Source organism: Centrocercus urophasianus, unplaced genomic scaffold, assembly GCF_019232065.1.
Source record: "Centrocercus urophasianus isolate 14NV4802_14NV808 unplaced genomic scaffold, USGS_Curo_1.0 seq_35, whole genome shotgun sequence".
NCBI lineage: Eukaryota > Metazoa > Chordata > Aves > Galliformes > Phasianidae > Centrocercus > Centrocercus urophasianus.
Genome location: NW_024884922.1, coordinates 7807783 through 7879481, shown reverse-complemented (window position 1 = coordinate 7879481; position 71699 = coordinate 7807783). Strand labels below are relative to the sequence as shown.

At 42.4% G+C, this 71699-nt stretch overlaps 2 protein-coding genes and 1 long non-coding RNA gene across 10 annotated transcripts in view; 2 read left to right on the top strand and 1 right to left on the bottom strand.

Annotated features, from left to right (window-relative positions):
• The window catches only part of NEDD4L (NEDD4 like E3 ubiquitin protein ligase), a 134127-nt gene extending 120269 nt beyond the window's left edge, over positions 1-13858 (top strand). For all 8 annotated transcript variants that reach the window (XM_042831108.1, XM_042831107.1, XM_042831105.1 and 5 more), the window contains 12 exons: positions 1104-1169; positions 2498-2727; positions 3928-4049; positions 4827-4897; positions 5678-5773; positions 7490-7563; positions 8999-9059; positions 9385-9444; positions 9979-10086; positions 10621-10717; positions 11801-11873; positions 12427-13858. In XM_042831108.1, coding sequence (XP_042687042.1) covers positions 1104-1169; positions 2498-2727; positions 3928-4049; positions 4827-4897; positions 5678-5773; positions 7490-7563; positions 8999-9059; positions 9385-9444; positions 9979-10086; positions 10621-10717; positions 11801-11873; positions 12427-12529 — 1161 coding nt within the window. In that variant the 3' untranslated portion in view covers positions 12530-13858. The remainder of the gene's footprint in view (positions 1-1103; positions 1170-2497; positions 2728-3927; positions 4050-4826; positions 4898-5677; positions 5774-7489; positions 7564-8998; positions 9060-9384; positions 9445-9978; positions 10087-10620; positions 10718-11800; positions 11874-12426) is intronic.
• Positions 13859-25378: 11520 nt separating this feature from the next.
• Positions 25379-33614, top strand: LOC122166983. Its single transcript, XR_006170928.1, has 3 exons — positions 25379-26502; positions 29599-29779; positions 33020-33614. It is a non-coding gene; the product is annotated as an uncharacterized LOC122166983 (long non-coding RNA).
• A 3875-nt stretch (positions 33615-37489) lies between these two features.
• ALPK2 (alpha kinase 2) lies at positions 37490-67689 on the bottom strand. The gene is made up of 10 exons (XM_042831141.1): positions 66325-67689; positions 59649-62520; positions 56019-56166; positions 53264-53391; positions 53137-53172; positions 51093-51367; positions 50902-50990; positions 46253-46470; positions 43614-43662; positions 37490-38312 (listed from the first exon to the last, which is right to left on the bottom strand). Exons 1-10 carry the CDS (start codon positions 67687-67689, stop codon positions 38078-38080), a joined length of 5415 nt encoding a protein of 1804 aa, XP_042687075.1. The 3' UTR covers positions 37490-38077.
• Between the last annotated feature and the right edge of the window lie 4010 nt (positions 67690-71699).

Genomic DNA, 71699 nt, shown 5'->3' with positions numbered 1-71699 from the left:
CTTGTAGTCTTTCCTACTGATGGCTACCGAGGTATGGCATTTTTCATGCATTACAGCATGTTTTCTTCCTAGAAGCCAACACCATATGATTTTGACTGTCTAGGAAACATTCTTGATTGGTTTGTCACAGTAAATCTCAGAATACGTCTGTTCCAGCAAAAGGAGAAGAGGGCTCTTTCTTTAGCAGGATAGAAACTGCTTTATGTGACTGTTCTTAATGTCTGTATTGCTGTGCTGTTTCTGTGCAAAGCTCCATCCGCTCTGAAACTGCAGGGCTGAATACTCTGAGTGGGGTTTCATGCTGAGATGCGCGGAAGGTCATTGGTTCTCATTTTATTCTGTTCTCATCCTGCAGTCAGAAACTTTCTGTGCTAGGCGCTGCGCTGTGTTCGAATCGTGTATTTTGGTACAGAGCTGTGCATGAGGGGCATCTGCTCTCATTCTTTGATCAGAAGATCTTGGGAGTTTTGTACTAGCCGAGCAGAAGTAGTTTTATCACTTCCTCTATGAGAATGGGGTTAACTCACTGAGGGCAGGGCCGTGGACATGCAGTGCTGTGTGGGTCCATGCTGCATCCTGCACCTTATGATTCATTTCACAGCTCTACCTGGAGCCTCACAACTTGTTCTAAGGAGCATTCTCAAAATTCTTTGTATTTTGTCTTTGTGCAACACCTTTTAATCCTTAGCACTTCCAACTGTGTAAATCCATAGCTTTTGATAGCAGCACTCATTCTTAGAAGTCATAAAAATACCACATGACGTATTATTGTTTCCTAATGAAACACACAGATGACAATACTCATTCCAGTCATTTTTCTCTGTGTTAAAAATAGTTTTTGCGCTTTTCTGTTCCTAAAATAAGAAAGAAAAGAGGCTAAGTAGATAAACAGAAAATGCGGGTAAAAATTTTGGTACATCTTAACTCAGCTTACACACTGAGAAGGTTTGGTGTTCTGTACTTCATGCATGTGTATTTTTTAATGACTCAGTGAGTTACATATCTAGATAGCGTGTCTTCAAATTTGTATCTTATTTGTTTAAGTATAAAGTAGCATAACAAACAATACATAGAATAATGTGTATTTACAATTGTCTCTATAGGCGGTTCCGTATTCTAGGGAGTTCAAACAGAAGTATGACTATTTCAGGAAGAAGTTGAAGAAACCCGTGAGTATAAGCGTGCTGCTTTGTGCTGAGGTCTGTTACGTCTGGGGAGAACAAGTGAGTTGTCCTCAGGGTAGATACAGATGAGTGTTTCTTGCTGTAGCACATTTGCCAGTGATTCTTGGTTGCCATACTCCTCAAAGGAGTAGAAATGAAGACAGTGAAGAAAAGTTTGAATTTGGTGGATTTCTGAACAAAAGCATTTACGTATCTCTAAGACGCTCATTTTCTGGTATGAACAGAAACCCGAAGTGATGACAGAGGAAGGAAATGTCATCTACTCACTACTGATTGACATTTCTCCTTCATCTTTAATGGTGGATTTGAAGGACAGAGCTGGAGAACGCTGGTAGAGTGGAGCCCACAGCGTTACTGAGTCAGGCACAAGCTTCTGGTGTTCCTGTTCTGCAAAAATACCTTCTTTAATTCCAGTGAGCAGTAGGTATTGGCCCACACCTGGGGTCAGCTGGTGATTCACTGCAGACAGCCTTTGTAGCACGAGCCCTGACGCAATGGGGCTCGCCAGTGCCTTTCTCTCTTTGCTGGTTGTTCCTTCCGTGTGCATTCTGACCAATGACCAGATGGACACAGTAAGCACCTGCAGGAAAAGGCAAACCTCTTGACACAGTGCTGTCGGGTCAGTCTTACCAGGAGAACTGTACCTGCCTGTAGCTGTCACGAGTTCACCCAGTCTTGTGCCAATGTTTTCATATGCTTTATCCAGTTCTGTCCTGCCTTTTTGAATTTCTGGGCTAAATCTTGATGACTACTAGTGCTCTCGTTTTTTAGACAGAAATTCTCAAGCATTTTGGCAGTCCTGTTCTATTTTGTTCAGTTCTGCTTTATGCGCAGTGGAACAGCTCTGGCCTTTACAGGTATCCAAGTGAAAAGGCAACATGAAGCATCGTGTTTGTTATCATGGAATCACAGAATAGTTTGGGTTGGAAAGGACCCTTTACGATCACCTCATTTCAACCCCGCTAGGCAGGGACACCTCCCACCAAACCAGATTGCTCAAATCCAGCCTGGCTTTGCAGCTGTCATGCCCTTTAAATTCATCACAATACAACTAATATTGTTCTCTCTTTTTTGTTGTTGCATTTCATGTTGTTCTCAGTGTTTTACCAAGTATCATAGAAATCTCTGATCCCTGGGACTGGAACATACCCAGTTCACTGTAATCTGTCAACCTGTATTGGAAAATAAGCATAAGGAGAAACTTGGCACACTCAGATGTCAAATCCATCCTTTAGTTTTTAACCTCTAGTCCGTAATTCCCTGAAGATCTTGTATTCAGACTGATAAGTAAAATGTACTCTCCTTTCACACAGGCTGATATACCAAACAGATTTGAGATGAAGCTACACAGAAATAATATTTTTGAGGAGTCCTACAGAAGAATTATGTCTGTGAAAAGACCTGATGTACTGAAGGCCAGGCTCTGGATTGAATTTGAGTCAGAAAAAGGACTTGACTATGGAGGTGTGGCCAGAGAGTGGTTTTTTCTCTTGTCCAAGGAGATGTTCAACCCATATTATGGTCTTTTTGAATATTCAGCAACGTAAGTGTTCATTAAAATCTTTCCATTTGCAAGCAGTATGCATTAGATTTTGCATGAGCAGGGAGGTTACATTTGGGAGTAGTTAGGTCATCCTTCGTGACACAGTTGTGCACTCTTGTCAATCTCTTTTGTCCTTCTTGAGGACCTTTCATGTCACATAAAGCATTCTCACTATTAGGACAGTGTTTCATGTCGCCTTACTGGCAGCAGCACAAACTGCTGTTTCTGGGGCGAGCAGTAGCAAGTGGAGTGATGCAGACAAAAGACTATTTGTGCCCTCCCAGAGCATCATAAAACACCTGCCTTCCAGAATTGTACTGCTTCTTTGTAATTAGCTCACAAAACAGCTTCTCGTTTACATTTCAGTAGCTGCACAACACCGGTCCTGCATGAATTCAAATGCATTCATGTCCAATTTTAAAACCCTCAGTGGTTCATTTATGTTAATGAGAGAGCCAAGTCTCCTGCTTAAAGCACATTCCTTTTGTGTCTGCCTCTGTAATCCCACACCGTGTGCTTAACCACAGGAGGGATGGATTTCTTCATTGCAACAGTTCTTACGTTTTCAAGTCAGTGTCATACTCACTCCTTTCTCTTATGAGTGTTGAATGAGTGGTAAAGTAGATGAACAAAGGCTGTGCAGTGAGAGTTTTCTCACATTTGTGTCTCGGAAAAAACACGTTCTGATTTTGGAGGGAAGCTCAGCTTAGAGGAATACAGGCTAGCTCAGAATGCCCCTGGGTTAATAGTTTACTGGGTGGTGTGTTTTGCAATAGCACTTCCGCTTCTGTGGCTTAAGTTGCTGCAGGTCCTTTAAAAGTAACTCTGTTCTCATGTGAAGTTTGCTTTCATGGAAAGGAGTGTTTTAAATTGTGAACATTCACAGTGGATTGATTCTGTGCTGTAAAGTTCAGTAAAAACATACTGGGGAAGGCCTGCTTATAACCAGTGAATCTGGAGGCAGTATTTCCCTGAACTTTCCACCACGCACACAGATGGAAAAGGTGAATTTAAAATTAATTGTACTTAACCCCACAACCAGGAGGATTATGAGGAACCTTTGTCAGATCATCGTTGTGACCATTAATGCAGCGTAGACAAGAAGTGGCCCTGAGCTCACATTGTTTATTAACATGCCTAAATATCTGTTTACTCAAAGATGTGATGATTTAGATTTTTTTCTTGCTTTCTTCAAAAAAGGGACAACTACACGCTTCAGATTAACCCTAATTCAGGTCTTTGTAATGAAGATCACCTTTCTTATTTCACATTTATTGGACGAGTGGCTGGCCTGGCAGTGTATCATGGGAAGCTGCTGGATGGTGAGTTACTGCACTGTGGCTATGCTACTGCAGCTGGACTTTTGTTAAATAAATCACTTTGATAATTAATGTGTGTCAGAGTGTAGTGCATCTGGAAATAAAGTTAGAATGAAAGTATTGAACTGGAAGCTTTGGAAATTGTATTCCTACTCTGAATGGAGATTTTGTCAAAATTGTAGCATCTTGCTCAACCAAAACATTTCTCATAAAGCTCTGCTTCCTTCTTCACTCTTGTTAATCTCCCTTTCTAAATAATCTCTATGGTAAAGGATGACCACTGCATTTGTATCAGGCCTTTCCATGCAAAACAGCTGAAGCTGGAACAGTTGCATGGGTACCAACTGCAGCATGCATGTTTTGTAAATCTGTTTCCCATTGATATAACAATTAATTAAATTTTTTGCTGGGTTTCAGAATCCCAGAATAGCCAAACAAGCAGTGATACAGACTGTCTACATTTTAGTTAGTGGTAATGCCTACAACACTGCATTGTTTTTGAGAGGGGAGGGACAGGTAGAATACCTTCAGCTCAGCGCTCCATCTTCTGTGCCTCTACCACTGAACTGATATTAATTGCACTGGTGTAATTCTTGTGATTAAAAGAAGGACTTTGTGTCTGAATTAAAAATGAGCCTGCTGTTAACCTGAGCAGTTACAGCTCAGGTTTCTTGCGGGTATTTCTTTGCAAATGTGTGGTGCTCTGTCTTAGAGCAGGCTGTCCTTGAGTAAGGTGGAAATGCAGAGTAGTGGAAGTAATGCTTCTCCCCTCTGTTTTAGGCTTCTTCATCAGACCTTTTTACAAGATGATGCTGGGGAAGCCAATAACGCTGAAAGACATGGAATCAGTGGTAAGGACATTTCACCCTTACCAGCTCTAGAATTTACTTGAGGATTTTTCCTTTTGGGAAATCAATATAATTAATGAATTAATTATTTTCTCCTTCACCTTTCTCTCTGTTCTGTACCCATGCCCAGAACAGAGACCTTTCCCCAAGGAGGCTGTGGATGCCCCATCCCTGCAGGCATTCAGGGCCAGGCTGGATGTGGCTCTGGGCAGCCTGTGGCTCTGTTGGCAACCTGCACACAGCAGGGGGTTGGAACTGGATGAGCACTGTGCCCCTTTGCAACCCAGGCCATTCTGTGACGCTATGATTCTTTCTCTCCCTCCCTTTCTTTCATCAGTCTTTAATTGTGAAGCTAATACATAACAAAGATGCAGCCCTTCAGGAAGTGTTAACTTTTACTAATAACAGTGTGATCAGTTATTTTATAATACATAAATATTGATGTAATTAAGTGGTGTATCTATTGTGTTGAAAACAACAGCTTCATCACAGAGGTTTTCTTTAACAATTACTACATGTTGCCATGTACACATGCACCAAATATATATGTACAATCAGTTTATTGCATAATAACCCTTAGTTACAAAGCAACTAAGGGAACTTACACAAATCTGAAATTGTACCAGCTGAAAAACACAAAGTTCAGTCATATCTTCCTTTACAGTAGCTGTACCAGTAAACAGACTCCAAGCTCTCTGCAGCCCCCTGGAGTTCTAGATTTAAGTGCCTTTATCTCTTTAATGTCTTTATTTTCAAACCTTGTTTAATTTTAATCTCCTGTAGGACAGTGAATACTACAACTCCTTGAAGTGGATCCTGGAGAATGACCCTACGGAGCTGGATCTCATGTTCTGCATAGATGAGGAAAACTTTGGACAGGTATGTAAACACTAACCCAGAAGTCTGTAATTCCATCTTACTGGTCATTGCCAAAAAGTAGTTAACTACTGGGCAGTATCTCATGGTTGTGGACTTAACTGGAACTGCTGCATGTTAATCATCAATACAGGCAGACTTTGACTTTCTTACTGAACTATTTAAGTCTTGAGATGCCAAAGAAGGAGATTGTATTCTTGCCCGTGAGCAACACAGTGCCTTGCTGAAAGGCAGTACTTGAGGCTAATGAAAGATAGAATCCTCATTAGAAGTGGACTCAGCCTGGGACTGTGTGGGGTTCTACAGTTGAAGATGTTCTCAAAGAACACGAGAAGAGGTAGAATTATAAGCAGCAGAGTACCCTTTTAAGACTCTTTTAATAGTGCAGGCAGATGATACAACAAAAGGAAGTCTGTTTGTTTTGCAAAGATTCACAATTGTTTCTGTTACAACAAAAAATGTTCTGGTCACACTTGAGAACCAGTAATGATGATGGAATTTTAAGTCCTCTTGGCTGTATCCTGTTTCAGCTTACCTAACTCAGTGAGCTACAGATAAATCCCAATAGCAGCTGATACAATCTTGTTTCCATCATACTGCTCATGAGAGGCAGAACTGCATGACAGATTTTATCACAGAAAAGCCTGAAGCTCAGTAATATCAGGGTAGGATCTGCTGTACTGCAGAGTAAGCTAGATGGGTAGAGACTGGAATGCCTCATGCATGTAAATGCTTGCAGGACGTTTCTCAACAATTCAGAAGCTGTAAAACATGGCAGATAATGAATAATTTTCTGCTTCTGCATTTTCCACTTACTTCCTACTTACTGGTGCCAAAACTCTGGGGACTCATGGAAGACCACAGAATCACCACGGCTGTAAAAGGCCACCACAGTCATCCAGTCCAACCTTCCCCGTACCACCAATACTTCCCACTAAACCATGTCCCTCAGTACAACATTTGAACATTTCCTGAACACCTCCAGGGATGGAGACTCCACTCGCTGCTTGTTTTGTCTCAGGCAGCACAGTGCTGCTGAAACTTGTGGAACTTGGTCAGGAGATTGTACTGCTTCCACACAGACGTTCAGTATGTAAGAGGGAAAGATTTGCATTGCTCTAAGCTTCTGTGTTTGCTTATACTTCAGTTATCACCAGAATCTTTCTTGAATTAAAGGAAAAACGAGATAAATCTGATATGTGATAGATAAGAATAGGATTTTGCTAGTGCTCACAAATGAGTAGGAAAGTATTTTCAAGATATAAAGGATGGAAAGCGTCCTTCAGAAGAGGAGAGAATGATGTCTCTCTTTCTGGTAAGTTCACAGATCTTAATCACAGACTCAGCCTGGGGCGGGCAAGGCCCTCCAGCCCTCCCTGCCCCAGCTGTGCCAATAATCTTTTCCCAGCACTTTGAAGAATTAGAAGGCGTTTTTCTGTCCTTTTGAAGATGGGAGGATGTGTTTTCTTTGCCAAATTTTACCTGACGTTTTGCAATAGAAGTTGGAAAATAATTTACTCTGAAGAGTGACTGTAGAATCATTTCTTCCTAATTACGTCATCTTTAAACGTGAAATATTTTGATGTCTCATCAGCTATTGCAGTGTAATAATTTTCTAGTCCTGCTTGTAAAATGCCTCTCGGGGGTGGTGGATTTCATGAGAAGCATGTCCTGAAATAATAATGCCCTATTGTATTTTGTTCTTTCTTTAAAATACAGACGTATCAAGTCGACCTGAAGCCAAATGGGTCAGAAATCATGGTAACAAATGAGAACAAAAGGGAATACATCGAGTACGTATATGTTTGTAGAGTTTACCTTTGTAGAGTTACTGTAGCACAAAGAATTGTCAGAAGTCCTTTTAAAAGAAAATCACTGTGTTAACTGGGTTTGTTCACACTACTAGGAAGTTGGAATATTAACCTCTTTGTTCAATGAATTACTCTAATTAAGGCAGCCTGTGTCATGTAGTAGGAAGCAGTATTTTCTTGATGTGTTGGCATAAGGAGTACTCAAGGAGGCGTGGAGTTGCCCCCAGTGGCTGCAGACACCAGTCTAAATTACTCATTCTGAGCACCCTCCAAAACTGATGCAAAGATGGCATTTCCTGGATACAAGAATTACATTACAGCAGCATATGAATCTGGCCTGATTTCATGCCTCATTTTCTGCACTGGCTGCCCACCTAGGTAACTGCCTCTGCTTTGTGGGTCTCCTAAGCAGTAAATTTCCACCCTGGGCTGCAGTTCTTCCTGATGAAGTGCTATCACAGAATGCAAATGAAGAATAAGTGCAGATCTGAACAATAAACTAATGAGACAAAAGAGTGAGAACAGGACATCGTGTTGCTGAGGTCACATTTGCTTCCCCTTTAGTTTTTATTCAAGGAAGGGTTCAGGATCTCTGCACGTGTTTAAGTACTCCTTTAAGAGGAATACTCTGCACTTTGTTCACCTCCTGTGCAGTGTGGTATTGCAGCAAAGTGACTGTAACAGCAGAACAATAACAAGTTCCCCGTTTTATTATTTGTTTTCTGCTCTTAGTTTGGCTGTGCAGCATATATTCGCGCCGTCAGCAGTTTAGTTTTTCAGGCATTCAGGCAGTTTTTGTTGGTTTACGGATGCAAACTATTAGATGCCATAAACACTCTCCATCTCTGTCACCTCCATGTAGCAAAGCAATAAAGAAGAGCTCTTTGAAAAGGTGTGCGCCAAAACAAAGAGCTAAATTGCACCTCCACCTCAGTAATTCTAGATAAATGCTAATGTGGTGTTTTTATAACTTCAGAGTCCATGCTTGTGGTTATATACACTCATTTCTTAGTGTTTGATGCAGTTTAATTTGTTCTAGTGCTTTTTCCAAGAGTTGTGTTATCACTGAGGAGTTCTAGTTGGTGCACAAGGGAAAAAAGAAGAGAAAAAAAAGAAAAGGAAAGAAACTGCAGTTGTAGTCACAGAATCACAGAATCACAGATATCACAAATATATTCATGGCTCTGGAATGTAAAAAAAAACCTCATCATTTAGGTACCTAATTCTTACAGTAAGTACATTATCCAGGGTCTAGACTATAGAATTTGTAGGCTGCATAATTTAATAAAAAGCAGCCCAGCTTCTCTAATGTAAAAGTATGATTGAGAGATACCTAAAGTTGTAAATGAGAAGCTGGTATTGTTAGGGTTGCTAATTAGTCTTCTAATGAATGTGTTTATGTTTTTAACTCCCATAGCCTTGTCATCCAGTGGAGATTTGTAAACAGAGTTCAAAAACAAATGAATGCTTTCTTGGAGGTAAGGTTCTCTTTTTTGTCTTCCTTTTTACCCAAACTATGTACACATACATCAGTATCTGGTTAGAGGAGTGGGAAGTTGTGCATGACCACACAGGCTCTGCTGGTCTCCTAAGATCATTCTCATTCAAGTTGTCATTATTTGAGCTTGAAACAGCAGTTTTTAAATTAGGAACTCATAATACTTCAGGAACTGCATATTTCGTTTTCCAAACCCTTCTTTGCCCTCCATCACTTACTTAGCTCACAGCTTTCTCCAGAGGCGAAAGTTCTATCAGATAAAACCGTAATTATACATAGTTTGCTAATTTCACTTTTTCCCTTAGGGATTCACAGAACTTCTTCCTATCGACCTGATTAAAATTTTTGATGAAAATGAACTAGAGGTGAGTTGGTGTATGTCCAGAGGCGACAGATTGGTAATGCTCATTGCAAAGATGGGTGACAATCTCAGTTCACTGGTCATCGTGGAGTTTGGAGACAAAGGTTCTTTGCGTTCGTGGGGAATGAGGATTTTTTTCCCCCAAAATTAATAAATCTATCAATCAAGTAAAAGCAGAGAAAGTATCAATTACTCAATGAGGTGGTTTAGTACATGCATATGTAAAGAATGCAAGTAGCTTGCTGCATTAATGACATGTACTGGTCACGTTTCAGCAAATATGCTGTAAAAGACACTATCACATGAAGCATACATACTGCATACTGCACAGTGTTTCTCCAGTAAAGTGGTGCAATCTTTGAGAATTCTCCTGAAGAGAAGCTCAGTACCACTTTATGTCTGTATTTGCATTTGTATAGTGTTAACTTTGAGAGGTCAGGCGACAGAGGGAGAGGAGAGGTGGTTTTTCTGGTGGAGCACTCAGGGTAGTCCTGGTACTGTCTTCAATTAACAACGCATCAATTATTTCCGTATTTAGTTACTGATGTGTGGCCTTGGGGATGTTGACGTTAACGACTGGAGACAACACACAATCTACAAAAATGGCTACTGCCCAAATCATCCTGTCATCCAGTGGTTCTGGAAGGTAAGGCTCTCAGCGCCTTCGGTTTCTCTGACTATACCTGGAAGTCAGAGATCCCTTAGTGTGTTGTGGAGTCAGTTATGAAATCCTTTTTCTTCTCAAAAACTACTGGAAAACACGTTGGTAGATGCTGGAAATGGCAGTTGTCATCCTTAATGGAGTCTGTATTGGAATGGCCCATGGTTGACAAAGTCTCTCTGGTTTTATTAAAGTGCTTTGTAATCCTTCTGAATACAGTACCTCTATGAAAAGTGTGTATTTGCAGGAAAACCAGAACAGTTTTCCTGTACTACAGAAGTACTGTGAGTCACCTTGTACAGACGAATGGCAGTTGTGGTTCCTGGCTGTTGCCTGGGCATTGTCACTTTCCTTGCTATAAGCAGAAAATAATTCTTGTTTAACCAGAGAGAACGTAGCATGCTGTCCTTCGAAGCTAGATAGCTATTTGTTACCATGTAATACAAACAAATTCTGTTCTGCTTATTTCAACCATGACACCTTCAGCCACGACAAGTCACCCTGTCTGCTTCTCCACAGGCTGTTCTACTGATGGATGCAGAAAAACGCATTCGGTTACTGCAGTTTGTTACTGGGACGTCACGAGTGCCTATGAATGGATTTGCTGAACTTTACGGTAAGCTTCCTGCCCTCTGCCTGCAGATCACATGCTGCAGGTGGCTCCTCAGGAGAGCACAAACACTGCTGAAATGCGGGCATGGCCAACCTTTACTCCCATATAAAACTCCTTGCACTGAATGCCAGCAGCGCTGGAGAAAATGTGGGCACTGGAAGGGAAGCATAGTTTTGTTCATAGAATCACAGAATCGTATGAGTTGTAAAGAACCTTTAAAGGTCATCTAGTTCCAACTGCCCTGCAGTGAAGGGGACATATAGAGCTAGATCAGGTTGCTCAGAGTCTGAGCTCAGAATTTCAGGTCCAGCCTGACCTTCAGTATCTCCAAGGACAGTAAATCCACCACATCTCTGGGCAGCCTGTGCCAGTGCTTCATCATGGAATAATAAAATGGCCAGGGTTGGAAGGGACTTCAAGGATGATGAATCTCCAGCCCCCCCGCCACACGCAGGGCCACCAACCTCCACATTTCACAGCAGCCCAGGCTGCCCAGGGCCCCATCCAACCTGGCCTTGAACACCTCCAGGGATGGACGGGGCATCACAGCCTCTCTGGGCAGCTGTTCCAGCACCTCACCACTCTCATAGCAAAGAACTTCCCCCTGATATCCAATCTCAGTCTTTCCTCCTTCAACTTCAAACCATTTCCCTTTGTCCCCATGTTCACCATGGGTGTTCTGTCGATGTTCTCCTTGCCCAGGAAGTATCAAATCCCTCAAAGAAAATGTCAACTGTAGTAAAGCTCATAGCACATGGAGAAGAGGAGATTGGAGGTCTGTGCAAGTGTGGTGGGTTTTTTTTTCAGTGTTACCAGTCTAGCTTACCTCTTTCACATGGTATGTGCTCTAAACAAAGAGTAGGTTGGGGAACTTACTAAGTTAACTGCATTTGGAAATAGTATATATCCACATCACTATTTGCTTTAATGTAATTTTGACCTAACGGTGTTTGCACAAAGTATTTTGTACCAGTTGGAAGTGGAAGTTAAAATTAGAGTAAACGGGGCAATGCGATTTGTCATACAGCAATTGAAGTAGTTTTGGTAGGGTCCAGTAACTCAAGTTGTTTTTTTTTTTCCAACTAGGTTCAAACGGTCCTCAGCTGTTTACAATAGAGCAATGGGGAACTCCTGATAAACTGCCCAGAGCTCACACATGGTGAGTCCAGAGCGTGTGTGTTCAGCCATCTGTGCATGAGACTGTTTGAGTGCAGGTGGGTCTGGTGTGCGTGTCACAGCATGTTTGTGTCCTAAAAAGAATAGAAGATGTTATTTAACAGATAGAAAATCAACGCACGGACTGGGCAGGCAGACACACACACATGGAAACGTGAGAAAGGTGATGTGGTTGGTGCTGGCTGATGGACGTGCATGCTGGCTGCCTGTGTATCCACAGCTCATTCATCCTCATGCAGATCCATGCATTTATTTTCCACGTTTTACGTAGCAGTTTTTTTCCTCTTCAGGGGTGGTTAAGAGCAGAAACCTTCCTATTTTCAGAAGGCAGTGAATAGTTTCTGAAAGCTCTCAGGTTGGCCTCATGGTACCCATGGGAAACGGCTGGCAGTGGTTAGGTGTGCACAGCCCCTGTTTCTCCAGTTGGATATATGCTCCTGCCTCACGCCCAAGTTATTCAACCTTTTCCACTGCTCTCAAAAAAGGCACTTGAAGCATTCAAGTGACTCCATTTTCCTTTCCCTTCTGAATTTCAGCTTTAATCGCTTAGACTTACCTCTTTATGAATCCTTCGACGACCTGCGAGAGAAGCTCCTGATGGCAGTTGAAAATGCACAAGGATTTGAAGGAGTGGATTAGGGCGCTGCTTCCCAGCTTTCGGCGCGTTCTGCTGCGCTTCCACTCCTCCACGTTGGACTCTGACTGTGGCAGAACCGTTGCACAGCGCTGGTTCCTGGAGCAAACTCTTCGACAGTGCGTGGCCTAAATGCAGAATCTTGAACTCTGGTCTGTGGAAGGCTTTTTTGGCATTTCCACAGCCAGTTACTATGGGGTTATATGTACTCTGATTACATTTCAGCAGGACTTACTGTATTTATGTTGTGCCTCTGTAGGCTGAGCCCTTAATAAAAATTTTACATAATTTCTAATGACAATGAATGAAATTAATCATTTTACAGGGATAGTGTTACAGCTCATGTTTACTTTTTAATTGATTTAGACATTTTCAGATTATATTTCATTACAATTAAATTTCATGTACGTGGGGGATAAATGAGCATTTTTTCTTAATTTCTTACCAGACTTGATGCCAGTGTCATTTTTTTCAAGCTCATTTTGAGCCTTGTGTTCCCAAACTCTTAGGAAAATAGGAGATAGTTATCTTGGAATTCTTCTCTATATTGGCTATATCAAGAGCACATAAATATTTTTCTGTATCTGGAAGAGGTATGGATTCTATGTTGCATTTTTGTATAAATAATAGTTATGAGTCGAGGGACAGTCATAACATAGCATGCCAAATCTCATGTTCAATAAAGAAATTGCCTCATTATTCCTTGGTGATATTTACATGTACTGAAGAACATTTTGGGGTAGGGTTGGCATTAATCATTTAGGAAAATATGCTTAACCCTGTCATTATCTTTGTGTAGTGGTTCTTTTGTTATCCTTTCCTCTTTACTGTGTGCAGTGGAGGCATTTTGAAGGAAACCTGGCACTGTGTGATTTGGCGTGATGGAAAACAGATCTGTTTTGTCTCCTATTTGTATGCATTTGCTAATGATATCTAAACACGGTATCTTTTTGTTTCTAACTGCACCAACTCTAAAGGCACTTTATGTAACACATTGAAGTCATATCTGTGTTTTTTTTTATCATAAACATTACTGTGATTATGTTCCTTCTCACTGCACATGTCTTTCTGGTGCAATATCTATCAATTGTGAGTTTGGCTGCTGCTGATGTATAAGAGGAAAAAAACAAACAGCTGTAGAGCTGAGCCTGCAGACATGTTCCTCAGCAATTGTTTTTGTGATTTATTTTTTACTTAATCACAAAGATTTATTTAATATACACTGCTATCTATCTAATCAGTTTTGTTACCTATGACATGTTGCATGCCTAAACTATAATGTCTTGAGTTGCATCTCTTGTGTGATGGATTAAAAGTGAAAGATTTGTATTTGACCCGCTGAACTTAAATGGCTACAGCACTGCGGCAGGAGGTGTGAGGGTACGGCTGCATAGCAGGTGGGGTCAGCTTTGCCTTCTGTGCAGCACTTTTCCCCAGGAGCCCACCTGATGCTTTGTGGAGCAAGGTGGTACAGCGTGGAAGCAGGAGGTCACCTCTCTGCCCAGCGCTTTGCAGCACCCACCAAAGGCACTGCCTGCTGCTGGCACGGAGCAGCCACCCCATGGACCTCAGCAGAGCAGTATCTTAGGGCAAAAGGCCACTGAAAAGAAGGCTTAATGCTAATCACGTTCAGCAAATGCTGTGTGCATGTCAGCAAAAGGTTTGAGGAGCTAACAGATGCATGAAGGTGTTTTAGCATTTGAACACCAGACTTACCAATTCTCTTGACGTCCCTTTCTAACCTTTTGCATTTTATAAACCCTTTGCACTCATAAACCCTTGAACAAGAGAAATAAGTGCATTTCAGTAGGTAAACAATCACAAACAGCACGATGATTTATTGGGGGGGGGAGGGGGGAGATGGAGAGGATAGGGTAAATCCACAACCTCCTTGGCAACCAGTGTGTCCAAGGAGGCTGTGGATGCCCCATCCCTGCAGGCATTCAAGGCCAGGCTGGATGTGGCTCTGGGCAGCCTGGTCTGGGGATTGGTGACCCTGCACACAGCAGGGGGTTGGAACTGATGGGCACTGTGCTCCTTTGCAACCCAGGCCATTCTATGATGCTATGAAATCCAAGCATCTGCACAGATAGACATTATAGGCATTATAGACATGAATGCCTGGTGCCATATACCTGAAAGCACTCCTGAGATTTTTTCGGCAGAACTGAAATCCAGCCTCACTCAAAGGCTGTGACCCAGCAGCAGTGCAGCTGAGATGAGAGCAGAAATCAGGATATTTCAGAATCACCATCGTGCTTTGATCCTGTCAGCAGTTTACATCAACAGTTAAACAGTTAAACTCCCAGTGCACTACATGATGTTATGGGACACCAGTCACCAATAATCATCGAACCATGACAGATCCCTCCCAGCTTCTTCCCTTACTGATGCTTCCTTTAAAGTCCTTTCAGGCTAAAAAGGAAATTTGTTTGTGGGATCACTTTAATCTTCCATATGATCATTGGAGATGACTGACCTTAATTATTTTTAAGGCGCTGTCTCAGTGAGTGGGCCCTTGTGCAGTGCCCTTGGCCTTGTGCAGCTCACGCTGAAATCCGTGCTATGTTGGTATTCTAGCAATTAATGAAAACAGTTTAAAAACACCATTTGTGCCTCTTGTGCCTAAAGAACTGCAGTCACAGCCCCTACAGCAGCTCTCACATCAGAAAAGAAATCACTTTTGTTCAAGAAACAACTTTGTTCAACACTTCATCAACAAAATTATTCCTAATTGCCCTGGTGACCATAACAGGAAGCCAGCCCATTACTTCTCAGTGTCCTCATGAGCTGCACTATTACTACACACCACTGCTTTTTGACTTTGCAGGTGCAGCTTTGGAGCACAACAGCTCCCCTCACTGCAAAGTGAACCTCTCCTCGTCCTTTTGGGATTCAGATTGCGAATGAGCATGGCTACATGTAAAACAAGCTGAAGGGAACTGCTCAGCCCAGTCCCTCTGCTGCACAGAGCTTTTACTACCCCAGCGTTGTGCACACAGAACACACTTCAGATCATTCACCACTAAATGACTCATTTAAAACTTTCTATCGTGTTAATAAACGGCAATGTGTTATTTCCTGAGCCATTACTTCTTGGCTCATGCAAAACCTTACAGCAAACTCGTGGCAACTTGCAGTCACAGTGTAGAGCAGGCATGTCCATGCTGCAGCCCACCACCAGCACGGCAGGGACAGAGCTCCTCTCCAGCAGGTCAGCCCCTAACCTGGACTGATGCATGGGGTGACTCCTCCCCAGGTGTAGGGCTCAGCACTTGCTCTTGTTAAACCTCATCTTGTCCCTCCCTGCACAATTCTCCAGTCTGTCCATGTCCTGATAAATGGCAGCACGGCACTCTGGTGTGCCAGCCACTCCTCCCAGCCTCATATCATCAGCAAACTCGCTGAGGTTGGACTCTATCCCTTCATCCAGGTCACTGATGAAGATGTTGAACGAGACCAGACCCAGCACTGACCCCTGGTGAGCTCTGCTTTGACAGCCTCCAACCAGGCTGTGCCGATCACAGCCCTGTGAGCTCTGCCAGCCACCAGCTCTCAGTCCACCTCACTGCCCACCCATCCACTGCACACCTCCTGAGTTTCATTACAAGAATGCTGGAGGAGACAGTCTGCCATCTCCAGAAAGGTGCACCATGAAAGCACAGCAGAAAACGATAGCCACCTTTCTTGTAGCTGCATTTTCCATTACCCAAGTTCAGACCATCAGGGTATGCAGTTTTCCAGTTCTTGGAATTACAAGACCTGAACAGGAACTAGCTGTGAAAGGTTTGCAAGTCTGGACATTCGGTGTTGCACCTTGCTTTGCTGTATTGTGATCAGACAGCAAGCTGAGGTCTTTGCAAAAAGTTCCAGATGATGCATGATGGCTGGTCAGTGCCTACAAGTGAAACATGGTTGGGTTTCCTACTGACACAAATAGGACACAGCTCCTCTTGATGGCCTCTCTGCACCCCACTGCCCCAGTCAGCTTTCAGAGAAACACCCCACTACCACTGGCTTTGCAGAAGTCAAGGGAGCCTGTCACTGAGCTAGGTCCCCAAAATAAGGCTCTCTGAATATCAAATAGGCAATGATATATATTAACAGGGAGTGCAACCAGGTTAACCATGAAACTTCAAATTTAATCTTTGCCCAGCTTGAGCCTGGTAAAATTGAAATTCTCCTTTGGACTTGAATACAGTGAGCTTGACCTGGATGCACTCTGGTCCATGAAAAATGTATCATCTACTGGCACAATAACGCTTGCAAATAGCAAAGATAAGAAGGTAATACTTGTACCATGGTTTCCAGCAGTGCAGTACTCTCTCGCCTTGAAAGATCAAGCTGGCAAAGACAAGTGCACAAGTTGTAACCACCACTTCATTTCTGCTGTGTGCAAAAACAGGTGCATCTGCCAAAAACCTGGGGCATCTGCTTGTTCTACTAATTAGGACTAATTCCTTGCCCCATTTTGTCAGGCTACATACTGCAGCGTGGGTAGACGTCTACATGTGCCTATGGCATAGAGGTTTTCAGAACAGGGTACTGAGCTGCCCTCCAGGTCGCTGTGTTTTTATCCCACATCTCTGTCACTTCTTGATTAGACAGAGGATGTGACCTCCTCCTGCATTCAGTTTTTAAACTAAAAGCAAAACTTTGAACCTTGGCCTAAAGTTAAAGAATAACAGAGATGGACACTGGATCGATACCAGACAAATATTAGTCCCATGCAGTGGACAGATGCTGCTCTGCTGTAGATCTAACTCTTTCAGTATGCCAATGTGGAATCTTTAGGTTTAAAGGTTTCTTTACATACAGAAAAAAAGAAAAAACACTTTGAAGTAGCTGGAGGTTAATATTCTGTGCAAATCCAGCCATCTCCTTCCTCCCAGAGCTGAGAACTGAGCGCTGCAAACAACATTCTCTATCTTCTGCCATCCCAGTCACTTCCTATATTCCAGAGCATTATTTCTGTGAAAAATCATTTTTAAGAAAATTGCCCAATTTTGAGCAGCTTCCTAGTCAAGCATGCAGACATTCAATAATAGTAAGCATACACTTCTTAGTGATAAAGTAAACAGAAGCTGTGATAACATTTCCTCAACTCAGACCCAGCTGTGCCCCTGGGTTAAAACAAGCATCAGTCAAAATCATGATTTCACCTCTATGAGGGCAGTTCTGCTGCACCAGAAGAATATGAACTGGAAAACTGTAGGCTGAGGTGCAAAGGCATTGCTAGGAGGATTGCAGCAGTCCACATCAAGCCACAGTTGCAAGGGAAACAAATACGGTCTTCAGAGTGTCAGAGGCCTTTCCTCTGACAAGCACGAAGGAGAATGACCTTGGAAAATAGAAAATCAGAATATTTCAGGACATAACATCTAACAGCAGCAGGAGTCATATTTAGCATAAATCTGAGGCTTGATTGACTGCTGCATATGCTTAAAATTAACCTGCAGAAATAACTAATCAGGCTTTCTACTTGGACAGTGGCCAACAAGAAAATGCCATTTTCTGGGGCCTCTGAGGGTCAGTGCATATACACACACATCTCCATACCACCTTTTATCTGTGCTGCAGGCATCTGTTTAAATAGCTCTGTTTGAGCTATCTGTCCATACAGGGGACAGGGTGCAGTGACCACACGGTCAGCCCAGCTGGTCCCCACCAGGTTGTCTGCTTGTCCTTGGCTACTGCCTGCTGTTGGCAGCCTGAGGTAGGGCCAAAAGCACCCAAAACCTCGAGCCAGGGGTATGGCAAAATCCCAAATCATTGTGCAATGATACTGTAAAGTATGCTGGAAGACTTCTGTAGACCTCTGCATGCAAAACTGACAACTGCCTCCATTTTCTTTTCTCTCCTGGAGGAGGAGAAACCTGCTGTGGGCTGGCTGCCCCCACCAGCTCAGGTTGCCCTCTCCGTGTCCCTGCGCATTTCCAGAGATGGGACACGCACAGCTTCTCCGAGCAATCTGTTCTCTCTTGTTCTATCACTATTAGACTACGTAAAAACACAGTTCCCCTCCTGCTTATAACATCTCCCCAAGCACTGGAGGGCAGCAATGAGGTCTCCCTTCTCTTCACCAGGCTGAAAAAGCCCAGCTCCCTCAGCCCTTCTTTACAGGGGAGATGCTCCAGCCCTTTGATCATCTCTGTGGTCTCCTCTGGACCAACTCCAACATCTGCACATCCTCCTGATGGGGGCCCCAGACCTGGATGCAGTACTGCAGATGGGGCCTCACAAGAGCCGAGTAGAGGGGGACAGTCATCTCCCTGTCCCTGCTGGCCACTCCTCTGTGCAGCCCAGGATATAGTTGGCCTTCCGGGCAAGAAAGAAGGGGACAGACTCTCTAGCAAGTTCTGCTGTAATAGGACAAGCAGAAGTGTTTTCAAACTATAAGAGGAGAGATTTAGATTGGACTTGAGGATAAAGTTTTTTGCAGTAAGAGTGGTGAGGCCCTGGCACCGGCTGCACGGACGGGCAGTGGTGCCTCATCCCTGGTGATCCCAAGGTCAGGCTGGATGGCTCTGAGCACTGCTGGAGCTGTGGGTGTCCCCGCGCACTGCAGGAAGTGGGACCTGATGGCCTTTAGGGGTCCCTTCCCACTCAAACCGTTCCGTGATGATCCCGACATCCCTTCCAAGCTGAAGCATCATTAGATGATACGATCTCACAGTGCAGCTCACAGAGCGATGGTATTTTCTCACTGTTTGTTCAGAAGGAAATTACACATGGGTATCAGAGACAACACACTCTGCTTGAATTTATCAGTGCCATTCTCATCAGAGGCTGCATTCTCCAGATCACACTGACATAATCCCATCCCATCTTTTCCTTACTTAATGTACTGTGCATGTGATGTACCTAACATATGCCAACACGCAGCTAGGGCAGCTTGTGCGCATCCAATTTACTTGTCTGGCTGAGTTACTCACCAATCCTAAATTAAAAGGGAACTTCATGTTCCACTAGCGTTTAAGAATTGTGAAACGAGCTGAATCTTGCTACATACATCACTTAGTTTCAGCAATCAGCCCGGCCCGTTTGTTCATTTACCTGGAGTTAAAACAGGGCTCTGACTTGCTGCTTACAGAGGGCCGATAAGAACGATTAATATTTAACATTCCCCAGCCTGCTTACGTGAAATGGCTCAAAGGAGACACCCATAAGAATGTTGCAGCCTGAATCAGCAACACTGGAAATGGATGCTTATTTTCCCCACCAGAAGGCATGTCGCACAGCACTGCCACATGTGTTCCCCTTGCACCAGTGACCGTGTTGCATCAGTGCATACCTCAGCTCAGCGCCTTGCTGAGAGCCCGGGCACTGCAGTGATAGTCAGTTTCACTCCACAGGCACAAAGAACAGTGCAGTGTCCATAAAACTCAACAGCCAAAGCAGAACAAACCCCCATAGACCGAGCCTGCTCACAGATGTTGGAGGTGCACTGAGTTTTGCTAGAGAACAGGCATCATCAAACACCACTATGGCAAATGAAGGCCTCTCACACGAGTTAGCAACAGAGCAGAGCTGACAAGTCCTGCAGATGTAGCACCTGCAGTAATGATCGAATCAAAGAGAAGCCTTGCTCTCGATGCATTTCAGACTGAGTAATCTTTAACAAACTCTGGAGAAAGGGTCCATTCTGACCCCAAAGCAGCACACTGAGTCTGTTCATCTCGCAGAGCAGCCACAAGTGCCACCTTTGTACACTGCCATGCAGGTTAAGGGCAGCTGCAGAGGACACTGCCTGAAAGTAAGCTGAAAAAAACATCAGCTAAAGTCAGGAGGAAACAACCTGCTCTGCACTGGGGACAAAACCAGGCTTGGTACATGTGGCATGGTTTTTCATTTCCAGTCATAATAAACTTCCTCAGAAGAAAAGCAAGTTTTGAAGAGTATTCTAGGAGCAGCAGGTGAGTTGCAAGTTTCATTTCATACAGAATGTATTCTGCAAGTATAAAATCAAAAAAGTATTCTTTCTGCTTGCAGATTATGCTTCTCAATCTCTGAATCCCTGAATAAGCCATGAAAGTGAGTGTTGAAATTACTGCAAATTGCAGAGTTCCAGTCTCCATTTCAACATAAGACTAACCCCTTGGTCTTTATATAAACTCAAACCTGTCTATCTTCTGTATTCAAAAGTTTTATCCATTGTTATTACTGAAACAACTACTGCATGTGTTGAATTGATTTCCAGTACAACAGGGAAATTACAAGAGTGGAACACGTACTTTCATTTTGCACCAGTGGAAAGCTTTAGCTTTTAAAATAAAAGCCAAAAAATTCAAGATGCTTCTGCTCAAGATGAGCCCTCTAAGACTCAGTGTACCTGAAACAGTTTGCAGCTTAAGGAAAACTGTAGCTTAGATGCAGGCATTTTGTTCTGCAAAACAAAAGCAAGATGGAATCAGTGGCTCAGCCAAGGAGCAGAATCATACTGCATTGTGGGGGCTGTGCTGTGGATACGAGATACAGCCTCTGTACAAACAATAATAGAACAATTCTGCTTTAAGAAAAGATTACTGTCACAACTCAGTTGAGTTTCAAAAAATACATTTTTTCTTTTTGATATATAAATATTTCAAGTGGGTGTTTATTGCAAACTAATTTTCTTCCCCATTCCCCTACCTCTGTGATTTTACAAACTCGTTTTGCTTGTCAAACCCATTTCCCTTTAGACCACTGAGACCAAAGAAATGAGTTATTAAGAAATGTAGCAGTTTGGGGGAGGGGAGGGGAGGGGAGGGGAAAGGAAGGCGTTATAAATTAATTTGTCTTTTAAGTGCATTCTGATCACAATGTTGTATGACCTGGCAAACCAGTGCAGTCACAGCAATCAAAGTTCTGGCCATTCGAATTGTTATGCAACAGCAAAGGCAGCCCATTCCCACTGTCTGCACTTAATTCCTAATAGCTTTACATCAATCAGGTGTCCTACATCAACCAGTGCCTACCACACTCCCACACCAAGGAGAGGTGAGAAACCCTTTCGTTTTCACGTGGAGCTTGTCTCTTCCAAAAGCAAGCCTACGTTTGCAGACAGCACATCAATGGAGTCTGTGAAAACATGCAGGGAAGGGCCACAGTACTGCATGTTTCCGTTTTCATGGCAGATGTTTCCAGTGAGGGACAGGGTAGGATGTTGTCAAACATCAGCAAAAGCACAGCCATTAAAGACTGAAAAGGAATTTTCAAAAAAGGTGCTGTTTTTTGGACTCTGGTGTAGCAGGGCTCCACAGAGAATTCATATGCAAGATACCAAGAAGCATTAACATTAACAGCTGCCATCCACTGCAGTATAAAAGGCCCATGTACTGAACTGTAGTTAAATATGGTCCATGGGGCAGGAAAGAGCCACTATTTCCTGAGATATTCCCTTATTAAACCCATTTCAACCCAGGACAGATGATGGAATCACAAAATCACCGAGGTTGGAAAGCACCTCCAAGATCCTCCAATCCAACCACCCACCTATCACCAACACTGACCACCAAATCACATCCCTCAGTACAACATCTGAACGTTCCTTGAACGCCTCCAAGGACGGCGACCCACCACCTTCCTGGGCAGCCAACCCCTTCCAGGGGGCTGGATGGGTTGGCAGCAAGTATTCCGGTGTTTCATTCATGTGCACCTTTGTAATTTATTTACAATCAGCTTCCCTTTCGAGATCTGACCACATTACTCCATAAAAAATCTGACATGCAGTCAGGCTCTAGGTGTAACATAACCGATCCACACCTTACATCCTGCAACACTTCAGTGACATCACCTCCCTCTCACTATTTCAGAGTCTGAAATGCCAACTTTTCTGCTCTCCAGACGTGGTTCTTCAGAACAATTCGTTGTAGGCATTTGTGACAGAGCCGTCCCTTGCACGACAGAGGACACAGCACACTCCACAGCAGGACACATCTGTTGTTTGTCCTCAATCCATGCCAGAGAGTGACAAACTCAGTCTCCTGGTTCAGAGATATGCACCCTTAAGTAGCGGTCCTCAAAACTCCATACAGGCTGTAGGAGCTCCTCCACAAAACCCATCTGAATCCAGCCTCTTCAGCTTCACCACAAGCCAGACTGCTTTCACACAGAGAAAGCCTTGATGCCTGCATGGAGGTCTAAAACTCTACAGCTGTCCTGTAACACATCAGTGAGAGGTTTCCAGGCAAGGAGGACTCACTAACAGCAGAGACGACCACTTGTCGTCTCAACTACTCAACTACTCAACTACTCAACTACTCAACTACTCAACTACTCAACTACTCAGCTACTCAACTCACTCAACTAATGAGGCTCCAGGTCAGTGTTCCTGTTTCAAGAACAGCTAAGTACACATGCTGCAAATGATGGCAAAAAGGCCAGATGGGTCCTTAGCAAAGCCCAGGCCTCCTGGACCTTGTGCATTGCTGGGATATAAATGTCTAAGCCTCGCTGGTCAACACTGGCTTTGGAATTGCACCTCAACCAATTGCTTTGGGAGCTCCACTGCAGGCTGCTTTGTTAGTGGACTGCAAACACACAGATTGCCAGGAGCTGAACTCAAGAAAGTTGCACTATTCTGCCCTGAATAGCCTTGCTAGGAAAGCCTTCCTGCAGTATTAACCACAAGAAATGTCCAAGGTGCAGCACCCAGCCTATCTCACTGCCCAGGCAATGTAAGACCAACTCTGATTCAGTTCACATCACACTTACTTATTTTTCCACCCTCAGCAATTTTATGTATATTTCCAGGCATTAAGATGAAGGGAAGCAAGTTTTATGGCAATTTACCTCAAATCCAGCTCATTTTCTACCCATCTTTCTACCCACGTATGTCCATTCTATAAGCAGCATCAAATCTGATGCATGGCAAGGGAACAATAACTCCTGCAATTGTAATTGCTGAGTACTGGCACTACTGAGCGTTCACATTACAATTGAAGATTAGAAGCCTAGAACAAGTCTTTCCTGTCTCACCAACTGCAAGCTTCCTCGACCTGAGTCAGTCCAGAAGAGCAGTTTCAGGTAGTCTAATGCTGTCACTATTTCATACTCAGTGCACTATATAACCTCCAGTTAACACTGAGTGCTCTGAAGACCTATCCACCTTGGATCCAAGAACTGAGGCTTACAGAAGGGTCTCTGAGCCACTCTCACGCTGGCTAATATTGAAGACTTACTCATTTTCACTTTGTCCCAACAAGTGTATAACTCATAAATCTATTTTCAACAGCCAGCGGATTCATAATAGGTTTCAAACTGAAAACCAGCTTTTGCTTTCCAAAAGAACATCCTTCCCACAGCAGTTACCACTTACAAATACAACCTACTTCTTTTCTTCCAAAAGCTCTTCAATTCTTTTCACAGGATGAGCGTTAGTCCTATTTCCTCAGTAGAAATCTCTTAGCACACAAAGAGAGTCGTGATGCCTGACTCTCATCACCTTCACTCATCTGAGCAATCAGAATCAGCTGCACCCAGAACTCCTGTATCCTCCCCTGCAGACGTACTCCAACAGGAATGCAACTACCCGAAGAGACAAACAAGCAAAAAGAAACATGGATTATTTACCTGTGGTCCTGAAAACAGGACTTTGCGACAGCTGTTCAGTGGAGTTATGACAGCTAGGCCTAGAACAGCCATGTGAGACTCAACTTCTTGCTGCATGGGACAGTAAATGAATTTGTAACCTGAAGGATCACTACTGTGCAGTAAGACTAAATATGATGTTCATGGAATGTTTGCATTTAGCTAGTGAGCTGTCTGCAGTTTTCATGTCAAATGATCAAGACTTCTTGATTTTGTCAAAAATCAAAAGACTTTTTGTCTTCAAAGCATTGATATTACTAATTAGGACAGATAGAGAGGAACAAGGGTAAATAAGAGCAGGACGAAGGGAAATGGTTTGAAGTTGAGGGAGGGAAGATTTCAGTTGGATGTCAGGGGGAAGTTCTTTGCTATGAGAGTGGTGAGGTGCTGGAACAGCTGCCCAGAGAGGCTGTGATGCCCCGTCCATCCCTGGAGGTGCTCAAGGCCAGGTTGGATGGGGCCCTGGGCAGCCTGGGCTGCTCTGAAATGTGGAGGTTGGTGGCCCTGCGTGTGGCAGGGGGTTGGAGATTTGTGATCCTTGAGGTCCCTCCCAACCCTGGCCATTCTGTGATTGTATGAAAAAATAAGAGAGAAAAAAGCAACTCCTAAGCTGTATTCAGTGTCCTTTTCCTGGCCACCCCTTGGCTCAGTGCACTCCTTGTGCACAGCCCTACACAAAAGGAATTCTTTTTCCCATCATCATCAACGTGGCCAAACTGACGGCACAAGAACTGGTCGTCTTTTCAACACAGAAATACCAAATCATTGTTTTCCTGATTTTTTAGCCCAAACCTTCTAAGCCCGAAATTGTCCTTTATAGAAAGACAAAAAGAAGAAAGATTACGTGAAAGCCCACGCCAAATTCTTTCAAAATGTACTAGCAGAAAAGTTTCACCTGAAGCACAGCACATTGTAAGCATTCACACCCAGAATGAACTTCACCACTTGTGGAAAAGTTTGAGCAAATAGCAGTTAAGAGCAGAGGAGCTGGAACGAGCCATGTTTTCATCTTTTTGTATTCGTTGTCTATTTCCTTTTTGTTTCTTTGCCTCCTTTTTATGTAGGTGGCATTGGCTGAGCAAAAGTTTGGCTTATTCTGTCAAGTCCTGAAGATTAACTACTCCTGGGATTTGGACTCCTAAGTGACTTAGAGCTGTAGTTCTGAAATAATTATCTCATACTTTGCCCAAGGAGGCTGTGGATGCCCCATCCCTGCAGGCATTCAGGGCCAGGCTGGATGTGATTCTCGACAGCCTGCTCTGCTGGTTGGCAACCTTGAACATAGCAGGGGGTTCTAACTGGATGAGCACTGTGGTCTTTCTCAACCCAGGCCATTCTATGATTCTATGTCTCTATCACTTACAGATCTAAGGTTAAACTTTCTGCATCCAGTGTATCTGAAAGGGGTGGTACAAGGAGTGGAAAACCTCATGGCACGGTGACTAAATTCTATACAGTTAAGGACTGGCAGAGCAAAAGAAATCATATAGCAGGACAATGAACTGATACCCCAGTTCAGAAAAGATGTAGAGAGGGAAGCCTATGGACCTCCTGTGCCATCCAGGAAGGGAGAGAGGATCTGCACGCACAGAGATTATTTTAATTCTATCCACAGCCATTTTGCTCAGGAAGCAGACAGATTTTAAGGACAGTACATTCAGGCTTTACACCTTTAACCTGAAGAGAATCCTTAGCCTTATGTATTCATGCCTGACCTGTCAGATTTAACGGGGAATGCCAGGATGATCCAGAACTGATGAAATGAATTTGATGATTGGGAAATTCAAATCAATTTCGTTTACTGAGCCTGAGAAGTAATCAGGAGAGATCACGGCTTCCAGGTTAAATACCTTTGCTCTACTTTATACTGCTTTAAGTTAATCTTTCTAGTAGTCAGAATGACCAGAACAGGTAATCTTTAACCCTTACCATTGACTAAGAAAGGTCATGTCATTTTCACTGCTGCGATATAAGTTGCCCTAGCACTACATGCACTTCACTTCTTGTCTTTTGTACCACAGTGGTGATGCTGGTAAAGCAAATGTCCTTAAACGTTCATGAAGTTTGTTGCCCCTTGAATACTGTAAGAATTTCTGTTAGAAAGATAAACAAACACCGTTGTTGCCCACTTTCAAATCAAGAATTCCTGTAGCAATGTTTATATATGGTCATATCCAAAAGAGACGAAGATCAGCATAGCTATGGTGAAGTGAATAGCTTACACCAAAGGGAAGATTCAGACATAACTCAATACAGGTCAGTTTTCAACATCTTCACACATCAAAGCGTCTGATCTAAAAGTTGGACTGTGATTAGTCTGAGTGTTTTAAACCAAGCTATGCCCACACCTGGAAACTGGGGAGGTTCTCTACAGGTAGATTAGCCAACTCTACGTCAGCATAAAACTGTGAGTATTGATTCTATGCTTGTTAAAGATAGAACTGGGGTGAAGATCTGTACAGACACAGCTCAAATTCTCACGTGTGAATAATCTTCATTGCAATAGTTATGTTCTGAGGCTGGAGTCCAAGGAAAGAGAATTTCTGCATATCTGTTCCACAAGACTGCAAAATGGGATTCTCTTTGGGCTGGTCCCTCTGCAGTACCCTCTTACACCTCTACATTTCACAGCATCGTGTTTTTCAGGTCAGAATCTCTCACATTAAGGCCCTTCCCCTCCAAAGGCCCAGTTGTCCATCGCTCAGAACTGCAGCATTGTCCTGAGGCTTTTGTCAAGTAAGCTGCATAGCATGAAGTGTTTGGACATCCCAGCAGGGAAGAGAAAGCTCTCACTTCCTCTTGCACAGCATGGCCCTTCTTGTTGCTATTTTTTTTTTCCTCATGGAAATTTTATACTATCCTGACTTTGAGCGTAGCATAAAAAGAACAGAAGCAGAATCAGGGGAGCTCCTTTCAGGATACGTAAAGGAATTCAGATTTGAAGGTCTCCAGTTTGAGATAAAGCTTCAAAACATATTTTTAAACAGTTTCTTACTGTTTGTTAAAACTTTCCAGCATGAAAAAACTTGCCAGAATGGAAAGCCCTGTTTATGGAAGGGCTGCTCCAAAAGTAATGCCTCCTATGTTCTTATGTTGGTTCACAACAGTGGCAACAGCAACATGAAAGGCAAGCCATATTCTGGACAGCCACATACGGCTGTCACACCATGAAATAAAGAGCATCTTGGTCATCTCATCCATGTGAATTGCCTAATGGTGGTGACTATGGTGAAAAATACTGCTTTGTAGTTAAGAATTTGCTCCATCAAATAGTGTTACTGTGCTCTTTGTGTCTGTTGTTGTTTCTCTGTAAATAAGTAGGAGGCACTACTTTCAGAGCAACCCACACACCTCTGCATTATCATTCCTTCAATTTGGGGGTTCTTTCCCTCTTTCTGTGTGGAAATGGTTACATTCCTCAGAGTTTGATTTTGCACTTTACATCCTCTGTATCTTATATGAGACAGGTGACAGGAAAGAGCCCTTGGATGGGCCAAATCTCAGTGTTCGCACAGTGGCACACAAATCAACAGCAGCTGCAACATAAAACAGAGTCATCACAGACCTTTAGGTTGGAAAGGACGCTGGGGGGTCACAGGGCCCACTTCTCTGCTCTGAGCTATGCCACCTTCGAAGTCAGATTGAAATTCAACGATAGTTTTGATTCGGGTCATCCCTACGTATTTTCAAGGCAAGAATTTGGCCCTCGGATGAACGCGCAGTGTGTGTTGCACTGTTTGTCCTTGCGTCCCCTTTGCTGACATTTGAACAAAGCAGGTTTTTTGGTTTGGTTTGTTTTTTTGTTTATTTGTTTTTTTTCAGGAATTTCCAAATAATTTGGCGTTTAATTACAAAGAATTGGACTAAAACCGGACTGCAACACTAATGAATGCTGCAGTGCTGCTTCAGATTCTTAGCAGTGGCTCTGCATGCAGTGGGCTGTTCTTCTCTTACAATGGCAGGTTACCATTTCAAGAAGAGCTTCTATTCAGAAGCACAACCCCAGAAACACTGAGCAAGTGTTGTTTCCCTGTGACTAAATCCCAGGACATGCTGGGGTTTCTCTGCTGTGTTTGGAGAACACGTGGCATTCTGTTTTGCTTTTCGTGAAGGTGTTCTTGCTCTCTTGTTTTCAACAAGCATATTGACAGACCTCATGTAGATGCATCTCTGCATTTTGAGAACGACACGTGCTGTTTGCAGTAATTTCTAAATAAGTATTTTCCCCATACCCTGTTTTACTATTTGAACAGACCATGAACTACCACCACTACTACTGCTGCTGCTGCCACCATTAATTCCAATTCTTTGTATTTATCCCAGGTGAGACATTTTTCACTAAAAACAAGCAGTCTATGAGTGTGTTCTTACCAAACTCTTAATTCAGTACCCTTCTCCAACACCCTGACATTGAGGATGAAGCACATGCTTTCTTCTCTGGTCTCATTCACTCTTCACTTTCCTACTACCTGTCACCTGTCACATTATTCACTTGTGCTTGCTGTTAATTAAAATCTTCAACAAAACTGGAAATGGTACAGCAATGCTGTTATATCATACGCAATAAGTAACAACATTGCTTTTACAACTAAGGTTAGAGAAACACGTCGCCACAATGCCCTAATTATGATAGATTCTGCAGTCCTTCGTAAGGGAAAAAAATTATTCTTGAACTATAAAGGCAGTGGTAAGTATTCATGGAAAGAGAGCTCTGATTCCTGGAGTTCATACGCACTGAATGGTTTCGTCTTATTCTGGCAGTGGTGAGGTCCTTAAGAAGGACAGAAAATGTATGTGTGCTCTGTTTGAGGTCTGCCAGCGACTAGAGCTTTAATGTAAGAAGAACGCAAGGTAACGACTGCCTTCCACATCTGATGTTCCAGTGTTTTTCACCTGCCAAATGGACACATCCATCCAAAATAAGTAAAGCCACCTGATTCTTTGCTTATGTGAGGCGTTGTATTGATAATTCCAATATTTTCTTTCCAATATCAATGTTCCCCAAGTCTGCTACAAAATATTTATATTCTAGTGGAATAGAAGCATGTCAGTCAACACTAGCAGTGAAGCACCAGCTGGTTAACTCTCAGGAAGGTTACTGTACTGAAAATTGGACCCCAGCTTACGTTCAGGTTCAGATCCCATAATAGCCTACACCAAAAATATGCAATTAAAAACACCTTGAATTTGGAGGTTTATGCAGTGGTCTGGCTGCTGATTATCTGGATGAGGTCCTGAAGCCTGTGTGTAATTCCTGATTTAGCCATCACTGCTCCTAGCTGAAGTCAAGCTTTTTTCCCAGGTCATAGGGACGCTGGAAAATGAAGCCCACATTAAAAAAGGAGAGAAAAGGGAGCTTTCAGTGTTTTTTCCCCCATTCCTTACTCCTTTTGAATAAAGGTGATCCTGGCTCTGTGCAGTGACAGCCATCCCCCACCCCCCAGATCAATATTTTAATATGACTTATCAGAAAGAGAACAAATTGTTTACTTTAAAACCTCAGGATCCCATAAAGGGCAAGGCAAAGGTGTCCCCTGGAAACAGAGGCCTTGAACAGCTGGCCACTGCTGTGATCTCGTAAAAGAAAGCCACCCGGGCACAGTGATACTCAGCAACACGTCACACAGCAGCACCTGAGTTCTGACAGATCCCAATGGCACAACACAGGACCCCTGTCTGCGACGGTAAGTGCCTTCCCATGCTCGATTCACGTGAGGGAAAGGAGTGATGAAATGGACTAACAGAAAGAGTGTAGTGCGTGTGTCTTTCGAATAGGCAGCACTTTGGAATAACACATGATCTGCAAATGGCCTATTTGATTTAGCCAGATTTAATGCCGTGGACACAGTGATCTCAGCCTACACTTTCTATTAAAGGGATTAGGTTGGCTTAGGAATTAAACACAGCTGGTAGTAAACGTAGCCAGGCTTCACAGCTTGCAGGGATGCTTCCAAGCCTGAAGGTATGAAAAGGACAGATGTTGTGACCCACGCTGCTATGCTTCTTGAAAAATTCTCACGCTTGCAATTTTCTTCGTCGCTCAAACATTCTGATAACAGAAGAGAAGCAAAAAGGAGAATTTTTTTCTGTGACAATGTGTGTTCTCTTTCTCCCCGTCCTGCTGCTCCTTTGTTGCTTTGGTTTTCTCTCTCCATTGCAATACTGAAAGCTGCCATGTTTCTTTCTTTCGCTACCTTTTATTCTTGGAAATATTCCCTTTTCTATGTAGCTGTGGAACTATGAAGCTGCTTGCTGCAGTTGCATTCTTTATCTGGCTGCCATCTGTATTTTGCAGCAAAGCCCTGAGGTGCCTCTGCCAGAGCCTTGCTTCGTGTGGCTCCGGATATGCCAGATCTGACTCACTTTAGGTTGGAGGGCTTAAATGGAGTAGAATTTTTTTTACCTTTCTTCTCTGATACAGATTTAATTCTGAGTAAAATGTGTATTGGTAAAGGTGGGGGAAGACCACTGCTACCATGATGAATTAGGGAGAAATGTACAGTATCTGTATATCCCCTTGGCATTGATTCCAACTATCAGTAGCTAAAGCGGAGACACATTCATCAAAAATATCCTCACAGACCTCAAGTATGCAAATGCAAGCAGCACCCTGACTGGATATCAAGTGTTCTGGGTGTAACTGTGCATTTCCCATCATTAATTCAAAGCACTCAGTGCCGTTCTGACACATGGGATGTGCTCAGGCCCTTTCCTTTCCTTTGGATGTGGCTCCTCTGTAGCTGTGATTTCCTGGTGGCACAACGTGTGGCTGAGTCTGCAACCACCCCACCACTCTGTGTGTGCATTTCCCCCTCTGCACGTGGAGACTTAAAGTCAGCACAAGGTGAAAAGCACCTGGATAAGTCTCAGGCCTGCTCAAGCATCTGCAGGCATACTTCCTTGCAAGAGTGGGCATAGCAGAGCAGTTGTAATAATCGTGCTCAAAACCCAAAGCAATCTGACACGGTAAGCAGCTCACAGCCACTCATAGCTTTGCTATTTGCCAGCCACAGGCTGCTCAGAACTCAGCTCGTGCTGCCAAGTCACACTTATTCATCGGTTCAATTATATGCATTTGTAAATCAGTGGTGAAGCTGGTCCAGAGCTCCGCAGACTGTCAGTCTGCATGGGCAGATCCACACAGGTTGAAATAGATTGTGTTCATGAGAAAGTTTCCAGAAAAAAAAAAAAAAAGAAAGAAAAAAAGAAAGAAAAACAAAACAAACAACAAAAAGTTGCATCCAAAGGTTAGGATTGCAGAAAAAATACTTGTTACACTGTGAAGGGTGTGCTGGTGGTTCAGGTGTGTTCAATCCATGTGGGCAGCAGGACAGTTTGTGCATCTCTCCTCTGCTGATTGCTGTAGAATGGAGCAAGCTAAGCTTCCCTATCTGAACATCTGCATATGGAAATCAGCGTTTGGAAGCCCCCAGGCCATTAACTCCACCATTTGCTGCTGCACTCCATATTACTTTCTGAAACCAGGGCTGCTGTTCCTGTGGCAGCCCTCAATCTGTACTCCATCTGGAGAGCAGGTTCTCGTGCTGAACCTTTTCCTTCAGAGCCTTGTCCTCCCCCCAGCCAGCTCCAGTGTTTCAGTGGTGGTAGCTGCCCATACACAACCTCTTCTTTTGAGAGAAGGACCTGCACTTCTCACCAGCTTCAGCATGCCCTGATTCACACTAGGGAATTCCTTTCCTCCTTCTTCCAGAAGCTGGTATTTAGATCAGTGACCGCTTGCTCTGAACAAGGACAGAAATGTGATTTTCCTTCACAGCTGTACTGCATTCAGACAACATGACTCAGTTCTGTCAAGTATTCAGATTTTAAAGAGGAGTCAGTGATAGAGGTGTGTACCTCTCCCTTTCGTTTCTCGGCTGGAAGGTGTGATGGGAGTGCCAACATGGTTCTGGGGATAAAGCAGAGGTGCTAAGGATGTTGCTGCGTGAGAATCACACAGTACCAGGGGAGTGAGTTACCACAGACACTGATGAACATTCACTACCCAGCTTGCATGCTCACAAAGCTACTTTCTATCTGCATAGGTCACTGTTTCTTCCAGTTAGTACCCAAAATGTTCCTGCAGAGACATCACACTAGGTGACATGTTTTATAGACTGAGGAGAAAGTGGATGCAGAGAAGAGCAAGGTACAAGGGCTATCGAGGCTCTATTTTCTAATCTGCTTCCTTCCCCGTGCTCTTCTTTCTCTATTTCCTCTTCGGAATGTTTGCATATTCAGAATCTTTGCAATATTCAGATGAGCTGGTGACACACAGCTGAACTGGTTTAGCAAATCACTGTGCATAAGGTGATCCTCAGGAAGCGTTTTGTACTCTTAGACCAGTCCTCATGAATAGGCATGATATAGAGAAATGTTACCTGATTTGCAGGTTAAATATGGAAAAGCACTCTGTCCTGTCAAACAAACAAAGAAATTGTTCTTTAAGAGGAAACAGTAGTTGTGTACCTCACTAACACTGCTTACTTCACTGTTGGATATGAATGAGGAGGAAAAGCAAAGACCACCTTGCTGCCTTCTAAGCGAGGTGGCTGTAAGGTGCTGGCAAAGACATGCATATGGGAAACAAACACTGACTTTATGATCTAACAAAACTCTATACAAGAAAAGCACTTACTGAGTTGAGTCCATCAGTAAGAAAGGCACCAGTCCCTGCGGAGGATGATTCCTCCCTCCCTCCAAAGTCCTTTAAGACCAGACCAATGACTTCCTCGAGGCTCCTGTCCATTTCCTTTGCCTATAAAAGCACACTTAAAGCTACTTATCTTTTAGATACTTATCTTTTAGATCACTGCAGCTACTTGACACAAAGACGCTGAGTCCTATTTCTCATGCTCCGTGAGAACACTGAGGTGCTACATATTAAGTATCACACACACGTGGTCTTTTTCTGTGTTTTGCAGATCTCCAAAGCCTCCATGCTGTGTGCCTTTACTTCTACTACCACAGGCTAACCATCTGCTGCCAGAGCTGTGGAGTGTGACAATGGTGTTTGTGTCCAATCTATCAAACGCCATTATCACACTAAATAGCTACTGGTAGATGAGACTTCGAGTCAGAGAAGTTAGTGAATTATAGTGAATTATCTGCTGTACTGAGGAATAAATAAGCTTTCTTCATTTCAGGAAGACTCCTTTTATAAGCGGACCCACAGTTGTACGTGGGAAAAGCACACCCTGCCACGTGCCTTTCCAGATCCCTATTGCAGAACACACAAGAGTCACCTACAGGAATCACACCACCAGTGTTAGGAATGTTGATTTCACTGGAGTCAGTGCAGCTGTGGTTGCCTCTGGAAAACAAGGTTGGACTGAGATTTTCCTGTTGGATTGACCATTGCTGTAGAGTACTGAAGCCAATTACCTGGTGAACTCAAAGCCTGGTTCTTATTTTTGCACCAAAGTAGAACACACGTGTTTCAAACAATAACTGGCTGAGATGATTGTGATTTTCAAACAAAGCACCTTTCAAAATTCTGATAAAAAGCTTTTACATCTATCTGGGAATTTATTCAGATTTCAAATGCTTTCGGCTCTGTTCCCTTTTATTTTACAGTGCTACATATGATCTTTGCAAAGGAAAGATAAGGGCTGGGCTACCATGCAGTGTAAGGTTGGGTCCTATCTCTTCTCTGAAAGGAGCAGGCGAAGAACAGAATGCAGAGGGCCATCCTCGAAACATGCAGCACAAACACAGAAGAACAGGGCATTTGTTAGAGCACTGAGCATTAACACCAACAAGGCACACTGTTCTGTCACTGCTACAAAACAGCCTCAGTCATCCATCAACACAATTAGAATACAGCTGCAACAGAAGGGCTCCCAGAGCCAGCATCGCACTGCCGAAGACTCACTAGGTCACAGCAATTTCACACAGAATTTTATGGCAGAATCATAGAGAAATGAGCAGAGTTGGTTTATTTTTAAAAAAGGCCTTTGCAGGCAATTCCCTGCTAGCTGAAGCAATATTTGTGCATGTGAGCTTGGGGGGGGGGGGGGCCAAAGAAACAAAAACTCCTTCTCTTTTCTCTGGCTCTGATGAAGGAAAGTGAAAGTGACCTTGTCTGCACGACCCTCTGGGTAATGTTTTCACAGCAGCACCTTGTCTTCTCAACTTCTGATTGAGAGAGAAATGAATAAAATCCCTTCCCACTCTCATTATGCCTGCAGAGTCAAGGGAGCTTGCGCCAGCCCTGCTTGCCCTTCTCCCGATTACTGGTATTGCAATTTTTCTTATTCGAAGAGCATCTTATGTTCTTTCTCTCCTCCCACTCAGTGAACCTCATCTGTTACTTGCCTTAGAACAGCATCCAGAAAGAGCAGTAGATTAACTCTGTCATTTTGGACTAGCTCTGCAATTGGCACCACAGCTTAATGCAAAATATCAGTCACCACTGCTGGTACTTCACTGGTGGAACGGCAGTACAGGCTCCCAAGGTTCCACTTGTAATATTACTAAGAAAATCCATTATAAAGTGTTCAAACACTGGTGTGTGAAATCCGTTCCTTCCCCTAGTACTCTATAGCAGTATAGATTAACCCTCTCTCCCTGTTGCAGCTGCTGTGCTCTTGAAACTCCAAATAACACCCTATTTATTGAGCTTTTTATTACAGGGCGACATGACTTTTACAACACCCACACAAGTGTTGGGTACACCGAACTTTCTCTAAGGGCAAAAAAAAAATAAAGGAAAAAAAAAAAGAAGGACATAATGTAGATGTATTCCTACAGTTCACTGTTGGACTATGTGAGATTGAGCTGCGGGAGTTATTCTGAAAAGCTCCCTGCTACAAATTGTATGCAATTTTCTATTACTACATGGTTTATGAGGGATGGAGTGGGAAACACAGTCTTTTCTAATGCTGTCTTCCATTCAGTCTCTGCATCAAGTGGGTAAGTATTCAAGGCACAACATGCGAAATGAAACAGCTGCCTTCAAAAATTGCCTCCCCTGGAGACCTGGGGCCAAGCAATTTGTGAAGCTGATGTGTGCATTAAGGCTGAGATTACGTATCAAAGGGCTGCAGTGATACAGTCATCCAGGAAATTACTAGACACAAATCCTGCAGTTGAAACTTGCTGCCTTTGAACACTTCTGACCATTGGGGAGGAATTTTCAGAGGTCTAAAGGTTCAATTTCAAAAGGAACTGAGGCAGCCAATTTCCACTGGTGATAAGGTACGCCGTGTATCACCCACCTGTAGCAAAAAGATAACTGACATCCAGTATTTTGCAGACATGGATTCACACTCTGAAATCCATTTGGTGTTATTGAAAATGTTTCCTTTGGAGCCTGGCTATTTTTAATCTGCTTAAAACTGGGAAAGATCAGGTTAAATTATCAGTTTATCCATAGCAACACATATCACAGAATCACAGAACGGTCCTGGTTGGAAGGGACCTCAAGGATCACGAAGCTCCAACCCCCTGCCACACGCAGGGCCACCAACCTCCACATTTCAGAGCAGCCCAGGCTGCCCAGGGCCCCATCCAGCCTGGCCTTGAACACCTCCAGGGAGTTATCTCTAAAACCTCAATGCCAACGTGATATTCATGCAGTCAATTATTTTTTTAAAAGAGACGTTTCGTAGAAGCTTTGTTTCATCCATGTTTGTCTGATTTCATGGTCCAGGTCTTTGTATAAAATTAAGATTAGATTCTCAGCTTTCATTCTTTCTCAAACAATTTTCTCAAATGCTCTGTGACACAGCATACATGGGTATATTTGTATGTTCTGTAACAGCAGGAGTAAGTGGGAAGAGTGCCTAATTATCAGTCTACAAGGGACAGCAATTATTAACAGCCTATTTTTTCCCCCACAGATCTGACATGGAAATACAGAGACAGGCAGAAAGCTAGTCTATCAAGCACCATTTCCCACCTATTTCTGACACGCACACTGGAGTTTGTTTATTGTTGTTGTCAGACCCAGAAATGTCAGTAAGGAGTTTTCGAAAGGAACCGGCATGAAGAAGATACTCCTGACAAAGACTTTCTACTTGCCAGACAAACAAGACAGACTGCAGGTCAGAACAGACAGCTAAGCAAGTGTGAAATAGGATGGCCCAACAAGGAAACAGCAGGGTGAGCCAGCAGTGTGCCCTGGTGGCTAAGAAAGCCAGTGGTACCCTGATGTGCATTAAACAGAATGTGGCCAGAAGGCCAAGTGAGGCAATCCTCCCTCTACTCTGCTCTAGTGAGTCCATATCCAGAATACTGTGGCTGGGTTCCCTGATTCAAGACAGGGATCTCCCAGGAGGAGTCCAGTGCAGGGTGATGGGGAGCATCTCCCTTGTGATGAAAGGCTGAGGGACCTGAGACTGTTCAGCCTGGGGAAGAGATGGCTCAGAGGGGATCACTGGAACGGGCTGCCCAGAGAGGGATGATGATATCTACAGGTCCCTTCCAACCCCTAGAATTCTGGGATTCTGTAAAGCAGAAAAAAAAAAAGGCGAAGACTCAATTCTCTACTTCCCTTAGAAATGCCTCAGAGCTGTGAAACCTGTGAGAATAACAGGAGGGCAAGGTTATAAATTTCAGCTGGCTTTAACCAAGGATAATTGTTATCTACTTTCTGCAGCTATTAATGTCAATATATTTCAATGTAATTGAAGGTGTAACTGCACTGAGGGGCAATAACTCAAGAGGACAACAACTCTAGATGTTTACATCTCCACTGCAGTCAGAGAAGTTTCTTTTACTAGTGTCAATTAATCCCAAACAGTTTGTTTCCTACTTGACACCCACTGCTCATCAGTACAAAGCAGAACGTAGCCCAGAATTTATTTCCCTCAGCACTGACCTTCCTTGCACTCCAAATTTGCATTCAGGTGTTGGGTTCCTTGCACCACCCGTTATTTAGTAGGGATAAGAAGCCTGCCATGTTTTCGGTGTTTCTATTCCAGGTGCTAGGCACTGTAGGTTGGGTTTCCAACTGGCAACATCCAGGAAACATGCTGCAGTTTCTGACAAGCATAGTTCCCTCCTTTGGCAGCAAATCTGCCAAATCTGGAGGCACACTGCCTTTTGCTGGTACGCTGGATAAATGGTATGAGGATAAATCAGAACTCTTTATCAGTCATGCACTGTCCCGAGATACCTCCCATGCTCCTTTAAAAACAACTCCACACGATTCAGAAAAGCCATCAGACTTATTCTTTATGTTGCAAGATATTGAAATACCCTCCATCTCCAATGGCTTATTTCACATCCTAGCTGTTCGGCAACATGCAGACTCTGAGCCTCTATCTTACAATAGGACTGGTACACATCCAGTACTGTGCCACAGGGATACTGTAGAGTCAAGGAAGCTTTCTTGGGAAGCATGGAATGCTATGGAGAATCACACACGTTACTGAATTTTGAGCTGATGACATCACATTGTGAGAATGTTAAAGATCCTAGAAATCTTCTTGTGGAGAATGCACAGATGTCCAATCATGAATCAGTTTTATCTTGTATTGGAAGACATGTAAGTGGGAAAAAACATTATTATGAAAAGAGTAATACAGTTGTGGTACAACATGCAAAGATTTGGGAGAGACAAAAACTTTTAGAAAGCAGTCCGAACAATACTGTGCAAAATTTTTACTAAGTGGCATCTTAAACATTTTGTTGTTTACATTGCAGCTGAACCACAGGTTCACATGCACACACAAACAGAAGGGAAGATGTTCTCCAGAGACTCATTCAATGGCCAAAACTCAAAATATACAGATACCAGTGCATAGAACAGTTGTAAAATAATCCAGGCAGGTGGCTGAGTTTATCTTCAAAATCTTGCTTTCGTGTTAAATCTCTGGTTTCTACATCACAGAATCATCTCCTTTCTTTGTTGCTGGCATCAGCATTAGGATGACTTCATGACAATATCCCCAAATGTTATTCTCTGGTAAGAACATTGGTGCCTACCACTATTACATATCCCCACTAGGAGTTTCCATACGATGGGACAGTGCTACTCAGTGCTCTGAAGTTGTGAAGTCCCTAGGTTCTCTCATTTTCTTGCACACTGTTTTTTTAATAGTTGGTGAGTTTGGTAGAGTTTTGCTCTTCATGGGCGTTGGTTTCCTCTGTTTTTGATGAGTGAATCGGAGAGATTTCAGACCCAGCATCTCACAGTACTTATTGCACTGGTGGAGGGCTCTGAACTGCTCAATGAAGGAAATCGAGCAGTTGCCTTTAAAGCCTTTGTATCTGTAGCAACAAAGAAAAAAACAAAGCCAAATTGTATTTCAAGACCCATTTCCAGCACAGGGGAGACAGAGTATGACTGTTGACAAATAAGCAACTTGAACATACTAAGCGAGTCTCTTGCACTCATACCACTTTGAGAGGCACTAACAGATTCAAACAGAGCCATTAAGATGTGAAGAAAACTTGATCATGAGCAGTGGCAGAAGAGGGAAAAAGGCTGAGAAGATTCAGGTCAGCAGGTTGTGTTCTGGCTATTCTTCATCATTTTATTTAGTCGGCAAAATAATTACCTTCTGGCTAATTTTTTCTCAGAAATAGACAAATGAAATCCATTCTACACCATTCTCTATAATCAGCGTTTTTGACTGTCGTGATGAGACCAGATTGAACAAAGAGGCGCTAACTGAACCAGAGGCTGTTTTCATCCAAACTCAAATATAACTTCTCTGCCATGCTCTTCCCTCAGCCAGGCTTGACTACAAGATCTCAGTGAGCCAAGACTCTCAGGGAAGAAGGATGTTAGAGCATTACTTGAGTCAGCAGCCTTGTCCAGTCTCCACAGTTCTCAAGCCACCATCTCCCATTGCTACCCCACCCTTCTTTTGCAGGCTAGGAAACCCAGAGGACAGAGCCCATACATCCCTGTTCTCCTTACCCTGCCACTGCTTGCTGTCTTTCATTTCTGACACTTGCTGTTCAAGCTGCATCAGAGTTTCAAAGTATGCAGCAGCTTTTTAAAAGCTGCACCTACTTCTTAAAGGAGTAACTTTTTGTCAGACACTGGATAACATTTCTTGTCCTCTCTGGAAGCTGAGAGTCATCATCAAGCCCAGCTTGGCTCTGCAGCCTCCAAGCAGCTCCTGCTCTTACAGCAGACCACAGAAAAACTAGACAGGTGAAACCAAAGGTTTGCATCTGAGATTTCCCAGCTGTTTGCTGTTTGTCGGTCATTGCTTCCAGATATCCCTCCTTGTGTGCTTCCAGACTGCATCATTGGTTCTGCACAGGCACAACGACTGCAGCCCTGTTATAATTTGGCAGGATTTGTAAGCTTAATTCAAACTGTTTGTGCAGTTACAGCCTGTGGTGCATGTAACAGGGAGAAGGTCTGCGCTAGCGAGTGGCTTCTAAATTCCATAGTACTGCTCTCATGTTTTCTGTTTAAGAACAGCAACCTATTGACTATTCCAAGCCTTAAAAAAATTTAATCTGCATTTTTGTACAACTTGTTCTTATAATTCACTGACTAGATGCCTGATGAATGAAATGAGGACAGAATTCCATCTTCCAAATCTAGTCAAAACTAAATCCTTCACAAAACTGAAAGGTGAGTGCTGAATTTATCTCAAGCTTAAACTCCCCAGTGCCTGGCATTGCCATGTTGGATCAAGCCAAACCAATCAATATCTTGAAGCCAGATTTTCAGGTCCACACTTGGAAAACAGCACTGGTGTTAACCAACATAGCACAGGCTACTGTGCTCCTGATTCCTTCATTTTTGTATTTACCATCCTTGGATAAGTACTTGGCACTTGTGCACAGCTGCTAAACCAGCTCATGGCTTGCATTTAACAGCTACTCACTGTGTTGTCCTGTTTTTGTGTACGTTTGCCAAAGAACATGCAAAATATTTTACTTAAAGGACAAGATTTCCTGACTCTGGTGCACCCCAGTGGCTGCATTAAAAATATTTTCCATGCTTTTCTGCTTTCAGTTAGGCTTTGCCCCCTATTGACAGAAGCTGTACTGCAGCTAATTCACTGCATCAGATAAACTGTGCTTCCAGTTGTTTTGCTTCCCAGTTACGGTTAAAACAACCACAGAAAGGATAAAAGAATTACTTCGGAGGATGTTAAATGTTGAAAACATCAGTTTCTCCACAGCCTTACATGAAAGAGGGAAAAGAAAAAGACATGATACGTAAATGCTCATTTAGAAGTCAGATTTGAAAGAAGAACCTGGACTGTAACAATAATAAGTTAATGAGTAATGCTGAGCATGGGTATGAAATTTTAGTATATGCTGTTTATTACGCTTGGTTTACAAGAAAAACTGGGGGAAAAATAATGACCACGAATTATTGATGATAGTTTGCACATTGGCTTCTGCAAAGTCATCAGTACCAGTTTGTAGCACGACGTTAGATTACTTGTCATCTTGATTCTCATGCAAGCATGCGGGCAGGATTTTTTTTTTCCAGTTTCCTTTTTTCCCCAGATCACAAGCTCAGTATGGGAGCGAAATTAGCCTTGTATTTAGCATCCTTTCCAAGCAGAAACAATATGGATGTTTTTACATTCACTAAGGATCACAGAAGCGTTTCCTGAGAGTGTTTCTGTTTTGCATGGATGTCACTGGTACAGGCTCAGAGAACTGGAGACACAGGGCCCATCACCAGTGAGTTCCTTACCTCTGCTAAGAATGGTTGAGGGAACTACAGGAATTTGCAGAGGCAATAACCACTAAAATCAGCTTTGTGTCTCCTCTAAGAATACAGTTAAAAGTATAACCGGATAATACATTAAACTCTAGTTCAGAGAATTGTATAATAACCAAATCATAGAATGATTTGAGTTAGAAAGGACCTCAGATCATCCAGCTCCAACCCCCATGCATCAGACAATGATGTCATCCAACAGTTAAGCATGTTCTCCCCAATATGCACCATATATGATCTCCACGGGCATGGATGCACACTACCAAAGGCAGCAGTAGCTTCTAATTATGCATTCTCTGTACTTGTCTGTTTTCCACATCCAAGCTTGCTTAATTAAAACATCAAATGGCAGGTTATTATTGCAAAGCTGTCCTTTCTGGGAAAGAAGTCTTAAAGAAAAATACAGGATCTGACATTATTTATTGTCTAGCAGTATCTTTAGCTAAATGTCAAACAAATTGACAATCAACATTTTTAAGATATTGTTTGTTAAGGGAATACATATTCCCTTATGTATGTCCAAGGTGATCCTTATGGCAGCTTGCCCTGTATACATATTTTCTCACTTCGCCTTCCTCTTAGTTCAGTACGCATTTTTATAGGAGAAATTGCTCATATGGAGCCAGATGACATCAATGAAGGCCTTTCCACAAATTTTCTGATTCCAGAAAACACTGCTGCCCAAATAAAATTTTTATCATCATCATATTTGTTTTACAACAGGATGATGCAACTTCATTTCATCTGCTGTTTCAAATGATTTCATCTTGGATCTACAGCTAAAAGAGCGAAACAATGTAAGCTTTGAAAGGATCTTCCCAGCATATGCTGTGGTCAATTTTTAAATAATTTAAATGATGTTGTGAGGGGTTTTTTACTGCACCATTCCTTCTATCAATTTCTCAAGGGAAAATATGAATTTAAAAGCACTTGTCACTGGCAGTTACCCAGAAAGCTGTGTACGGTGCCAGGAAACAGAATGGTGGCAATACACACAACAGAGCCAGTTGGCATTGCATGGGGAAGAATAATATATTGTCATTAGAAAGAATTCTTACAGAAATTGATACTGGAAGAAGTATATTTTTCTAACGAAAAATTTTGCAGCCACTATGAATAATGGCTTGAATCAGTGCATATTTCGTAACGAGTTTTAAATGATAACACAAAGAAAATCACTAGGTGATACATCAAATCTCTGGATGTCACTGCATCATGGAAAAAAAACCTACACAGCACATTTCAAGTGAAAGGCCTCTGAATAAGAAAAATAGCCAGCGGGGTGTTTTTCTATACTCTTTATCTCAGTTTCTTCCAAGAGGGAGATCTGGGGAACAGGCAAACTTTGGGAGGCAGGCAAACCTGGGGAATAGTGTTGGTGTTCTTGTTGTGACTTAAAAATGGGAAGGACAGTGGTGACAATTCTTTCCCCACGGTGATCAATGTTGCTGTGCTCTGCACTGGGACAAGCAGCCCCTGGCCTGACATTTCAAGCAGTTGTGCAGATGAAGAGGACAACAGCAGGACCAGGGTGTTCGGTTGCCTCTGCCCCCTCACTCACCTTGCCTTTCCAGCATACAGCTGATCTAAACAGCTGCCTTTGCTGCCTATTTCTATCAATGGCACTGTTGGTGATATAATCAGAGGCCGAAAAATATCAGAACACTGAAAGCTTGTATCTTTACACCTGTGCTTAAATTTTCCCCGAAGGTCTGAAGCCACTGCAAAAATACTCTCAAATGGGCCTCCTTAAGGGTTATGAAAAGATCTTTTGTTATAGCTCAGCACTGCTACCTTTGAGAGAGAAGGCCAAGAGATACCATCAAATCTCTTAACACACTTCCTCCTTTCATCAGATAAGCAGTATATACAAAGCTAAACAGACACCTTCCTTCCACCATGCAGCTGACAAGAGTACAGGCTCAAGACAAGGTAATGCCACTGCATAGTATGGAGTCAGTGACCATTTTGAGTCCCTTGCAACTCAAGACATTCTGTTCTGTTTGGCTAAAAGCGGAAAAACTAACTTGAAGAGTTCCAAACTGAGAAAAGAATCTTTTATAAAAGCTTCTTTTGTAAACATGTATTCTAAAGCACTGGCACTTTTGTTAGCTGCAAGAGGGATTTTAGCTGAGTTCCTTCATGCAGTCCCAGCACCATTCCTTTAAATTCCTTGCAAAAAAAGGGCAATACAAACTTTGACCCTGCTGCTCAGGGCATCTCCTTCCCTACAACCTCCAGCCCAGTGTTAGATTTCCTCTTTTTTTTCCAGTGAAAGAGTCAAAGGGAAGAAGAATCACCTGAGCCACAGGCAGCAGGATCTGGTAGTAGGATGAGGTATGCTTAAGAGCTTGCATTTGCATTGGCTGGGGGAGGTGCTAATGATTGCAAGCCCAACTGGAGCTCCGGCTCTGAGAGCACACTGGATTCAGAACTACCTCCTCTCTGGTCAGAAGCCTTGGACAGCACAAACAGGGCCTTCCATCATAGCACAGACTGGAGCCAGTATTGGCCCTGCTTGTTTCAGCCCTACTTTCCTCCAGCTAATGTGCTAAGTAGTCTCTTTGTAAGTCACCTGAAAGCACCGTGAATAGGACTGTTTTATTAAGGGAGGCATACAGCAAAGCCCAAGCTCAATCTGCAGTGTAGATCTGTGCCTTTAGAGTAAAACAACTGTGTTTCCCTGATGGAAGGATTCCCATAAGCCTGAACAAAAAGGAGTTAAAAGCATCAGAGGAGGAATGCTTTATTCCAAAATTAAAGCAAGGATAAATTCCACTGCACTTTCTTCCAAAATATTCACAGTGTGAAGAGTTTGATGCATAAAGCAAAACCATGCTGTTGAGAAGGAGTTTTTCACTCACCCTTTGGCCAATGTTGCTATGCCAACGTCAGTTAGTTTCATTCCTACACCTACAAGACATCAAGGAAACAGACAGCTTGTGTTACATGAGAACTTCGAGGAGTATTTTCAGATTCAAGAAAGCCATACATAGAGCCCTTCAATATTCTTTACTGAGTCTATGTTTTTCATTTTAAATATTAGCCACCTTTTTTTTTGTAAACATTTTAAAGTACAATGATTAAAAATAGCCTATGCTCTGTAGCACCAGGTATTTCTAAATGTCAATCTCATTACAGTAATTTGCAGACAGCAAAACGAAGAGAGCATGATACGTTTCCTGAGCTGGGCAGTCACTGGCAGAGGGGATACACTTCCATGGCTGTACTTTAAGAAATACCCCAAATCTTTCCTTGTGCACATGCCCTGAGGTGGCTGTTTATTTTCGGATTTGTGGTTTTGGTGCTTTGCAAGCTTATGCCACAATGTTTATCAGTAAGACTATCTCATCTGCTTTGCTGATCCACCTGATCAGGCTGTCTTGTTTTCACTTGTTGAGTGAGGGAGCCAAAATCCTTTTATCCTTCAGTGTTCTTCAAACCTCATTTTTTCCCTTAATTCCCTTAATTAATATGTCTGTTTACTTGTTTATATACAGAATCCACTTGTGTAGTGTCCATCTTTACTGTACAGGAAAATGATGTGTTTTTTTTTGTTGTAGAATACTCCTGGAAATCTCTACTGCTACGCCTGGAAAAATGCAGCCAAATACTAGAATGACAAGATGGCAAGAGAACCAGGTTGTTTCTTTTCAGCAACTACAGGCGTATTGTCTTTGTTGCAATAATCCTGCAAGAGATTCAGGTATCATTTCTGCTATTTTGCTTCCCCCAGACTAAGACTTTGTTTTCCCTTTAAATTATTTGAGGAGTCATCTTGTTTAGATATTCCTGATTTTTCTGCCTTCTCACATTAAACACTGAGAGAAAAGGTTTAAGATTCCACCTTTCTTTGTTGCCCTTTAGCAAGGGCCTGCCTCTCTCTGTTTCAGATACATATGCACACGTTGTGTTGCGTACAGTCTCAGGATAAGGCTGCCAAGTGTTTGGGCACAAGTGTTATTTCTTCTCTATTCCTTTTTTTTTTTTTTTAAGGAGTCTGTTTTTTGAAGCCTAGTCAGGACCTGAGCGAGGAGCAGACAGTGAGTATTTAAATATAAGAAAAGTGCACTAATAGGATGTTATTACAGCCCAAAATCTTTAATTCTAAAGGTTTTTCATTAGCAACTGGGAGATGGCTTCATAAACCAAATGACTCATATTGAGTGTTCTGATTTACTGAAAGGACATGTGGAAGAACAACTCTAACAAGGGTATAGGAATTTTTTTCCTTTTCCTAACTGCTGTTTGCAGGAATATAATCTAGGTTAAAATTCCCTTTCTCTGCTGATTTGACAGATGTCACAGTAGTGCACAATACATTTTTGCTGCAGCTAACACAGTGGAGAATCATGCACGTGATTTGTTCTCTAGGGTAACACACACACAAGTAAGTGCAGTGCACTCAGAAGAAGCTAAAAAGGAAAATATCCTAGCTCTCTCTCTCGTGCCTTTTATTCTGACCTGCAAGAGACGCTGTATGAAAAGAATACATGTGATCTGAACTGTCTGAAAAAATCTATATTTGCAGTATGCCTCCTCTTCGCCAAAGGCTCTTGCAAAGAGTAAATCTCAGTGTCTACATGATACTGAAAAAGATCTCAGTAAAAATATTTTCAATGTCCCCTTTAGTAATTTTTCTATTTAGGCACTACAGTGATTGAAACTGAAGTTTTAAGAATAGTAAAACATTTTGTACAACAACTTGTTTTTCAATTTGAGGGACGGCACCATGAAATTAATCTTGTAGTTTTTGTTATGTGGTTGCACTGCTGCAATGCTTCTGAGCTCACACACATCTTTTTACTGTGGCAGCTATTGCATAAATACATTCACTGAAAACTTGAAGTATGAAACTTTTCTGTTTGCATAACAGATCCAGACTTGAGCATTGCTTCTAGCCTCTTGCTACTAAATGATTCAAGTAGTAACATGATAAGGGACAGGAAATTAGCAGAGTGGCAGACAAATTCTCCAGTAAGGCACAAATTAGGATAATAAGGGCTGTGGGAGTACTCAAGATTTTTTCATAATCCCTGTCTGTAGGTGATTTAAGAGTATAAGAGATCCCTGCATGGGAAACAGAGCAATAGCATGCATACACAACTCCAGGAAGCATGGTGCAGAGTTGCCAGACTCAAACCACACATACACTCTAAGTAGCAAAAAACAGATCTGTCGATTGAGCACAAGATGAACCAAATGAACATGGGAATACTGCTTCTGCATACAACCCATGTAAGGTACCCCTGTAGTGCAGTCCTAAGTCTCCCAAGCAAAAACAGCTCAGTCTCCACACCTACATGTAGAGACGCCCTGATTACATCTCCAGTTATAGGCCAGGGTACTGTTCCCATCTGGAGAAGGCTTTGCCCATTACATGGTTACAGAAGGAGCCATAAAATGCCAGGAATATCACTCAGAAGTTGGTCCCTGGAAATTCAGCATCTATGCAGTTTGACTATGCATATAATCGTTTTATTGCCCTGCTCAGATAACTCACCTTGCAGGTCAGTGACAAGCAAGTTCCCATTGGTTTTCTCATACACCCAGTGCTGGAAGGTGCAACACTTCTGGCCAGCTTCTGAGTCTCTCCTCAGGAAATTGATCTCCTTGCCATCCTTGACGGAGTATTTCACAAACTCCCCAATCAGCTCCTCCTCCACTGTTGCATAGGGGATATTGTTAGCAGGACGATGAACAAGAAAAATAGGAATGATCCTGAAATTAAGGGATACGAAATAATAAAATATACCAAGCTCAGTCAGTGAAAGAGTAAGACAAACAAATTAGCCAGTGATCACGGAGAGCAAAGGAACAGCTACCAAGACAGGAGAGATCTGGATAATATTCAGATTTAAACTGGATAGACATGGATTTGAAGGGTGCAATATTCAGCGGATAAGGAATTGGTTGAATGGTCACAGCCAGAGGGCTGTGGTCAGTGGCTCTGTTTCCAGGCAGAGGGAGTGATGAGTGGCGTCCCCCAGGGCTCCTCTTAAGGCCGGTGTTTTTTAACATTTTTATCAGTGAGACAGATAGTGGGACCAAGTTTGCCGATGACACCAAGCTGATTGGTGCAGTTGATACAGCAAAAGGAAGGGATGCCATCTAAAGGGACCTGGGCAGGCTTGAGAAGTGGGTCCATATGAACCAAAAAAGGTTCAACAAGGCCAAGTACAAGTTGCTGCGCTTGGGTCAGAGCAATCCCAGGTATGCGTACAGAGTAAGAGAACAACTCTTACTGTGTGCTCCAAGATCAGCCCTGTGGAGAAGGACTTTGGGGTTCTGATGAGCAAAAAGCTGGCCATGAGGCAGCCATGTGAACTTGCTGCCTGGAAGGCCAACAGTATTCTGGGCTGCATCAACAGAGGGAAGGCAGAGGGCAGGATGGATCACAGAATCACCGAATTGTAGGGGCTGGAAGGGACTTCCAGAGATCATCATCGCCTTGAACATTTCCAGAGAAAGAGAATCCACAACCTCCCTGGGCAGCCTTTGCCAGTGCTCCGTCACCCTCACCATGAAGAAGTTCTTTGCATATTGCTGTGGAACTTGCCACGCTCCAGTTTAAGGCAGTTTTCCCTGTCCTGTCCCCACAGTACACTGAAAAGAGGTTGGCCATGTCGTTTGACTCCTACACTTATATTTACAAACATTAATAAAATTCCCTCTCAATCTTCTCAAGGCTCTTTCTCTTTTCTCACTCAGGTCACCCAGCCTTTCCTCGCAGGGGAGATGCTCCAGGCCTTTTAGCATCTTCATGGCCCTCTGCCAGACTCTTTCCAGGAGATCCACAGTACTCAAATCCCAGGTGGGGGATTGTCCCCCTCTATTCTGCCCTTCTGAGACCGTATTTGGAGTACTGTGTCCAGGCCTGGTGTCCCCAGTACAAGAGGGATGCAGAGCTGTTGGAGTGGATCCAGAGAAGGACCATGAAAATGTTCAGAGGACTGGAACACCTCTCCTATGGAGGGAGAGATTGAGGCGTTGAAAAGGTTGAGGGAATTGAGTTTGTTTAGCTTGGAGAAGAGGAGGCTCTGGGGAGACCTCACTGCAACCTTCCAGAACTTAGAAGAAGCTTTTAATAAAGAGGAAGGAGAGCGACTTTCAAACAGGCAGATAGTGATAGAACAAGGAGGAACAATTTTAAACGAAAAGAGGAGACATTTATGTCAGATGTTAGGAGGAAAAATTCTTCACTCAAAGAGCAGTGAGCTCTGGCACTGATGCCCAGAGAAGTGTGGGTTACTCCATCCCTGGAGGGACTCAAGGTGAGGCTGAGTGGGGCCCTGGTCATAGTCATTTGGTAGGGGGCAATTAGTCCATGCTAGGAGTGGACCTGGCTCTTCCAACCGAGGACATTTTGTGCTTCCATGAGCTTATGATACTTGGTTAGCAGAGCTCTTGCTATCTGGAAAGCAGTAAACGCCTTCACAGATTGTCTGCTTTTGTTTGTGCTGGGATAACTCCGTATTAGGCAGTTTCCTGATATTGCAGTACAAATCTCCAACACTGAAATCTTAGAAGTAAGCAAAAAATCACATCTGTGTGTATTAGAGTGGAATTAAATGCTGCTTTGAGGTAAGATAATTTTGGAAAGCCATTCAGCTGACCATGTTTTCCAGGTAGTTCACAAGAACTCCTGACAGTCTCAGAACAAATGGGGGAAATGACTGTCATTAGTTTTACAAAAGCAGGTTTCCAGTTACTTGCTTTCTTACAAACAGCCTTATCTGGTAGAGAAACATTTCCAAAGGAGTGGTATATTTACTTCCAGATATACCTCTACTAGGTGGTGAAAATGTCAGGGCTATGAATGCATGGCGGTGTCCTATATACACCAAAAGGATAACTAAAAGAATCAATCATGGGTCATAGAACCATATATAAACAGAGTACTTCTGTGTAAGTCTCCTAGTCCTAAGCCACAGTCAATTACAGAAGACTGAGTAGTTTCATATCATTGAACTCTGAAAGGAGAAGAAATAGGTCCAGGGATAATAGAAGTGCTTGTAGAACTCCACTGTAAAGTAACCGTGACACCACAGGATCTCTTCTCTCTCTTTCTGTCCTGCCCCATCATAGGTGTCGAGATGCCAGTCCACTGATTATTACAGGGCAGAGCTTTCTCTGTTCTTCTCTCATTTTTCTATTATAGTTAGATGTGCACGGAGAGATTAAAGCTTTAACTGTAAAGACAACTCTGGAGAATGAAAATGACTTTTCTTTTGCTCTATTTTCCTTATAAAATACTCCTTTAAATACAATTTTGCTTTGACAAGGGTTGGCTAGAAAAAGAAGATCAAGACTTAGTATTTTGAAGGGAACAGAAAAGCAAAAAAATTACGTGCACTTTACCTCTTTTCTCTCCAGCTGATGTCTTCTAACCAACTATTTAGAATAAAACAATCAGATCTGAGCCTTTCATGTGCCTACTATTTGTGCCAGACTTCTAGGTTTTGTGCAGTACATGCTTTTTCTTTCATTTTAAAATTATATCCCACATCTACAGAAATCTCTAGAACAGAAATTCTGTAAAGAATAATGTATTTCCAAAAAGGAGGCTGATCAGCACAAATGTTTTCCTTGAAAGATTTCACTGCTATCTCCACTGCTTTTTCTAATGCTGAAAAGGTTGCTCTGAGGAGCCTTTCTAGGGGTCGCTTTTCAGGTAGAGCTGAAATGATTTGTTTGGAGAAGCTTTTGCACCTGTGTAGAAGCAGTTGCAGTGTCAATGTATTAGTCCATACTTACTGCATAATTACAAAAAAAAAAAAAAAAAAAAAAAAGGACACCCTGTGAAACGTCGTTTTGACAATTTAGCTTCCTTTATAATCCTTACATAACAGCTTCGTTTTTTTCTCTGGTCTGTCCTTTTTTTCCTGCCCTAACACACTGCCACTTCACTGCACTGACAGTTTAATCTAAGAGCTACAGATAAAATAATGCAGCCGTGTTGAGCATGTGCACTGCACACGAAGTACTCAGATGGACTTGGTCCAGCCTTCCTGTTCCCTTCTGGTGCAGCATGAAATGGCTGCCACTGTGGATGATGTGAATAGAAATTCTGCTAATTAGTGAAGAGGGGGAGATATGGTGCAGTACTAAACCACATGCTACACTTGATTAGTGAGGCTTAGCTTTTTGTAGTTTGAGTCTGCAAGATGAGTCATAAAATGTTTTATGCCTTGTCTGTGGATAGGACCCTAAGCCAATCAACTTGAGTTTTTTGTGGATGCTGCTGAGAATACAGCTCTATTTTTTTATTTTTTTTTTTCAGTAATCAGTGCACAGGAGAAAATCTTCAACTGTCTAAAAGGAGATGGAGGTTTAGCCTGCTGTAAAGCATATATAAGCAAGGCAGATGGAATTTCAACCATCCATTGCAAACTCAACCCTACATAGTAGCTTGAGATTGGAACAGCAAATCCTTCATATAAGATCTACTGCCAAATGTTCTACGTGTCATCTCCCAGCCTCAGCAGCAGAGATGACTACGTACTGAGTTGTTAGACTGATGTACACATATTGGGGAAATTAAAAATTTCTGATATGAAAGAAACTATTCCCTTTCTTCTTTAGAAATCACAGTCAGCAGACAGTGGAAGGTGTTGCACACACAGGCCAGTTGTCCTGGTTTCAGCTAGAGCAGAGCTGACTTTCTCTCGTAGTGCCTGGTATGGTGCTGTGTTTTGGCTTTAGGAGGAAAACGCTGTTGATAACACTGATATTTTAGTTGTGTCTGAGCAGGGCTGCACAGAGACAAGGACCTTTCAGCTTCTCATACTGTCTTGACAGTGAGGGACTGGGAGACAGAATCGGGACACTTGATCTCAGCCGGACAAAGGGATTCCAAACCATATGATATATGTAAAAAAACCCCACAACATAAAACAGGGGGGCAGCTGCTGCTTGGAGACTCTGTGGGCATTGGGTGGTGAGCAATTGTTTTGTACAGCACTTATTTTGTACATAAGTCTGTATATATACACACATATAATTATTCCATCTTAGTAATCTTCAAGTTCTACTTTTTTCCCCAATTCACTCTCCGAATTCCCACTGGGAGTAAGCAAATAGCTGTATGACACACAGCTGCTGCTTGGGTAAACCATAAAATCTATCTGTATGTTTACGTGTGGTACTCACTCCGGTGCTTCTCCAAAGCCTTCCAAAGGTTCAGCTTCAGCTGCATATATCTTCGCATACTCTCTTGCAGTATTTTGGACATAGCATTCCTAAGGAATATTATGCAAAACATTTGACAGGTCAGCTGTTTAAATATTTCCCAGACAGCTTTTCTCCACAATTTTCACTCGCAAAGGGCTGGGAAGCCTTACCTGCAGTGCTAGTTTGTAGTTCTTTTGAACTAGATCATCCTTACTCTTGGTCCCATATGTGATAGCATTGTGCACTTTGAGAACACAAGGGTGTCCAGGACTGAAAACTGGCACGAGGCCTTGCATCACTTTACTTCGGAAGGCTTTCCGATGCATGCCTTCACCAAAGTGAAGCTCTTCTGTAGCTAATATTCCATGCAGGTTCCCACCAAAATAGCTGTCACAGATGAAATCTTCTCTGAACATGAGTTGCATGAATTCAATTTCTTCCACACCTGAAACACAATGCCACTTTGTTCTGCACATCTTTCTGCAGTCAAGGGGAAGGGGGTGGACATGGGAGGATGAATGCGTTTCACCATATTTAGATGTTTAAATAGATATTTAAAAAGATATTTAAAGAGGAGGCTCTATGGAAACAGTGGCCCCATTTGCATTATTAAGGGCCTGGGTCCCCCCTCCTTTAAGAAACAGTCCTGCTCCATGAGAAGCCCTGTGTTTATTTTAACCAGGAACTAGATGTTTCATCTTATTCTTCAAGAAAAAAAAAAATTAAAAACAAACAAACAAACAACAAAACCCCACAGACAATTGGCTGAACAAACTTCTTTACTAGTACAGCATGTTCAGGGATGATAAACCAATTCACAATGCACTGCCTATTTTTAGTTGCAGCACAGCAAGACATATGCCGAGTGTGATTAAACACAAGATAACATATGGGGAAAGCATTCCAAATCATAATGCCTGCCTGTGTCTTGGAGTAAAGTTACACAGCAGGTGCCTTGCAAAGACCATGTGTTCAAATACAGTTTTTCTGCCAAAACAGCTTTCTGTACACTGTGTGCATCTATGTCTCTGTGTACTCAGTATTGTGCCCCATGATGCAATGCTGTTTCACTGTTTACTAAATGTGAAATGCTAGTGCATCACATTAGTGACGAGTTACAAAGACAAGTTCAACTGAATAGACTGCCATGGTGTGTACTCTGACGCCCTGCACAAACCATTCTATGCTATATGAAGGTATTTCATCAACAAAACTCCCATGAATTCAAGTGGAATTTATTCTTGATGTTAGAGCAAAGTCGAGTACAAAAAAAAAAAGGAAAGATATCTAGCAAAACATGAGCTTCCCATAGTTTACTGTGGCAAAACTCTTAAAATGTCTCTGGCAGACTGTCTGCAGATCTTTAGAATCCTGGACGTGTTTGGTCATTGCATTTCAGCCTGAAAATTTAAAGGGATCGTATACTACAGCTGAACCCAAAGCTACGCATCATCTGAAGAACCTACAAGTGCAACCACAGATCTGAACTCCGAGTATTCCTCAGATCTCCAATGAACTTTCACCTGGACTGTGTCATGCATAGGCTTATCAATTTACACAGTGCCCTGTACCTTCATAAATGCACTTTCCTCAACAGAATTCAAGCCCAAGTTCTAAACAGCTGTATTCACATAATTACCCAAAATAATAAGACCTCACTGGATGAAGCCGTAAGAAGCCTGGTCTCACCCCATACCTAACTCTGCTTTGAACAGAAGATGAGCCCGTAGGGTTCCTTCCAACCTGAGTTGTGATACAGTCCTATAATTGTGTGAGAGATAAAAACCAAAATCATGATACAGAGCAAATTAGGAGACTCAGCTGCAACTGGTTACACTGCTGCACTCCAGCTATTTGCTAACCAACTACAGTTCACTACAACTGTCTTAGCATGGCTATTCATTTCCTTATTCAAAGGGTTCCACATCTGAAAAGTTCCTTAGAGCTCACTCTATGTCTTGGGCCAAATTCACAAAGACAGTGCAGCTTCTTAGTAACTTCATAAATTCTTAGATAACAATAAGCAACAATAAACCCAGTTCAACGGAATGTAGAAAGATTTGAGAATAGTTTGTACCTCAAAATCAAGAGCCTGCACATTTTGGATGACTAAGCTGCTAATTATTTTGGCTATGTTTTTTCATCCTTTTTTCTATTTGGAAGGAAGAAGGAACAAAGATTTAATCACACAATTTACTAGATGCGCATGCTTACCTTCAAAATTCTGAAAACTTGAGAGATGTTCCAAGACTGCAAAGAAACAAAGAAAGAGACTTTCAAGAAATATGAATGGAAACTGTCATTGTCGTTAGTACTAAATGAATTATAAACTAGTATTTACCTTCAGAAGTCAGATTGAACTCAGCAGTCACCCTTCCGTATGTGTTACTCAAGCAGCAATAATACATTCCTTGGTCTTTGTTACTGGCTTTAGCTATTGCCAAAGAGACGGGAGAGTCATCCTGGGCACTGGAACAGAATACGTTCATTTTTCATGTGAATATTTCTAAAGGATATTTCCATGTATCTGTCCCTGAAATTTCTGTCTATGTCGTGAAGACTTATTCAAAACAGGTGCAAGTAGATAAAATATTTTATTTATTTCAGCCTCTTAGAAGCATTCATTCTATTAAGTGCTTCACAATAGATTTTCCTACTACACTCTGAGATAAACTAGCTCAACTAAATTTGTATACAAAGAATTAAATCACATATTAATATAATATTCCCATTCATATCATGGCATATACATAAAGTACAATGGTGCTACAAGAAAATATAAATCTTCCTGTTGATACATACAATATTTGGAAAACTGTGCACTGGAATATTTGGAAACACTGAGCAGTGGCAGGGAGCACTGACTGATGTGACTGGAAGCAATAGGCTTTGTGCGGACTGGAAACCAAGCCTGATCCTGGCTTTGCACAAGTTAGCAAAGTTTCAGTTTAGCCGACTATATGATTAAGTTTTGGTATGTACATCAATAAATCTTGTGCAGGAGTGAGTATTAAAACTTGCTGACTGAATTCAATCCGGGTTAGTTAAGAAGAGGTTTAATTAAGAATGTACTTATTACTCTGCTGCGCTCTGGAGCCAGTGTGCTTAACAATTTTTATTTTCTTGTTCTCAGCTGGCGTCAGTTTTAGAAATACTTCGTCTGTTTTCCCTGTGTTTACAGATTTCCCCCCATTTTTCCAATAATGTCCAGTTTTTGCTTTGTATTCTCTTTTCTTCTGTGCCTCTCCCCATTCCATCTTTGTAATTTCTCACTCAGTATTTCCCACTCATTTGCTTTCATTTTTCAAGCTAGATATTTGCTGTTTGACATCTGTGTATGCAGCTTCAGTGATGGACCACCAGCAAATGTTATTGGAGAGGGTGCAGTGGCACAGGAGTGCAGATGCAGTACTTACAGATGCAAGCTAACTCTGGAAGCAGTAAAACCACAGAGAAACAGTGCTATGTCTAAGTGCCATGCTTTTCCTTTTAAACCACAAAGATCTTCAACTGCACCACACTGGATGTCCTTGGAAGTGCTTCTCAGCAATCGCAGACAATCCACACACGGATTATGGAGACTGGGCCGCTGTGTTTTAAGTCTTCTTTGAAGTGGATTAGTGAAGGTGTGCACAGTTTTGTTGGTATTCTTGCCAGCATTAAGTTTCATGAACTTTGGAACACTGGGGAACTAATTCTACCCAACACTAGTTTCTAAATGAACTGACTTAGCATGTATTAATGTCACTATCAGTATGTATTTTTCAATACATTTTCCAATATATTGACAGGTTTATATATTGACATATATTGACATTTATCCAATCCAGTATCCATCCAATATATTGACATTTTAAAGATTTGTTGCATAATTTCTTGCGATTTCTTCCTATTGATAGAAAAAGTTAAGATATATATGATCCACATTATGTAATCATAAAGATTTATGTATATTTCCAATGCAACAAACAGTGCTTGGGTTCAAACAAAACTGTCAGAACTACTGGTTGGATTTCAGCTTTGATTAAAGGGAGGCTTAAAGGGAGAACTTTACTGAACATTGTGCAATAAAAATGGTAACTACGAGTCTCTTCTGATTTGTTATCACACATCGTATTTAACAATGCAAAACTAATTCATCCTTCATCATTGCAGCGTTTCTTCATTAAAACACAGCGAAATTACCTAGCACGTAATATTATATGGTAATATCCACAACCAACGTGATAACACAATAATCAAAAACAGTTTGGGTAAAATGACAAGAATCAGGATGACATGGGAAGTCTCAAAAATTCATATTTGCTCTCCACTTAAAATAGTATCTTAGCAGATGCTTTCCTATAAAAATTCCAGATTAAGCAGAATCGTGCCTTCTGACGGAAACATCTTTCCTTCTTTTGCCTCGAGTAGTGTTCATTTTGATTTTTTGAAACACAAACGAATTTCAAGAACTACGTTTTACAAAACATTTACTGCACAGTGGAAAAAAAAACTTATTTCATAAAAATGTGGTTTTAGGACGCACTGGAAATGATCCCGATAAAGACCTCAAGAGGCTTTTATTTTCCACCCTTCTCGCTGCACTGCCTCTAGTCACTTGGTGTCAAGTTAACTGGCTGTGTTGATGGGAGAGATCATTTTCCTGAAATACAACTCTGTCTTTTAGTCCAATCAGCTTCAAGCTCCATTTGATACAGAATATGAAGTTCAAAGAGTGATCACTTCAAGCTCTACACTGCATGCTAGTTGGTTCAGCAGTTCATTTCCAACACACGAGGACAGCCTGCCACATTAACCAGGCGTGTTTATATCGCTTGGCCTGGAGACTGAAACTTCATATGACCTTTTACTGCACTTGAAAGTTCCATGAGACTGGTTATGAATGAGCTGAGAGGAATTACGAGTGATGGAATGCAAACTAGAACAAATGAATGCACTGTGTGAAGACACGCTTTTTAATCACTCTGTTAATATATTTTGTTCACCAATAATACTGATGCTGTTACTACATTTAAAGAGTCAGTCGCTGCCCAATAGAGTATTTTCACAGCAGCTACTCAGAAGCTGTCAGCCTGACAAAAACGTTCACTTACTTTCTCTGCAGCTGAGCTAGTAGCTTGGAGTCTTTAGTCCATGTAATGGTGGAGTCTCCATGAATATCTCCAAACTGACAGCACAGCTTGATATTTCCAGAGCAGTCGGGGAACAGCTCTGCTTGGATTTTCTTCAGCAGCTTGGGAGCTTGAAACAGAAGAGCTGTAGTTTAGGACTGGAAGATCATGAGAGCGTTTTGGAATTTTAATGGAATTCCAGAATGTTCTGCACACACTAACAACATGAATCCGGCAATACTGGTAAAGAGCCACATTTTTTTATAGTACAGAGACCCAAGGGTTTAAAATACAGAGGTTTTAAAAGACTCATTCAGTGCCCCCATAGTCAGTGGAAATGTTTTCAATGCAAAGACATTCTGAATTTACGGAATAAAACCAAGGGAAGCTCTATTTTGAAAGGGCAACAACATAAAATGACTTCTTGCTCAGAACACATTCTCACTGACTGAATGGGTAGCTAGTTTTGTTGGTACAAGAACAGACACCACAAAGGTCCAGCACACCATGGGGTTACAACGTTAGAATTCACCTAGCTGAATTCTTGTAACTGGTGCATTTTTTAACCCACTCACAGATTTTGAGAGAAACTACTCCAAGTCCCATGAGGCACCCGGTCTGCAGGGTGCTCTTGTGACACATCTAATCCACACTGCCAGCATTGGTTTTTATTGTAAGGTGCAGCGATGGTCCCATTTCCTTTAAACACAGCTGGAGGGAGGAACCCACACTCAGCGGTTAGATATTGACTCCACCAATAGCACAAGCACTTGGCAATGGCTGTGGCCTTTATTTCCTTCTCCAAATAATTCATTTCCTGCATCTAAAGCAAGTCACAGAGTCACAGAGTCACAGAGTCACAGAATGGCCAGTGTTGAAAGGGACCTCAAGAATCATGAATCTCCAACCCCCTGCCACACGCAGGGCCACCAACCTCCACATTTCACAGCAGCCCAGGCTGCCCAGGGCCCCATCCAACCTGGCCTTGAACACCTCCAGGGATGGACGGGGCATCACAGCCTCTCTGGGCAGCTGTTCCAGCACCTCACCACTCTCATAGCAAAGAACTTCCCCCTGACATCCAACCTAAATCTTCCCTCCCTCAACTTCAAACCATTTCCCCTTGTCCTGCCGTTATCTACCCTTTCCAAGAGTTGACTCCCCTCCTGTTTGCAGGCTCCCTTTAGGTACTGAAAGCTGCCATGAGGTCACCCCGCAGCCTTCTTTTCTCCAGGCTGAAGAAGCCCAGCTCCCTCAGCCTGTCCTCGTAGGGGAGGTGCTCCAGTGCCCTGATCATCTCTGTGGCTCCTCTGGACCCTCTCCATCAGCTCCCTGTCTTTCTTGTACTGGGGGCTCCAGACCTGGACACAGCACTGCAGATGGGGCCTCACAGGAGCAGAGCAGAGGGGGACAATCACCTCCCTGTCCCTGCTGGCCACCCCTCTGCTGATGGAGCCCAGGATGCCATTTGCTTTCCAGTCCCTACTTTCCAGTCACAGGACTTGGTACTTTTACCAAAGATGGACCACTGTGCAGAGACAATCAATTATTGAGGTTCCAGAAACAAAATATCCTGCCCAGCTCAGCGAAGGCCCTGATGGCTCAGCTCCCTGCTCAGGCACATGGCTGTGGCATCAGGAACCCAGGGCTCAGGGTGTAGGCTGGAGCCCGCACGATGTGTCCTGGGCAACGGTGCTGGTCACAAAGCCTGAGAGAGATGGGGAGAGTCACTCTTTGCCTTGAGAAAAGAAGTTAAGAAATGGGTTTTGCTTATTTTTGTTGTGAGAGGGAATGGACATACGCTTAGGGAGAGGTTTGGGAATCATGACACATCCCTGCACTCGAGTGAGACATCCCTGCCAGGCGTAAGGGATGCAACATGCTGGGTGTCGTGTTTCCTGCCGTGTTAATTCTGCTGCACACTGAATGAGCTGGCATGACACTTCTCTCTCAGGAATCCCCATGCCAGCAGCCTAACTTTCCCCCTCTAATGCCCAAGGAATGCTGAATCCGACCCAAGGGGTCAGGCACCTGGGATTCACTGCTATGTTTGCCTTGTAACCACTTAAGTCCTTAGGCCTAAGAACCTTCATGAATCAGGGCTGAAATGGCGCAGAGAGTATGTGACAGCACTGGAAATAGAACGAAAGGCTCCAGTTTTCCTGCCCTGGCCACAGAGCAAATTCTGTTGGACGTGAAAATAATACAAAAGAGAATGTCCTCAGTGAATGCCATGCTAAGCATACCAGCCTCTCCATAATGCTGGGAAAAGGACCATGCAGACGCTCTGAAGTATAAACACACACTGACTTCAATATGGACTGCAGCTGGTCAGAAGCAGAAGAAAATCCAGCTCAACAATGAAAAGCTAAATGTTTAAAACATTCTTCAAGTCCAGGCTTAGACACCTGGAAAAGCTAGGCTCTTCTCAGTAGTTGCTGTTTTCTTGTTACACTTTGGATGAATGTGTCTCTCCTTCTCCCATACACGAGGTTCTCTGGTAATTTCTGATAGAGCTCTGTGCTTCCAGTTACCCTTCTTGGGCCAGGAGACATATTAGCAGACCTCCTTGTACAAATTCCCACCATGTCTAGCCTTTTTTCCTGCTCAGTGTAGCTCATCTCCCATCATTCCCTTTCACAGTCATTTCTTGTAGGCAAAAACACACTTGCAAAGGACACATGTGAATAAAGTTGCTTTTTAAAGTCTGATCAGACTGCACTTTAATTAGAATCTCTGACAAGCATCACAGTTTTTTAGCTTGCCTTGAGTCACTGTTCAGTCTTATCTGATCTTTAAAATTATTTCAGTATATGAACATAAAAAGCAACATTAAAAGGTGAAAGAAAGAGCTTGATCCTTGCAAAGTATCCATAGAAACCACAAACATCTCATCTGTCTAGCTGTTACACTGCTGCTCCCATCTGCATTTCGTTTTATCCATTAGCAATCTCCTAGGAGCCCTGATAAACAACCTTCTTCTCATTTCATTTCTGTGCTTTTTTTTTTAAGGTCAGTTTAAAAATGCTAATTTCATCAGTGTCATTTTTGAGCAATAGCAGTGAAAAGGAATGCAGAACCAGCCATCAGTCATCAGATAGAACTGCAAAACATTATGTTTATCAGTGGCACTCTACTAGTAACAATAATACTTTGCTAGCAATAAAACCATTTCGAAATCAAGATAGCATAATTGCATTTAGGAGCCACCGTGTAGGAGCATAACTGGGAACACTGCCCATAGGAACATAACAACGTGATAGTACTGGGCTAGCAGCTGCTATACTGTGCTGTCATGTGCTACCACCATGCTATCCACCTCTATAATAACTGACTTGAGTTGACAAAGAAGTAGCTAATTCAAAAAGGATATGAAGTTGATAAATGTATTTGCCAGGTAGGAAAAGGATTCTAGGGAGATATCAGTTCTGTGGCATAGGGATACAAACAGTTAAGTCATCACAATGAGAAATTAACATCAGTGATGGCAAGACACTTCTGATTGATGCGATTTTGACTGAAGAAGGCTTGCGGAGTGTTTAACCATTATTATCTTCCTACTGAAGACTGAAGGATGGGAAAGGGCCGAAACAAAAATCAGTTTTCTCTTACCTTTGCTATCCTTTTTTGAAATTAGCTTCCTTTGCTCTTTTTTGTTTTCTTTGTAGACGATGTTGGCCTCACTTTTAACACAGCTAGGATCCTTACTAGCATTTCCTCTCTCTGACAGTCGGGGCTTCTTTGATAGTGTTGCTGGAGGTAATTTCTTCTTTGCCCCAGTGGCTACATTCCCACTCCTTGCTATGTGTTGTTTACATTTGATGGGCTCAGGCTCAGCAACAGTTGGTAAACTCTGGCAGGTCTTCGATCTTTCTTGATTCTCTAGCCTTTTTGCATTAACAGGGAATGGATCATAGGCGGTCAATGCGAGGGAGTATGGCTGAGTAGTGCTGTAGGGTGGTTGCCTTTGAAAATAGAGGTTGTCTCCTGAATCAACTGGTGGCAAACCAGCTAAACCATCTGCTGCAGTCTCTGGTGTCATGACTTCTCCATCTTTATGGCACTGAGTAGGCTTAATTGAATAGTCAAACTCAGTCAGCTTGCTGGAAGAGGTCAAATCAGGAGAGGACTGCTTAGTGATATTATTGCTAATCTGTCTCTGAGCCTTGGAGCTAATTAAAGTGTGCAAAGGAAACTTCCTTTCAGCATCGTCTGGGCTGTACTCAATAGCTCTTTGAATCTCTTGCTTGTTTTCACTCAAGTTTGCTCTCTCCTTGTGTGCTTCAGGTACCTTGTGGAACTCATCCTGCAATGCTTTGCAGAAAGGTCCCAACTTACTCATTTTTTCATCTACTTTGACAGCAATTTGTGTGCATTCTGCTTGTGCTTGACTTCCTGTGCCAGATGATCCCATTGCTGACAAACTGTGATCCGTGCCCTTTGACTGATTTACAGGTATGAAGAATGGTGATGTTTCTCCCACGGTTACTTGCTGGATGCCCATCTGATTGCTGACATCTCTGTAATCATCGTTTGCTATGTTGCTGTACTCATTTTGAACTGCTCTTGGCAGTGGGGTACTCACTGATGCTGATGTTACATTCCCATTATTTGAAGAATCTGGTTTTAGCTCTTCATGAGACTTAAAGGTGTTGTCAAGGAAAAATACCTGTTGTTCTGACATGTTGGGAGGGGAAGCTGCAGGCTGACTCTCTGGAACGTCTCTAACTCCTGAGCTGCAGGAAGTTTCAGCCCTTTGTTCATCAGCTATGCAAATGCCTCTCTGTTCTTTTTCTGTTTCACTTGGTTCATACTGGGGCACTTCTACACAAAAATGTGTTAATAAGGGATTCTCAGAAGAGGGAGTGAATACAGTTTCTTTTTCCTGTAATTCCGTCATTTGGCATGCATTGTGAGGTAGATTCTTACATGTTATGTTTTCAGGAGTCTTAATTAAATTGGGCAGTTTCATTACGTGACTGTACTTCTCTGCATTAGAAACAACTGAAACATCTTGACAGCCATCATTTCTAAAAAGATGATAACTGCCAGAATTAGTGCCATTTTGTGCTTTCAAGTCTGAGTGATTTCTTCTCTCATGCAAATCACCTTCACAACTTTCATGTATGGCGTTAACAGAAGTGTGTTTTCCATGTGTAAACTGATGGGTATTTTCACCAGAGGAACTACTGGGGAGAACAAATTTCCCTTCAGGGAAATATGTCAGTTTATTTCTTGCTGGATAGCAGTCTTTAAAATGACAGTCATCTTCATCTGTGCTCTTAGTTATAGTCTTATGTACCAAGGGTTTGTTCTGCTCAGTGTGAAGTAATTGCCTACTTGTCCCGTGTGACTTATCTAACACAGAAGCTGAATTTTCATTGTCACTTGCTAAATTGCTACTCTGAGTACTTTTTAATACTTGAAGGGATTCCACATCACATGTCTGGAAAGCGTTATTAACAGCAAGCTTTCCTTCCCAAGAAACTGTCATTCGAATGGATCCATTATTGTCAGTTATTATTTGATTTGGCTTCTTCTCCAAACACACCTCTCTATTTAAGACATCTTTTGAAGTACAAACAGGTAGTGTTTCTGCTTTATTTCCACTGCTAGAACTTAGACATTTACCATCTGCTTCTGTAAGAAAAACATTTCCTCTGGATACACTATTATATGCTTCATCTGTTTTCGGTAGGATATTAGAAACATTGCAGTCTTCTTTCTCTGTTCTTTCTCTAGTAGGTGGTTGTGTAATAGGTTCCTGCTGTTCTATCAGATTTTGAGGCAAAGGATGATCAAAACAGGTCTCCTGCAAGAAGTTCATTTCTGTGACTCTGGTATCTGTCGGCCTCATTTCTAAACTTGTGATTCCACAGTTTTCAAATGGGATTTGACAGTCTGAGTCATCTTCGTGAAAAAGTTTCCACAGTTTGTCATGCACTGCAGCTAAATCGGCTTCTCCTTTGCACCCAGGTTCTCCAGATTCCAGAACTGACTGGGGATTAGCTTCAAACAGGGACGCATCACATGATATACTGCAGAGAGTATCTGTGTCATTGCCATCACGTGAGTCAAAATCAAACCTTTGCCCTCTCTCCCCTGGCTCATCACATAGCTTTGCAGAAGAGAGAACAGCACATAAACATTCTTGTTTATCAGGAACAGAGTCTGTGTCCCATAAAGGAAAAGGTGGAGTGTCATTCTTAGACTTGTTGTCATTACTACTAATACCCGTTCCTTGTTCCCAGAAGACTTGTTGGTGACAACTCTCTCTCTTATCACAAGGAGCATCGTGTTGAGAATAGGCCTGTAAATTTGCATTTTTTGCTTGTGATGTCTTCTCGGTACAGAGTGCTTCTGAAGCTGAATGGATGACTCCTACACTCTCGCAAGTCATGAAGATGCCTTCCTTTTCTGTTTCAGGCTCTATACGTTGTCTGTCACAATTTCGGGCACAGGTTTTAAGACTGTCACCTTGCTTCTACAAATAAGAAAGAAAAAGAAACATGATGGAATTGAAAATTAGGATTGTTGCTTGGCACAGACCCAAACTAGAATCTTGAATTGAAATGCATCTGATTATTTTGTTGCTGTTGTTGATTCAGTTTTTATATTTGTCAATACCCATAGCTCATGAATAGCTTGTCCCTCATCAGATCAGGGTGCCCAAGGCCCCATCCAGCCTGGCCTTGAGCACCTCCTCTAGGGACTTTTCAGAGCAGCCTGTGCCAGGGCCTCACTGCCTTCACAAATCTCCTCTTTTTAGTTTAAATCTGTACTTCTCATCCTATCCATTCTCTGATAAAATCCCTCTCCATCTTCCTTACAGGCCCCCAACATGTGTAGTAACTCTTACTCATCATTGTTTTGGGGAGTCAGTCCTCACCCTTAGTATTTACTGCTTGCCATTAAACCTGTTCCTATCTGACAGCTGGCCTTCAAGAAACCATTTGCTGGATTTCAATCTGATCCCCCTTGAACTGATTCCTATCACAGATGTACAGGCACCCTTTCGATTTCCTTTTCTTCTTCTGATGTATAACCCAATTCCTTCCTTCCCTTACTTATCCCCACGTTTCTTCTTGCTGCTCCCAGCACACACCCTCTCTTTCACGGCAGTGTTGGAACACAGTGCACAACTGCATTTCTGCACTCACTAAGCTCAGCCCCCTCAACAAAACACGCGGAACTGCAGTCCTCCATCACACATGGCAGCTCCTAGGATATCACACAGCAGCAAATCTTTGCCAGTACCACAGTGGACAATTTCACTGGCCTATGCAATTCTTGCAGTTTTGGCTGCCCTGGAATCTGACAAAATCCTCTTGTTCGCTGCCAGACTACCCAATCACATGGATGATTTGTGCCAGTCTTCCTTCCCTACTTTGCTATAATGAAATTCAGAAATATCTAGAGGTGATATAAATTTAAGGATAATCAAACTGAGTTGTAACTCAGATTTTATGAGAACAAGCTGTTCTGACTTGATAGAGAACAAAATAATCAGCAAAGAGAATCTCTGGCAGGATGAACAGAGGATCTGGCAGGATGAACAGCAGGAAAAAAATCCTCCATAAATAAGCTACCACAACATACCATTCTTCGTGAGCTAACAGTATAGACAGTAAAAATTATGCTTATGCCATGGAATCTCTCTGAACCTCCCAGTTCCAGCAGGACTTTAACCACAAGTCATATGAAGAGCAGCTGAAGGAACTGGGATTGCTTTGTCTAGAGAAGAGGAGGCTCAGGGCAGGCTCCCTGAAAGAAGGCTGTTGAGAGGTGAGTGTTGGCCTCTTCTGCCAGGTAACAGAAATAGGATGAGAGAAAATGGACTCTTGTTGCACTGAGGAGGTTCAGATTGAGTATTAGGAAGAATGTCTTCTCTGGAAGAGTGGTCTGGCTCTGCAACATGTTGTTTAGGGAGATCTCCAGCATCCCTGGAGATCTTTAAGAAAAGGGTAGACGTAGCACTCAGGGCCATGGTTCGGTGGGAAATATTGGAGGTAGGTGGATGGTTGGTCTAGGTGATCTTGGAGGGTTTTCCAACCCTTCGTGATTCTCTGATTCTATGCAAATCACTGACATTCAGTAGGCCAGATAATGCTGGCCCTGACTGAAATTCAGGAGGATCTCATGCTGAGGGTGCTGGCTGAATACTAGGTAAGGATGGCGTCTTGAATGAAAACTTTGCAGACCTGAAGCTTCCTGGCTCTCTTGCATGTAATATCATACAGCCCATACCGTTTTTTTTTTTTTTTTGTTATATTATTAGGTTGTTTTCCAACATTAAATAAATACAGTATTTCACCTGGCACTAGACCAGGAAGGGCGCAGGAAGAGTCAGCAGCTTCCCACTTTGTCTATCTAATGGCAGGAGGTCACCCAGGACAGCAGCTGGACAGGACAGACTGCAATTTCCAGTAAGAGGCTGCTTGGCATCGAGGAGAATGGGAAAGAAAGGAAGTGTAAATCCTAGAGTAATTAGTGCTGTTGCTCTGTGGCTGCTATGTAGCTCTAAGCAGATCTGATCCATCCCAGAGAAGGAAAGCAGAAAACTGTTCAAAAGTGGTTACCGATGATTTTTCCTACAAAATGTCCCTGGCAGAGCTGTCTCAAACACGGAGCTCCAGCTAATGCAACCGTGTGCTTCTACGTAAACCTCTGTGCTGCAATAGGAGGTTGATTCTCTCTAGCCTTTCTTAGGTTACAGTAGCAGATTGTTGACGAGTTTCTGGCTTTCTCTATGGGTCTTGTGAGAAGCTGCCCACCTATTTCTTGCGTCGTGGACAGTAGGTTCTAGATGGGATAGATTATTTGGTTCCCTGTCAAGATCACATAGTTTGGAATTTACCTCTAAATTTAATCCTCATGCTCTTTGTGATTTAAAACCCGGATTTGGGGGTGTGGTAATATTCCCTTTTCTGTGCAGGCATTTCTGTCCTATTTAATTTTTAACTAATATAGAGTTTTAGTCATGGATGCCCGAAGAATCCCTATTGACTGCAGGTAGAAAGAATCTTAACTAGCCAATCTGAAACCTGGCTGTGGAACTTACACCAGTGTAAGCTGCTCTTTACTAGTTCTGGTATTTAAGTTATTGTACTGCATTTGGAAAAAGCGAAAAAATGCCTCATGCAAAGCACAGCAGCACAAAACATCAGGAAATTATTAGTCAGTCGATTTCAGTAGGGGACTGTTCTCTGTCTGTAAGTACATTATGCGCTGCTAAAATGTGATGGGAATTTTATGTACCATAAAAACAGAGAAACTTATGGATGCTTTTCAGGCCTAAGAATTTAGCGACTTTTGATTGCTTAAGGCACTCCAGTGATCAGATTATGGTCAATCTCTGATTCTCAACTGGGAGACATTATTAAACAATATAAATGAGGCAGGGCTGCAGAATTGGAAAAAGCTTGTGTTTATTTTTTTATAACTTTTATTTTTTTTGTGTGTGTGTGCACTCGGCTATGTACTTTAAAATCAGTAAAGTGAGAATATTTATGATGTAATACTCATAAATATATATCTTCAGACTTCACTATCAGAAATAAAAAGTTTGACCCAATTCTCACTTAGGAAAGTCGGTGGAGCACTGTTTCAGTGATACAGTGCTGCCAGCATGCTGATTTCCCACGTCAATTTCCAACTGCATAAAATATGTATGTCCTTGGAGAGCATCAATTTGGTGGCCTGATGTGTTATTGCTTTTTACATTTCCACTGGAATGTCTAAACTTTTCATTGCTTTGCTTTTAAAAAGAAAAGCAGAGCTCTATTTATCTCCGTAACATTAATGCTCTGGATTAAATTCCCCTCCTTGGTATAAATTCAGAGTAAACCTTTGTCGATGTTTAAAGCTTCCAGCACCATAAATGGAGACAATTTTGCTCTTTGAATATAAACTAAAGTAAATCAAGCTGTTCTCTGCTCACAAAAGAGATGTGAGAAACTTTCTGGCTGAAAGAAACATTACTTTGATAAGACCTGTGCGATAGCCAAAATATCAGATTTCCCTATCCAGCTGTCCAGAGTCCCATTAGTGCCTCTTACTATTATCAGTCTCACTCTATAATTAGAACAGCTTATGGATTATTTGGGCCTTTTTCAAAACCAGATTTCCTTCCCAGACGTAGCTGTCATTCAGAAGTGCATGAATAGTATCTTTCAAAGTAATTTAAATTTGCATTATTTTGTGACAAACAGGGATGAAAACCATTCAGATCAGTAGAACAGCTCTTACTATCAAATGATAAACACTTTACTTACTTTACTTTACTTACCCTGGGTGAGACGTTTTCATATGGCACCTGATTTTGCTCAGACAAATCCCACGTCCTTTTCTGTTCCCAATGAGAGTCCTTATCTGCCTCTTCTGTATGACACAAACCAGCCTGCATTTGTAAGCTTTCTGTCTCCTCACAGATTTGTGTTGAAAGGACACCTTCCTGACTTGGGAACAAAGCGCTGGATTCAACTTCTGCTGCAGTCTGAAAAGACTGACCTATATTACTTACATATCTGCAAAGCTCTTTAGGATTCAACAACTTTAAAAGGTTTCTTCTTAGACTTTCTGTTAAGGTAGAGACAGCATGCCTTGCATTTTCTTCCAGCAAATTTCTTCTCCCTTCTTCTGGTATCAGTGAGCTTTCACCCGCCAAGTCTGTGTCTATAGTGCCTCCTGTCATTGTTTCTGAAGTCAGATTTGTCAAAGCAGCACCTGTGTCACTAGCAGAGAAGCCCGCCATTGCATGCTCATTATCCGCACTCCGTGGTTTATCGGTTGAGAAACCTGCAGCTGACTGTACACTTCCATTATCTTTTTCTTCCATTTTAAGATAGTCATTTTCAAGGGCTGCAGGTGCAACTGGCACTTTACAGTTCTCTTTGTCTTTCAAACCAGTAGTTTTCTCTCGGTGTTGTCCAACAGTGAGAGTCATCTCCGTCTGCAGAGTGGACTGGCTGTAAGTAGAGGGGTCTCTCCTTACATTTACTCCTTTGAATTTTGAGTGATGACCACAGAGGCCAATGGTGGTATCCATAGGCGTAGTGTTATCTGACACTTGAAACAGGCACGGCATTTCACTGAGGAAGTAAGCACACCCATCACAATCCTTACTGAGCTTTAAATCGTCTTCATCATCGCTTTCTAATAAAAACCGTAATTTCTCTTCCCAGATTTCACTGTCACGTACCGTCAGCACATCTGAACATTCTAAAAACTCGGGGCCATAATCATAAAGGTCATCACTTACACTGGGATAGATCTCCAGAATGCTATCAGCATTTTCAGAATCATCTGTTACAAAATAATTCACATTTACTACGGGACCGTCCCGCTCACTCAGCAGGGTGTTCCTGGCTAGAGACCTGTGGAGTTCAGTCTGTTCACATGCCCGGACATCTGCCAGGGAATGGCCAGAAACAAAGTCTTCCATGTGAAGGCAGCAGTTGTCTGTACAATCACTGAACAGATCTGTAGGGTGGGAATGCACCTGTCTGCTGCAATTTTTCTCTGCTTTTCCAGCAGCGACACAGACCATGCTGTTAAAATTACTTAGGACATCACCATTCTGTGATACATCCCTTGCACAGCAAGTATTTTCCTCCGTGTTAAATAAGTTTTCAACACCTGTGTTGTCTTCCATGTTATGCAAGTATTTTCAGGATTCCTCACATCTGAACAATACTTTCTTGTGTAATAAAACACTGATTTTTGAAGAGCTAGAATTTGTTGAAATTAACGTGGGGTATTCCTCGTAGGCATAACTCTTGTGCTGTGAAAAATGTTCCTCATTTTGCTCATTTTAGTCTCAAGTTTCCCTCAGAGTCATTCAGGTCAGCAAGAATTCTGGGGAAGCCACGATTTTTGTGCATCATTCAGCAAGAGTTGAACAGGTCAGCCTAGCTGTCAAACAGTTCCCAAACGCTGTCCCATAAAGTTCAGCATCTTGCTCTGTGCACCTGCAAATAAGAGAAATCTTAAGTTTAAAATTATTTTTAAAATGATATATTTTCTAACAGACAGTAAACTGCCACACAGGTTCAAGTATTTCCAAAAAAGGAGTTGCTGTGATTTAAAAATCCAGACCAAGCATTACCAGTGGTAGCTGTAATCCAGTTAGCTGTGCACAGCCACTCACAGGGGAGACGTTGCAGCTGTCCAAAGTGATTTGTGCTGGGAAGCAAAATCCTTCAGCCTGCCTGCACAAATACACGGCAGCACAGAATATGCTTTAGTGCATGTCATGTAGACATTTCTAAATGCTAACAGAAATATGCAGACCAATGCAAATATTGACAGAAGCGTGGCTTCCACAGGTACCATATAGCTGCTGTGCTGATAGTCACATTGGCATCATAGAGACATGTGTGTGTATGTGTGTATACATATAAATATACATGTGAAGGAAATAGGTGGGGAGGAAGTATCATGTGGAATGCGATTCAAGGTTGCATTAAATGTCACAATTTAGTAAAGGGACTCAGTAGGTCAGGTTGATGAACAGGCTCAACGACCTTGAAGGTCTTTTCCAATCTGGATGATTCAATGATTCTGAATTCTAAAATACGTTTGTAGCGATACCTGGAGAAATCATCTGGTTAAATTTCATAGGGCTACTTGTGCCGAGAGCTATTCTGTGGCTTGATGTTTGCCATTTCTATGGTGAGAGAAATGGAATGAGGCTGGCCAACTCCAATTTCCTGAATAAATCTTACTTTCAAACAGTTGTGCAGTAGCAAAACGGTACAGCAAAACAGAACTTGGGCAAAAACAAAGTGAAATACACCCAGTGTCTTCCATCAACAAAATAACTAAAAAAACTAAGTAGTATGCAAACATCTGTCTTGCAAAAACAAACAAACAAACAACCTTTTATTTTTCAAAAGATTCCAAAATCTTAGAATTTTAGGTACTTCATGTACTTGTACACTGCTAGAGGCATTCTGGGTGATTCTTCACTACATCTTTTCCGTAGGCCACAAATTCCCCCACCAGAGTAAACCATTTGATCTCAGAAAGGATGCCAAACTACATATTCTGAAAAATGATGTCCTGCTTGTATTGACAGAGCTGGTGTGAAGGAAGGAACAGCAGGAAAACCTTCCCTGCCATTCTGCCCATCTGACTACATGACATAAAGACACCTCTGCTCGTTCTCCCTTTCCTTCCCAGCTCCTTCCACTGCGACATTTCCCTGCTCCCTCTCACAGCTGCAAGGTGCCACAGCTCCTTGCAGACACCCATCAAAGTCAGTAAGAAAATACGAGGGGAGCTAGTGGCCAAAGAGCAAGGTGGTCACAAGGCTTGCTTGGAATCTGCCTCTCGTAAACAGCATAGTGCAGCTGGGTATATTTTCATTTCCTTCAAGGAAACCCTACCATGGACATCTTTTCCAGAGAGTTCCTAGAAGGGGAAAAGCAGGATGAGAAGAATTTAAAGGGAAGGATATGGGATGCTGTCCTCCGAGGGAAAAGGAGAAGGGACTGGGGAGAGGAAAGGGAGACGAAGATGGGGAGGAGAGAAGGAAGGGAGGGGGGATGGGGAGGAGAAGCCACACAGTTGTTCTGGTGATCTCCATGGAGGCACAGGGCAGGAGCTGAGGTTGATGCCTCCCAGCGCGCCACCTTGGAGCCCAAGAAGCAGTCTGTTTCAAGATCCATTGCAACAGAGGCTTCCCTGCCTCAGGTGGCAAGAAGAAAACAATTCATGCTTATTGTGGTGGTTTTAAATGATGTGGGCACCTGCTGACTGGGCCAATACCCTACGCTTGCTCCATGCAAGTGTTGAACATCAGTTTAGACTCTAAGTGCAACCAGAGCTCGGAGGAAAAATGCGATGGATCCCATTATCTTCAACCTTTCAAATCTATGATCACATTTTGCTTTCCATTTCAACTCTGAGAAATACAGATATTTAACAGGAAAAGATGGAGCAGTAGAGATTATTCTTTCCATCATCCATTTGATTACAGGGCCATGAACTAACCCCCAGCACTCATGCATCACCTCATAAATACATATTTGCCTAATGTTCCCTGTTGCATTCTTTTAAATCTGCTTTCATCTTTGCTTTTCTGAAGACCAGATGCCTCTTTCCTCTTTTTTTTCTTTTTTTTTTTTTTTTTTTGAGAGAGAATAAATTATTTTAAAAGCAATTTCCACAGATGAAAAGAGCCTTGGCAACAATTTTTAACGTGTATTGGCTCATGAATACTTTTACCAAAGCAATTGTACTACACAGTTATCATTATCTTAGTTCAGCTGCATTTTGACATTAAGGGGAAAAAATGCTGTCAGATTTATTGATATGAAAATTATACTAGATTGCTGTGCATTTTGTCAGATCCAACAATGGAAACTAAAGGAAAATAATGCTCCATAGGGAAAATGGCAATAAATTATGCTTTTCCACCAAAGACGAAAGCATTATTTTTCTTTTTTAATTTGGAGAGAAAATAGGAGGTATTAGATATAATTCTAATTTCAATTACTGGCTTAAAATCTGTAAAAACAACTGCTAGTATGATACTCTCTGCTTTTCAAGAGAACATGACGCAGAAAATACCAAACAAAATGCACCAAGGAAAGACGAACTGGAGGTCATGACAGTTTATCATCAGCAACTGGCTAACGACCTGAAAACGAGCTCAAATCCCCTCATAAACTAGGCTTTGAATCTTTGGTGGAAAGACAAGAGAGTACTTAAGGCATAAGGGTGCTCTGGTTGCCTGATTCAGGTCTTGTTCTGGTCACCAATGACACCATCTGCTGAGTCAGGTACATGATAACAGGAGGACAGAGAAGGAGAGCTGGGAGGAGTAGTTAAGGTTTGAAGAGCAAATGGAAAGAAGGTTCGTGTTTTGGTTCTCTAACAAGTTGCCATTGCATTTCCACCTGCTGTAGAGAAAAGGAGAGGTTATACCCGGACAAGTTGGCTTTCCCTTTCCCCTTCCTCGACCCATCAAACAGATTGGCCTCCACTACATGTAGATCATGCCTTACACAGTGCTTCACAACCACCTGCAGTCTCCCACGGAAACGAAGCATACAAGGAATGGGTGAAGTTGTGTCCGCCTGGCAACCCGGAGATCCTAGGGCCGAGTTGCTGGGTGTGTTTCTCTCTGCATCTCGGTTGGGATGGTACTGAGCACACTGCCCTAGGAACCAGAGTAAGGAAATGCAAGCATCAACATGAAGATGGCAGCTTGAGAGCTGCAAACTGTGGCTGGACACGACTTTGGGCAAACAGGACTGGCAGAAATCTGTAACAGTCAGATTAACATGGCAGTAACAGGCCGTGCAGATGAAGTAACACGTTAAGCAGAAGAATGGCTGGTAACAAGTATAGGAATGACTAAAACAGTCAGTCAACATTTCCATAAGGAAAACAGTAGAACAAATTCAACTAAATTATTCACACACACACACAAATGCTTTTTCATTTAAAATCAATACTTCATTACAAATCCATACTGTTTTTTAAAAACTTATTTACAGTGAACACTTGGTTTGAAATTCCAATTTTATATTAAAAAAAAAAAAGATTTTTTTGATCTAATTTTCGTGTAGATATCAACTTTCTTTTCCAACTTGAACCTTGTCTTGAAACCTTTTTTAATTTTAAATATTTGATTATTTATTCCAGTTGAGACAA

Bases quoted from the DNA above. Each gene is read 5' to 3' on its own strand.
- ALPK2 (XM_042831141.1), bottom strand. From the start codon at position 67,689: ATGGAAGACAACACAGGTGTTGAAAACTTATTTAACACGGAGGAAAAT. The intron at 53,392-56,018 runs GTAAGTGAACGT...ATTCTGTTCCAG, and splicing joins CTAGCTCAGCTGCAGAGAAA to TGCCCAGGATGACTCTCCCG. The intron at 53,173-53,263 runs GTAAATACTAGT...GTTTCTTTGCAG, and splicing joins GTTCAATCTGACTTCTGAAG to TCTTGGAACATCTCTCAAGT.